This window comes from Pinus tabuliformis, chromosome Q (genome assembly GCF_031772625.1).
Source record: "Pinus tabuliformis cultivar Carrire ecotype Pingquan chromosome Q, CPIR1, whole genome shotgun sequence".
Classification (NCBI taxonomy): domain Eukaryota; kingdom Viridiplantae; phylum Streptophyta; class Pinopsida; order Pinales; family Pinaceae; genus Pinus; species Pinus tabuliformis.
This window is the reverse complement of record NC_142296.1, coordinates 618571160-618643248: the sequence shown is the minus strand read 5'-3', so window position 1 is coordinate 618643248 and position 72089 is coordinate 618571160. Positions and strand designations below refer to the sequence as shown.

The following is a 72089-nucleotide window of genomic DNA, read 5'->3' as shown; positions in this document are numbered from 1 at the left end:
CTACTTCACATTAGTATGACAGAATTACACAACACCCTTACACTCTATGTAGAATTGACCTCTAAACTTCTTAATGAGTTTTTCTATTTAACATATGATGTATATATAAAGTTAAGAAAAAAATAGATTTTATATAAACAAGTTAAAATAATTTAATTATTTAATAATAATAATTGATTTTTTTAATAACATCAATATTAATAATAATAATGGTTTCTTTAAACTTTTTAAATTCCTCTGGTTTATTTGAACAACTTGGGAGATGAATATGTAAAGTGATGCCGCTAGCCCTCGAAAGATATCCTCCCGCATTAAGCCACGAGAAACGCATCACACTCACAAGCAGATCGAAAGGCATCACTTTAGCAAACATTTTCAAATGAAGCTATGAATTGTGTTGGGATTCCTCATTTTTGGGACACTTTCACTGCCAAGTAGGGACTTGTTGTTGCTCAACCATTTAAAACACTAGCTCATTCTTTATAGGACATTAGATAATTCCTTTAAAGCTTACAAGCAGTTGAATGATGTATAGTTTAGGGTACTTATTATCGAATTTCACTTATGGTAAATGTATGCGTATCACATCACCTAGCTATAAGCATGAATAGTTATAACTATACTTATTATCAAATATTATGGTTAATTAAAATAATATTTAAATTTATTAGGATCAACCTCCCTCGACCTCCATCCGTTCAGAGGTTCTCTTAGATCTTTGATCATGGAGGGGATGGGAACCCATGCGCCTCTCCCGCCTCCCCCGCCATCCTCTCCTTCTGAGGCGTTTAATAGGCTTCTGGCAGGACTGCCAAAGAAGAAAAACACTGAAGCAGCGAAGTTCGTTAAGAGGTTGGATGATATACCGGTGATCTCCCTCCCTCCAGAAACCCCGATCCAGGTTGCTTTATCACTTCCTGAAAGGGCTCTCATCGGCCAGTTCACCGGGCTATGGCCGTCTCCAAAAACCATAGAAAGCTGGGTTATCAGAAACTGGGCTCCTCTAATCAAAGAAAGCGTCGCCTCTTACTTTCTGGGGAGAGGTTACTTCCTCTTCGAGTTCACCTCAAAAGAAGATAAGGACCTGATCTTCCGAAATGGCCCCTACTTCATGGGTCCCCAGGGTCTCTATCTGAACAAATGGACACCGGACTTCGATCCGGCAGTAGACGTGCCCAAAGCAGTCCCGGTGTGGGTCAGACTCCCAAATCTCCCAGTGCACTGCTGGAACTAGGATTCGCTGTGGGAAAATTCATAGACTGTGCAAATAACAAGGATCAATATGACTGTGCCAGGATATGTGTAGAAGTAGATCTGGAGGTGGGACTACCAGAGGCCATCACAATAAAGGTCGGAAACTGGACACACATGCAGAAATTGGACTATGAGCAGCTGCCTTTCAAATGTCGGAAATGTCATGTTTACGGCCACTTCGCCAGAGGATGCCCATCTAACAAAGAGACTGAGCAAGGAAAAGAGGATGGATGGAACCAAGTCAAGCGAAACAAAAATTATCCCAAGAACCAGAAGCAAGGAGGCCCCAATGGCAAAGGAACCCAACAAACCACCACTCAGCAGACCATCTCCAAACCCATCTCTGAAAACAAGTTTGATCCCCTGAGCACACAACCAGAGAGCACACAAGAGGGCGAGACTCATAAGAAGACAGAAGCAACACAGGAGACCGAAGCTCAACCCACAAGCAAAGGTACTCCCTCAATTTCAATTTCTCTCAAAGGGACAGGTGCTGAAGATCCGAAAGTCACGACTATAGAAGACGAAGAAGAAGAGCAGGAAACGGAAGAATCAGAAGAGGAAGGAGAAATAGGAGAGTCCCACACCCCGGTAAGAAGATCAGCAAGAGGCCGGAAAACCGATAGGGAAAAAAGGGAGCAGGAGACTTACAAAGAAAAACTCCAGGGCAGTCAACCAACCTTGGAGAAAATGCTAGCATCAAAGCTGAAGATATTGAAAAACCCACCCCAAGGCTCCAAGGGAGCCCACCAGAAGCATAAATAATGAAGGTCATCTCCTGGAACTGCAGAGGGATGGGGAGAAAAACGAAAGAAGAAGCCATCAGAAGTCTAATCAGGACAGAAACCCCAGATCTACTTCTAGTCCAGGAGACAAAGCTGGAGAACAATGTCTTTCTCCAAACAAGCAAGAATCTCTGGAGCAAAAGCGAAGCAAGAGCAATCTCCGCCCGGGGTGCCTCAGGGGGGATAGGTACTCTTTGGAATGCAAACAAATTCATAGTTTTATTCGAGGCCAGGAACACCCATTGGCTGATGTTGAAAATGCAGAACCTGGATACTAAGGAAAAGTTCTGCCTTTTCAATGTCTACTCTCCAGTCAACATTAGGGAAAAAAAAGACTGTTGGGACTCTATAAGACTTCAAGCTGATTTGACAGATCTGGAAAACATAATAATTGCTGGCGATCTCAACCTTACCCTTCATCCATCAGAAAAAAAGGGAGGCAGCATAGTGCGAGATCCGGCTAGAGAATGGGTGGAAGACATAGTGCAAGACTGGGATCTGCTGGACATTAAGCCATCTTCAGGTAAGTATTCTTGGTCTAACAAAAGAGTGGGCCCTGGGCACATTGCTGCTAGATTAGATAGATTTATCATTCAAAGTTCCTATCTGCTGCTAGGTTTAGAGCCCAAAATGCATATCCTTCCCAACAACATCTCTGATCATAAGCCCATAAAGCTTGAGCTTTTAGCTCACCATGATCTGGGTCCCATTCCATTTAGATTCAGCCCCCTTTGGGTAAAGGAGCTTGACTTCATGCAAACTGTCAAGGAATGCTGGAACCAACCTGTTAAGGGATCAACCTGAAAGGAGCTCTAAAAAGATGGGCCAAAACGCTGTCCAATCCAGCCATAATTAGGAAAACCGCTAAAGCAGCTCTTGTCGCCCATCAGAACGATATGGAAAACGCAGTGCCCACAAAGGTTTCTCTAGAACAAGAAACTCTGCTTCAACAGCAATACCACAAAGCCTGTTTAGCGGAAGAAGAGTATTGGAGAGTGAAATCTCGAAACCTCTGGCTTAAAGCAGGGGATAGGAACACTGCTTATTTTCATAAACAAGCCTAGGCAAGGAAGTGCTTCAACAATATTTCAGAGATTAAAGAAGAGGGAGATATCCATAAGGAATTTGATCACATAAATAGGGCAGCGTTTAATCACTTCCAAAAACTATATAGTGAAGACAAGGACCCTAGCCACTACCCGGAGCTGTTAGAAAATATACCCTCTGTAATATCTCAGCGAAGAAATGAATTTCTGGAGGCCAAAGTCACTAAAGATGAGGTGAAAAAGGCTCTCTTCGATATGGACCCAGATAAGGCCCCTGGACCGGATGGTTTCTCTGCTAGATTCCTCCAAGCTTGCTAGCCGATAATTGAAAAAGACCTCTTTAAAATGGTTCAAAAATCCCAAAATACTCAGAAAATCGGAGGCAGCACTAATTCTGTGTTTTTAGCGCTCATACCCAAGGAAAAAGGCGCCAACAACTTCACCAGATTTCGGCCGATCTCTCTATGTAATACAGGGTACAAACTGATCACCAAAGTAATTGCAAACAGATTAAAGTTTATCCTCCCCAAGATAATTCCAGAGAATCAAGGAGGCTTCATCCATGGAAGGCAGATTGTGGATAACTTTCTACTGGTTCAGGAGGCAATACATTCGAGTCTACAACGCAAAGAGCGAGGTATGGTGATCAAACTTGATTTAGCAAATGCTTTTGATCGTGTCAATCATAGTTTTCTTGTAAATGTTATGTGCAAATTTGGTTTTGGAGCAAGCTTCATCAATTGGATCCGGGCATGCATCTCTGAGCCATGGATAGCTCCTCTTGTCAATGGAAGAGCCACAGACTTCTTTAAAGCCTCGAGAGGACTCAGGCAGGGGTGCCCTCTATCCCCCCTGCTCTTTGTCATTCAGGCCTCAGCCCTCAGCTTCCTGTTAGATAAAAAGATGCATGAACAAGAAGTTAATGGTCTGCGCATTGCAAGAGGGACCAAAAATATCAACCATGCTCTGTTCGCGGATGACACTCTGTTGCTAGGTCCCGCCTCTATTACCTCTGCCACAAAGTTTAAAGAAATTCTGAATGAGTTTAGTGAAGCCTCAGGCAGTGTTGTTAACAAGAGCAAATGCCATATTTATAGTTGGAACACTTCGCCAAGGCTGCTGTCTGCCATCTCCAGATGTCTGGGCTTTGAAGCCTCCTCCACCTGGTCTTCCTTTAAATATCTAGGCCTCCCATTATCTCATAAGAGACCTTCTAGCAAAGATTGGCAACCTCTGTTAGAAAAGTTCAAGGCAAAGATTCAGGCCTGGGGATATTCCTGGCTGAATACTGCAGGCAAATCAATCTTAATAAAATCTGTTCTCAACAGCTTGCCTCTATTCCAATTCTCAGGGCTCCTCGCTCCCTCAACCATCCTAAGCAAAATGGAGGATTACATAAGGAGGTTCTTCTAGAAGGGAGGGAAACAAAATGAAAAAAAGATCCCTCTTGTCAGCTGGGATATCATCTCCAAGCCGTTGTTGGAAGGTGGCCTCAATTTCAAGAATCTTCGTCAGCAGAGCGTGGCAATGGCTGCAAAAATTGTTTGGAGGATCATCGCCCCCAGCCCTGGCTGGGCCCAAAAGACGCTCTGGAAAAAATATTTCAGAGGCCCAAGAGCCAGATGCCTAGACAACGTGATACGCAGGCCAAATTCTACATTTCTCAAAATATATGACAGAGCAGCAACACTAATCTCCGCCCACTCCTACTGGATACCAGGCAATGGGAAGAACATTAATATATGGTCGGACAGAATAATGAATAAGGAGCCTATTGAAACCAGAGCGCCCACAAATTTGCTGCGTTGTTGGATGGACAGCGAAGGCATGCAAACCTTGTGGGATATTTCATGCTGGAAGGACGCGAATTGGGCAGGCTGGAAGCATCTTCATGTGCCGGATAACCTGATCTCAGAAAGGACCACGCTCCTCGACGCCCTCCATGGTCTGGCTCCATCGCATTTGTGGAAGAAAGATAAGATCGGCTGGGGGCCAAAAGGCAGCGGATACATAGTCGCCCAGGGGTATGCCAAACTTATTGAGCGTCCTCATGTTCCCACGAATCCAGCTCCTTGGAAAGGCGTCTGGCAACAGCCCTCTTGGCCCAAGGTCAACTTCTTCGCCTGGGTTTACTGTCATGGGAAAATTCTAACTTATGATAACCTGCAAAAAAAAGGCTTCCACGGCCCTTCCATCTGTCCTCTTTGCAATGACAACGCCGAGACAGCAGTCCATCTTATGTTAGAATGTAGCTTCTCCAGGCAGATTTGGGCCTTTTTTACCCACGATCTGGATCCTAACTTCTCTGTTCCGCGCTCCACATCTGATCTCTTCTCTGAATGGGCAAACAGATTTCCAGGACCTCCACCTAAAAATCTGATTATCAAAGCATCATGGGCTGTCCTCCCAAAAATTATTTGTTGGCAGTTATGGATAGAGCGCAATAAAAGAATTTTCAGAAACACAAAACAGAGCCACAAAGTCCTAGAAACCAAAATTAAAAGTCACTTAAAGGAGTGCTTGATCGATCTAAAAGACGACTCCAATCTCAGACAGCAGGATATAGCATGGGGATCAACTCTTGAACTACAATTTCATCCAGCAATCAAAAAAGCCCCCACTATCAAAGAATGGCAGATAAGAAAGTCTGAGAACGACTTCCAAGAGTGGCTTAAATCGCAAGCAAGGCACTCTCTTTTCTTTGACGGAGCAGCAAAGGGAAATCCGGGCAAAGCTGGTGCAGGAGGTGTTGTTCTAAATCAAACCGGGGAAACAATTCACTCCTACGCTTGGGGCCTTGGGTACACTACCAGCATCCAAGCTGAGGCCTTAGCCCTCTTCCAAGGGCTCAAGACCCTTAAAGATCTGGGAATTAATGAAGCAACTGTCATAGGCGACTCTCAAGTCATTATAAATGCAATGGTTTCCAGCAATCCAATTCCGGACCTCAATTTAGCAAGGCTGATCACAAGGATCAAAGGCTTGGAAAGCAACTTCCAGGATTTGAAGTACTACCATGTGTTGAGAATTCACAATAAAAAGGCGGACATTGAAGCTAATAAAGCTGCCCATCTCTCTGCAGGGACTAAGCTGAAAGAGGAAGAAGAATCATGGGAACCCATTCCATAACTAGACTGCTGCCATGTTCTACTGCCTATTACTAAATCAATTCGTATGTATTTTCAAGTGGGGGAAAATATCTGAAAATAACTTAGCAGAGGTCAATCCAAGGAAGAATCTTGTAAGTCTCAGCTATATTCTTAGCGAAAAATGGCATCAAGTCAAAGTAGCACACAATGTAATCAGATTTTGGCATTCTGCCCAAGATTAATATAAAGCTCCATAACCGTTCCTGTAAAAAAAAAAAATAATATTTAAATTTAATAAAGGTTTTCGGTAGAAATTATATGAGAGAATTTTTTGGCGACGCGTTTTGAACTAACAAGTGTGATTCATTATTAGGACCAGATGAAAAGGCAGACCATGGCAAGGGCTTAAATAATGAGCAGTGTAGACATAATTTCAAGTAACGAATATATTTAAACAATAATGTTTAAATTATAATATTGATTTATTAATATATTAAAAACAAATATTATTAAGTAACGACTATATTAAAAGGTTAGTTTTTGAAAAAATATTTTAATAATGATATTATTTCATTAATTTATTAAAAATATTAATAGGTAATGACTATATTAAATGGCTAGTTTTTGAAAAATAATATTTAAATTAATTTATTAAAACCAAATATTACTAGTTCTTGAAAAATAATATTTAAATGATCATATTAGTTTATTAATTTATTAAAATATTAATATGTAACAGCTAGTTTTGAAAAAATATTTAAATAATAATATTATTTCATTAATTTATTAAAAATATTAATAGGTAACGGCTATATTAAACGTTCAATTTATTAAAACCAAATATTAGTATTTCTTGAACAATAATATTTAAATAATAATATTAATTTATTAAAATATTAATATGTAAAGGCTATATTAAACTACCAATTTTTGAAAACACCTAATCCCACCTGCATGGCTTTTACTGGCACAGAGCATCGACGCTGCATAGTAAGTGGATGGACAGATCAGCTAGCAATTCTTTCTCACCCTTCCGTGGGGGCTTTTATTACCCATTGTGGTTTGGATCTCTGCGCTTGAAGCCATCTCCATGGGCGTTCCTCTCATCTGTTGGCCATTGTTCGAAGAACAACACTTCAACGCGAGGCTTCTTGTGGATGAAGTGAAGGTTGGAATTGAGGTTATGAGGCGTGAGGAGGATCAAATGGTTATAAGGGACGAAATAGAGAAGTGTGTGAGGACTCTGATGGACGATGAGAAAAGTGGGGATGACAAAGTAAAATCGTTGAGGGAGAACTGTAAAAAGCTCAAGGAATTGGCCAAGAAAACCGTATCGGAAGATGGATCTTCATCTAAAAATTTTGATATGTTTGTACAAGACATTCTGTCTCTGCAGAATAAGAAAAAAAAAGCCCACTTTCAAATTCCATGTAACGACACTTGTGAGGCTGCGTCGAATGGTTGTTCCGTAGTTTTAGGGGTTTCCGATAAACCATTCCTCCTCTGCATATTGTTCACTGTATATCGTATTTATGTAAGCGCAAAATTGAATAAGATTAAGAGAAAATGTTTCTTTTTTCAGCATGATCCAAAAGCACAAGAGCTAGACAGTGGTTTTGCAGATTTGCAGCGCCTGAACCTCGACTCTGGCACTAGCTCATTCAGACCATCGGGCTGTTGTAACATGGGATTAATGGAGTCCAAAATGGGACTAGGATTAATGGAGCCCAGAATGGGACTAGAAGAGCTTCGCAGCAGCATCTTTGCAAGAAATCCCAAATCTAAAAATGCGAAAAAGCTAAAGAATGGAGATTCATAGAATTCCTTCACTCGGGTCTCCTTTTGCTAGAGCATAACATGGCATATTATAGCTTTTACCAGCGCCGTAATGAAATACTGTGTACGATTTCGCGAGATTCGATCCGGGGTGCTGACGGTGATATTTTCGCCCTTTACTGGAAGGCAGAATTGCGTGTTTCCACGCAATTGCTCCGGCAGAATTGGCGATTTTGACAGTTAATCAGATTTCACGGACGGGCAATACCGGTAGTGACCTGACGACGACAAAATCGACGGATATCGAGGGCCGCAGCTTCGCACATTTGACATATCAACAGTGGAGATTACCGGTTGGTGAGGATGGTATCCGGTGGCTGGTTTCTATGTGCCAGAAACCAGGGCATAGCTAATGTCAGTTATGTAGATGGTCTTTAATCAAATATAAAATATTTGTATATACAAATATTTTATTTTTATAACGAATTATTTTGTCCCACATGCACTGAGCACTTATTTTGAATAATAATTTATTTGTGCCTCTACTCTCTTCTGATTAGGATGTTTGAGGGGTAATAAGTATCTATTTACCTAGTACCGAATGTTTTATATATTGGAGTATGCATTATTGGAAATATCTAACATTCAACCATGTTAAAAATTATAAGGAAAAAATCTAAATGTTTAACCTGTTAAAAAGTTAATTTACACATTAATATATCCATAAAATTATTTTAAAATTATAAAAGTTTATAAATTTAAATGAAGTTATTTATAATTATAATTTAATTAAAAATATATGGTGGAATGTGACATATGTAGGTTGGAATTATTATTATAAATATTTAAATTTTAATCAAATTATTGGGTTTAGAAGTGTTTTATAGTTAAGTATAGAGATGGTGTAGTGTTTGTGTAAACATTTAAATGTCAAATTTTATAGGAGAGAAATGTTGTAGTTTCTAAATAAAATGAAACATTAAATCAAATAATAATAAAACATAATGTTGACTCAATTAAAAAAATAATAAATTTATTTAATTTAATTTATTAAATTAGGAGATACTATATGATCCAATATGAAGCAAATGATGATGATGATTAACGTCCAGTAAAATCAAATGATGATTAACATCCACTAAAAGCAATGTGGTCTATACGACCTTAAGATAAGAGATTAATTGAGACTCTTTAATATTTTATTTCTATGATAAAAAGAAGGGAAGTGTTACTAGATTACTATAGTTATGATGACTTAAGAAGTTAAGAAGGTTGGCAGTGTGGCAAATGTTTTGGAAATGAGAAGGGATGTGAGTTAGAGTCGGGCAATCTAAGAGAAAGTGCTTTTCATCTTCAACCCTCTTAGTATCACAAGGGTGACAGATTCCATCCCAAGGTATTTTGGGAATACACCAACGCTCAGTTTCACTTCAAAGCTCACGAGAATTAGTTATTATCTTTGCAATGTCATTTTCTTCTTAGCATTGGTCAAGACAAAAAGATAATTTTGGTTAGCATGAGTAGGGTTGATCACCTCCTTATAATATCTTAGCTTCATTTTCCCTTCTAGCTCCTTATAATCCCACAACTTATTTTAAATTTAGAAGTAATAGTATTTTTAATATTATCATTCTTCTCAAATATGATCTCCTCCTTTTTCACCCAATACTCAAGCCAAGACTGGGCATCCTTGTGTCATCCCTGTTTGAGCTGGAGGTGAGGGTTTTAGCTGGAGTTAGAAGCGATTTTGGGGAACCTCTTGGCTTCAATGTTGTAAAGTTTCTTCTTATAAACCAGATAGTACCTAAACATAGTCATGCTTTCAATGGGGGAAAAGCTAGCTTCAATCAAGAGGATATGATAGGGGCTATTTCCTTTAATCTTGAGGTTGTGGGTTATAAATTGTTTTTGGATCAACTCGATCTTCCTCAACGATTCTCTAGATATACTGCAACCCAAACCTCACAACCATATAAAATAACAGGGGTGATGATAGTTTCATAAAGAAACTTTATTTTACTCCAAACACAGAGAATAATTGACTTACAATTGTTTTCAAGCTAATAGTAAACTTTTCAGCCTCCAATAATCCTTTTCTCAATGCTATAATTCCAGTTGAGCTAATGATGAATGTCAATATTTAAATATTTATATGAAGCAACCTTCTCAAGTAATTGTTATCATAGATGAAATTATCATGGTTAATATTTTTGGATCTAATTATCATCACCTTAGTCTTGTTGGCATTAACAGTCATACCCAACTTAGAGCAGTAATCATGAAGGATTTTAAGTTGCTTATCGAGATCATAATGACTTCTTGCTAGAAGAACGATATCCTCACCATAAAGGAGGAGAGTAATGACCATACTAGCAAGCTTGGGGCTATCACATCCCGCAACATAATGATGGTAAACATTTATATATCAACCCAATATGAGAGATGTATCTATAAAATGAAACATTCAATAATAATAATAATAATAAAACATAATATCTGCTCAATAAAAATGAAAATGGAAATAATAAATTTATTAATTCAAGTTGTAATTTTGTTTTTATTAATAAAATTGCAAACAATTTTTTCAAGGAATAAACCATAATATGCATATCACATCAAAATAAATTGAAGTAATAATGATTCATATTCATAACCATGATATTTTTAGAACATATAATCCATAAACATATAAAAACTTAATAAATTTAATTAATAAAAGTATAAATACAAGTAATTAAAAATTTACATAAATCAAATATTTCAAAATTAAATTTTTTTCCAAATTTACATTAAAAAAAAGTATTTAGACAGATTCTTCTAGATTTTGAATAAATTTAAAATTAAGATAAATATATATTAATTATAAACTCTCTTAGAATTCAATATGTTTTCATGACCTACTCATATTAAGGAATCAAATAAAACTAATTTAAAATTATAAATAATTAAATTATTTTCACTTATAATTTAATTAAAGATGTGATGATCACTGCACATGAGTGCATGACGCGCTGGTGGGGGCGTAGGCTTTCGCACCCCTAGCCAAGATCGAGTCCTGCCGATGCCGGGCGCTGCTGCTGTAGCATTTGAATCAATGATGATATATGTTGTTCCAATGTTGACGTATTCTGCACGTATTCTGCTTGCTTCTGCGATATTGTATGATGAAATCTGTTCGCTTCGGTGATATATGATGTATTGTGATTGTTCAGCGGGATTCGCTCCCCCACTGAAAAAGATGTGATGATTACTAAAATTCGGGTTTAATTTTGGCATTTAAAGAATTTTGTAAAAATAACTAAAGGAACCTTGAAAACCTACGTCATCTGATTTGTCGCTTTGCCCTGCCTTTAATACGGATCGTAGACGTCTCCGTCGATCTATAGTAAAATGCTTTTATCAATTTAACTTTACATTATTGCAAATGCTCTAATTAAATATGTACATTTATTCATAGTCATTTTCACTAGTGCTCATTGCATTGATATTTTTAATTTCAAAAAATAAATAATGTTATTGTTTTTTATTGGATTTAAGAAAAAAAAAAAAAATTCCAGTCGGCGTTATACTCTGTTAATAATAGTATTGATATAAATTAATAATATTATTGATTTAATTTAAATTTTGTATTTTAAAACTTTTAAAAAAGTTTTATACTCTATTAATAATAGTATTGATATACATTAATAATATTATTGATTTAATTTAAATTTTGCATTTTAAAAGTTTTTCAAATTATTATAATTTTCTTAAACTAATAGATTAAGAGAATGGATATTATCTTTATATTTTGAAATTAAAATTTATTTATATTTTCAATTTTTTAATATTATAAAAATAATATAATTTGTCTATTCAATATTTTTTAAGTCAAAGTTTTATTTATTTATCAAAAAAATATATCAGTAGCAGAATGCAGGTAGTCTCACTTTGATCAGGGTTGTTGACTACCACGATCAACATATGATAAAGAAACAAAAGAACAACTAGAGACACAATCCACAATTTAGGAGGCCAAAAGCACCAGAACACACATAAAACAAGTAAAACACATGTAACCATGCTTAGTCATCAGAGGTAATAGAAACAGGATTGTCCGGAGCAGTCCTTAGAGGAGGAGGACGACGACGAAAGGAACACTGTACATGCTCTTCGAAGTAAGTCATCCATGACTCCAGTTTCTCCACCTTCTCATGTAACAGATTCTAACCACGCCATACCACACGACCCGCTCCCGTACATGACATTGAAAGTAATGCATCTTGTTTAGCGTAGCAATGAGCTTTGCATGTTCTTCCTGGCGAGTCCTCTCTGAAGTTTCCAGGCGGTCTAGTACAAATTGGATCAGATCTCGACAATTATCCAAACAACAGTGTCGCTCCTTAGTTTCCCCACATCCCTATCGTCGAGCCTTCCCTCATCTACCCATGCCACCTCTACGCGTTGCACCACCCCTCTTTGGTGTCCGTGTGGTTCTCCCCCCACGACTAGCCAACGAGCCGCCACAACCATCAGGAGCCCCTGAAGCTGCCCGACCCGAGTTGCCTGCGGTTCGACCACCCTGACCAAAACTTAGAGGCTCCTCTACTGCCATTATCACTTGCAGGTGCGAACCTTTTCCCCCTTGGTTGGCCGAAATTCATTTAGATGGGGCAAGAGAACAAGCATTACGTGAAACAGGGAGCATTGTATCAAAACCAACGGCGCCAATTAAATGCGTAGCGAGCCAACAATTACCAAAGCACACCAGTAAGATGACTGCAAAGAAACTCCCCAAACACACCGGAGAATCATTTACTAACTTGACCAAGGGAGCTACAGGAAATAGAGATACTAGCCCAATAGAAAAACAATTAACCATCAACTCACAAACCCTGACCGCTCGCAAAAGGATCACTGACTGAAAAACCTGAGGACAAGCACCCTTCTGCCATGGAAATCTCTCAAGAATGCAGAACCCCAAAGGAGAACCGCTTGGTAGGATAGACCTACTTCCTTGTAGACATAGAAGAAATCCAAGAGCAGAGTTACCAACCACGCATAACAGGGCTCGCAGGTTAGCCCAATAACCAAATACAGATCACTAATACCACTTAGGAAAGCTCGAAACCACACATGAAAAAAAAATCGTCCAATTTTGCGACCCTAATGCTGAGGAGGGAGCATCGACTGCGGAAGCACCATCACTCCCAGACAGGGCACCAACGGAGGAGTTCAAGAATGCTAGAAGAGCTCAACCTATGCCCACCGGACCGCCACAAAAACCTAGTTGCATGTCAGACCATAAGAGTGCCATCCTCCATATACCAACGATGTTCACCCACTGCCGCTCCCAACGAGGATGATGGGAATTCCACACACATAACATTTACTCCTCCCGTACTTAGAACACTGTGAGAGGATAGGGAGGTCGACCCCCACACCAACGACCAAGTGTTTAACGCCATCGACCACACATTGGGATATCTTCCATGTTTATCACCCCCATCGAGGGTGCCTCTTTCGAGGCCACGATCCTGCTGAATTCCACGAGGTGGGCATCTTGTGAAGTAGAAGGCCAATCCTTGATAATTTCCTAACCCTAGTGATCACTGCCCTAATTAGCTAGTTTTCCAGCCACCTTATTACCTTCTCGGTCCACATGCTCAGTGATTACATACTCAAAGGAGGGAGGCTAAGAGTGGATATGTTCACCTATAAGCTAAAGTCTCCTGGTTTTGATTACTCTGTCCGGGGGGACCCATTGATTAACTTTTGCAGCATAGAGATTACAATTTGAGAATCTCCGATGACCTGCAGTTTTTCCAATCCCATTTTAGTTGTAATTTCTAACCCTTTCTCCAGCGCCAGGAATTCAACCACATTGTTGGTAGAACTACCGCATGAGGCTGAAAAAAACTTCACCGCTTGCCCCTTGTCATTACGAATTATACCCCCTAGACCAATTGGTCTTGGGTTTCCTTTAGAAGTGCCATCAAAGTTGAGTTTAAAAAGCCCCGACGGGGGATAGAGGAAGGTATCTAGTGAGCTACCCCTCATAGATGGTGGGCTAGTGGGTCCTAAAGCAAGAGAATATGGGCTAAGATCTAATGCCTTCAGGATATCGATTTCCCTACCCTTAGCCTTCTAATCGTCCTCCGACCATCTAGAGATAGATATTGATTCTTTGATGTTACACTTTATTATCTTCCACAATTGATCGGTCTGGATGGTTTTTGAGTGAAATATTGTCTTGTTTCTTGCTTTCCAAAGATTCCAGAGGACAAAGACCTATGATATACACCACACTCTATTTACTATGGGGTTCTTGAAGAGCATCCAGCGCCACAACTCCAGTGATTCTCTCAAACTATTTACCGAATGGTCCACAACCCCAAATAGTGTGGCAATTCAATCCCAGATATCCTTTTCTTTTGAACAAAAGTTAAGTAAATGGTCTATTGTTTCCTCCTCCTTGCAGCGAGGAGGACATCATGAAGGACCACAAAAGCCTTTTTCCTTGATTTTGTCCCATGTAAGAAGTTTGTCATGCCCAATTAACCAAAGGAAGAACAAAACCTTTGGCTAGAGCTTGGAATACCATATTCTTTTCCATAAAGGATCAAGATCCAAGTCCGTAGAGGAAGACATAATCGAATAAGATTCTTTGAGAGAGAACATACCTTTCAGAAGATGGCCCCATCGAAGTTTGTTAGGTTCGCCATTTTTTAAAATAGGGCATTGTCATAGGATAAGGACTAGAGGTTCCCAATCCATAGGTGGATCATGGGCTGGCCAGTGTGTAGGGGATTTCCACTCTCTCCACTTCGACACCTCGTTAGTTTCTTGTCAGAAATCCTTAACCCTCTTAGCTCCTAGATGAGTGGTAAATTCGTGGATATCTCGAAAGTAATCTTCCTGGTTTAGCCTAGGGTGTTGCATCCAGGCCACCTCCCAAAATCTGGCTTTGCGTCCATTCCAAACTTCCCAGAAACCATGATCCTGTATAATATCCTGGTTCGTTTTCACTTGATTCCAAATAGATGAGCCATTGAGTAAGTTGTGATGATCATTCAGAGGATCCTGATAGCCAACTGAGCCATATTTAAATGACCAAAGGATCTTCCATATCTCCTACCCACCCTACAACTAATGCCACCACACTTTTGCACTAAGAGCATGCGACAAGAGCTCTGAGTCTTTTAGCCTAAGGTCTCCATGGATATTAGGTTTACATAATTTATCGTAGGCCACCAAATCTCATTTTCACCCGATTTGAGTCCCTAGCCAAATAAATCTTTGAAATTTGGTTGTTAGATCTTTATAGATGTTGCGAAGGGCCGAGAGTTTGTAAATCAGAATGAAATGAAGGACTACTTTTAAAAGGACAAGTCGACCAACAAAATTCAAGACCCTGAAGGTATAGCTAGAGAGCTTTCGGTCGATACGGGTCAGTAGGTCTTTCCAATAAGTTATTTTTAAGGAATTATATACGAATGATATTCCCAGATAAGAGCTTTAGAGTGAAGCAATTCTGAAGGCAAGGGTCCGGGCCAGATGACTTTGCACCCTTGGATGGGTATTGAAAAAGAAGATATCATGTTTGTCCCCATTGATAAGTGTACCTAAGGCCTGCTGAAACTCCCTAAAGATAGAACCAAATTTCTTAGCTTCTTTTAAAGTTGGTTTTCCATATAACATATTGTCGTCAACAAAAGCGAATCTTATGCCTTGGAGACGGAGAGATTTTGATGCGGCTTTGATGAGACGACTTAGACCCTCTGCTGCTATAATAAAGATAAAGGGGGATATTGGATCCCCTTGTCTCAGACCCATGGAACCCTGAAAGGTGCGGGAAAACACACCATTAGCTAGGATATATTAGAATGGCGTTTCAATAATTGATTTGACCCATCTGATCTAGGAGGGAGAGAAGGAAAAATCATCTAGAATGGACAAGAGATAATTCGAATTCAGGCGATCATAAGCTTTAGAGAGGTCAAGCTTAATGAGAATACCTAGAGATTTGGATGAGGATAAAGAGTGTACTACCTCATGAGCCACAAGGATACCATCCATGATTTGTCGACCCTCCATAAAGCCCGATTGTTCTGGATCAACAATTTTTTTCAGTAAGGGTTTGAGTTGACTGACTAAGATGCCTGAAATAATTTTGTAAGTAACATTGCACAGGGCAATTCGTCAGAACTCGTTCATGTCCAGCACCGTACATTTCTTTAGGATAAGCGTGAGAAATGTTTCATTCAGGCCCGAGCATATTCTTTGGGAGCGGCGGGTGTCCTCAACCAACTCATGGATTTTAGTCCCTAGAAAGTGTTAGCCCGCTTTGAGGAATTCTAAGGTGAATCCATCCGGGTCTGGAGCTGTTTTTGATGGGAGTGTACAAAAGACCTCTTCAACCTTCGCGTAGGAGATCTCCTGCATGAGAGCCTCTATCTGATCTCTCAATATTAACCGAGGAATACATTGCTTGATTATGGAGATGGACTCACTTTGATCCTCTCTGGGTTCTGTGAACAGAGTCTAGAAGTGGGCAATCAACTCCTCAAAAATCTCCTCAGGCTGAAGAAGTTGCCTACCTTTCGATGCATTGAGGGAGAAAACCCTATTAAAATGTCTGCGTTATAACATAGTCATGTGAAATAATTTTGTAATTCGCTCACCTTCTTTGAGCCATTGAACTCTTGATTTTTTCCTCCAAAGAATTTCTTCTTGTTTTCTCCATTGCTATAGGTCATTGAGGACCTGACCCTCCTAAGCAATATATGAGGGTTTTAGTTAAACCTTCTAAAATGATTCGTTATTGGATTGACCACATTGCTTCCTCCAACTTCTGCGTTTCATAATGATTGTTACCGAAATCTAATCGATTCCATTCTTTAACCCTTCCTTTTAGTTCCTTCAGCTTCAACTGGAAAGTCTCAATTTTATTGTGCCCCGTCAAACTAGTATGCCTCCACCACTCTTCTAACTTAGCAATGAAGTCTAGTTTTTTGAGCCAGAAAGATTCGAAATGAAAAGGACGGTTCCTCGGTGCCATCCTTAGGTCAATTTCCAATAAAATGGGCTAGTGGTCTGATCCCATGTAGGGGAGGATTGAAGCTTGAAGAAATAGGTTCTATTGTAGAATGATATTTGAAATAAGGAAACGATCCAGATGTTAGGCAATCTGGTGCTTACCTCCTTGTCAATTATTCCATGTGAAAGAGCCATTAACAACGGGAAACTAATAGAGAAACTGATACTGAAATTGGTCAAGCCGATGAGTACTTTGCTACCTCTGCTCCTGGCTATAGATTAGCTTGCTAGAGATTGGCTTATACTGCTTTATAATGCTTCGGGATTGAGACATGGAAGGGATAAGTAGGTGGATATTTGTGATTTCCTAACGTCAAGCAAGCAATAAATTCCTCTCCTTAACAGTCGAGCCCCTGCCGGTCCTCACCATCAGAATGGTGAGCCCCTACCGGTCCTCTCCTCTCCCTTATGGTCGAGCACCTCTCCTCTCCTCTCCTTAACAGTCGAGCCCCCTAAAGGGTCCTTATATATCAATGTCTTCTACTCCAAAATATTGAATAGTCTTTCGAAAGGAAAGTAAGATCGAATCCAACTGCTTTACTCCTCCTTTCTTCTCACCCAAATCCTTGATCAAATTGAAGTACCGTGCTAGAATCCAGCTGGTTCTGCCCAGAAGCTCCTTCAGCTGCCGTAAACTACTAAGAAAGGTGACCTTTGTCCCTCATAAATTAGAATAGTAAGCCCCTATTAGAAAAACCTTTTTCAGGGAGCCTATACATTCAAATTGACCTGAAAGAGTATTTGGGTAGGAAATCGAGTTCCCAAAAGAGATAGGTTTGGAGTCCCATAGGATTCCTAGTCCTCCTGCACTACCCCTTGCATCTAGTGTCATACACTCGGATGTAGGGAAACTTCTACTTGTGATTTCACTGAGTTTCTCTTGCGTTACCTTAGTTTCCTACAAGACTAAGATGTCTGGTTTTTCCTGTTGAATTCGTTCCTTTAAGTACCTTAACATACCCTTTGATTTGAGGCCTCTTATGTTCCATGAGGCTACCTTCATTAAGGAGGGGTGGTTTGAGAGTGCTGGTAGTATTTCGTGAGGACATTAGCTTGTCCTGAGTTAACTAGGATCAACCCTACTTCTTGGATCACTTCACTGGTGGGTTTTCTACCTTGCTTCCTATATCCCCAGCTGGATTCAACTCTTCTTGTGGGCGTTTCCTCTTCTCGTATAACCAAAACCATTTGGGGAGGGGATTCCGTAGAGGCTTGACGTTGTTCCCAATCTTTATAGATCCGATGGAATTGATCTAACTAGTCTTGAGGGATTTTTGTCGATCCATCTTTCGCCAGTTTTGCAGGAAGGCCACTATATCCCTTTCATTGGAGTTAAGTTGATCTAGTTTGACTTCATGCTCAAGGGCTTGCCAGAATTGCGCAAGAGCTTGATGGATTTCCTTGCCTATGGATATCTCTTCTAGTGATTTATGTTTGCTTGGCTATTTATTTTTAGGATTTTCAAGACCCGCCTCCACCTCCACTACTACTTGAGATGGAGACACAACTGCAAGTGATTTTGATTGATCCTTTTCTTCCAGATCCGCAGGAGAGAAAAGCGATTCCGAGAAGGATGACTAGAGGGCTGCCAAAGTAGGGGGTAGTGAAGCTTGAGTAGGGGGGCCTTTGTTGGTTGGAGGGTGTCACCAAGGAAATTCCTGGAAGCCACATGAGGAGGGATTAACCAAAGGAGTAGTTGTCTCATGTGGCCGCTAAGGGAAGTCGCGAAACAAGTGCCCATATTCGTGACAAATTCTGCATTTAAAGAAAGCATGCTCGTAGTCCAGCGGCTAAGACCAAACTTCATCTTGATACTCAATTTCCACTGACTTCGGGAGGGGTTGTGAGATGTTCATGTAAACAGAGATTCTGGCATAGGAAGAGAACCGTCAACGTCTAGTGATCTCTGAGACTTGTACAAATTTGCCTATGGAATTGCCAATCAATTCCAGGATGCCCATCTCCTAGAAATCCTTTGGCAGAGAGTAAAGTTGGACCCAAATGGGTGCAGCTAAGAACTATTCCTTCTCTAGGTTGTAACAGGGTTCCCATTGCCTCATGAATAACCCTGTAATGTTCATGAAATATGTCCCATTGTCCAAAATTCGCTTGGAGTCTTCCAACCCTTAAAGATCACTGTGAAGAAGCCCTTTGCTTAGAGGCAGAGGTCAAATGGAGCTTTTAGGTGCCATTTGAGTTGGATCTAGCAGAGAATGTCTAATTGTAGGTGGTGATTAGAGATCACAACTTGTGGGTTTTTTTGCTGTGTTTGGGAGGCATCAACCTTGTATTCTGGACTGCCATTGAGCTCCCAGAGCTGGCAAATAAGCCTGCTTGCCCTTATGCTTCCATGTGCTAGAAGATGGATCATTAGAAGGATGATGCGCATTAATTACTATAGATTTGAAGGAGGGGGCCGATCACAGGGGCTTCATTCAATGAACCTTTAATATATCACGTGCGTTCGTGGCATATTAAACAATATCCTTAATTTGACTAAATATTGGAAAATATCTCTAAAATCACATTATTTAACCCCCTACCAATATGAACCCAATACACCTTCCCAATTTAAAAAACCCCTAATTTCACTAGATATTGTAGGTATCCATTTTTTCATTAACATTTTTTATACCCTTTTATATTTTTTCATTAACTTTGAGCTCCATTTTTTATACCCGCCAATATAAAAACCCTTCACCCCCTATATATCCCCTAATATATTATGTCATTTTTTCCTCAATATATATCCCCAATATGAACCCACGTGGTATGGTATTGCTCCCCTAGTAAAGCCCCCATGGGGCAGATCCCACTCCCCTAGGAGGGCCCTACATATGCCTACTCAGTCGTAGGATGACATTAATTACGTGAGCGAGAAGAATAAGATGGTAACATGAATTCAGGTGGCTAGAAACCCTAACACGTCCAAAACCCTAGCAAAACTTAACACCATATCTAAGTTTTCATTAAACATTTTTTCAACTTTTATTCAATATTTTAATATAATTAAATCTAACCCTCAATAAAATTATTTACATAATTAAAATATATGAAAAAAATCTATTTAAAAAAATATATATATTATTATAATTAAATGTAAAAATATTATTCCATTTAACTCTTTATCAAATTATATAACATTATTAATTTATATTTTGAAATGGTCAAATCCCATATTCCTTATACTTCACTAAAACCAAATTATCATTCTTTCATTTTGAAAAACCAATATAATTTTATACTTTGTGATTGACATATGAAACCCTATATTCTGTATTTACTCAAAACCAAATTACGGCCCCTCCAATTGAAAGAGACACATGCAAATCACCTGCCATGGGAAAGCAATGCCTATGATAATTAGCGATGTAGCACAAGGTCTCAAACACCCAACGAGAGATGGAATTGGCATCAATATTCAGCTTTACTATGCTATTATGTCCACATAAATAATTTTTTAATATGAAAATTATTATTCTTAATATGTTATCATGTTTACATAAATAATTCACAATATAAAAATATTTCATATAAATATTTATAAATAAAAGTTTACATGTGACCCCAAAAAAAACTACGGTGTATAACAATCTAATTCCTCATTCTTCATACACACTTTTTGCCGAGCAGGGACACTAGGTCGTTCATTTCCTCATTCTTCATGCACACTTTTCACTGAGCAAGGACATAGATAGATCGTTCATATAAAGTGTATAGAGTAGTTGAAAAATGTAAAGTTTAGATTTAATATATAATGTTATTTTATATATTAAAGTTTAGATTTAATATATAATGTTATTTTTCAAATTATTTATATTTATTGTATATAGTAATTAATAATAGAGTATACAAAAGTCAATTCTTGTCATCATTACGCAATAAGAGAGAAGACATTTCAACCAATCATATTTGATATTAATAGAAATAAAATTTATTTAAAAATAATAAATTTAATTTCATAATGTTAAATTTTAGATAGATTTTAAAGTTTTATAATCAACCAAGTAAATGAAAAACCAAACATCTAGCTGCAGGTATAATAATATTTAAATTAGACTTTTGTTTCATAGGTGAGAAAACCTATTATAACTTAGTTGTTAAACTAGTAGGGATGACAATTATTTCTTATTGCTAACTGCCAATACACAAGGTGACTCATGAAAACCACGCCACTTGGAATAACTGGCTCGTGATCCCTAATGGGGTAAGCTTTCACTCCTGCCACAGTGAACCTGTTTCCTTCGAGAAAGAAATTTTGTAGCATACTCGATAAATTTTTAATTGAATCCATATATAACGCAAATCAAAATTTCACCTTAATTTTTTCCACCAATTCAAACACAAAGTCCAAAAATTCATACTAAAAACAATTCCTATTTTTAAAAAATAACGAAAAGAATTAAAATGAGAATTAAGAAAATCTATAAGTTTCCAATATCATAATAATTAATTCCTAAACAAACCATAATTTAAACATCGATGACACTGAACCCTCATAATCCCAGTAATGCACTAGTTAGGGTTAAGAAACTTCACGTACTATATACAGTGGGACGGGCTGGGCCTTTGTTCAACTTATTGGTCCAAGGTATTCTACAACCTATTGGTCCAAGGTATTCTACAATGGCTGCACCTGCCCCTCATCTCATCCTCCTTCCCTCCCTGGGAATCGGTCACCTCATTCCCTTCACAGAGCTCGCCAAGAAGCTGGCTGCCAGAGGATTTCTCATCTCCTTCGTCGTAACGCCTCATGGCCTCTCCATTGCAAGAAACAAGATCGCAGATGCAGCGAATATACATACTGTAGAGCTCCATATTTCCGAGGAGATAAAGCCGGAAGCCATTAATCACGGAAGTGATGCTTCACACCAGCTTATACCCGTGTTTGTTTTGAATGACACATTGCTTCGAGATGCATTCAACAATCTGCTATTCTCTGATCTCTATCCTCCTCCCCTATGCATCGTTACAGACTTTTTGTTGAGCTGGACAGTAACTATGGCGGCCAAGCTGGGAATCCCGAGGGTGAATGTTGAGTGCACGCCTGCCTATTCCCGAAATCTCGGCGAAGACCTGTGGAGCAGATTGCCACGCGACCTGGAACGAACCTCTTCTGGCAGGTATATTGTTCCTCGTCAGACCAACGTCACTATCCTCTCGCGCTCTCAGATGCCCACTGCCGTCCGCGATTGGGATGAAACCCATGCGATGCACAAGTATTGGGGAGAATTTCTTAGTTTGACGAAGCAGAGCTGGATGACCATCGGCAACACCTTCTATGAGTTGGAAGGAGATGATGTGGATGAATTTCAGAAACGCTATGCAGGCCCCTTCCGACCCATCGGGCCTCTGCTGCCGGACTCTTTTCTAAGCGGCCAATATCTCACCACCCCAACGGCTCGACAGGCCGCGGCGGAGCTGGAGTGGTTGGACCATCGAACACCGGGATCTGTCGTTTACGTCTCTTTTGGCAGCCAAAGTTTGATCTCTTCTTCTCAGATCATTGAATTGGCGTTGGGTTTAGAGGCGAGCGGGAAGCCGTTTCTTTGGGTTCTGAAACTCCCAGATTCTGGTGAGAAGAATCCCACCCTGGATGGCTTTTACAGGCGCACAGAGCATCGTGGCCGCATAGTAAGTGGATGGACAGATCAGCTAGCCATCCTTTCTCACCGTTCCGTGGGGGCTTTTATTACCCATTGTGGTTGGAACTCTGCGCTTGAAGGCATCTCCATGGGTGTTCCTCTCATCTGTTGGCCATTGTTCGCAGATCAGCACTTCAACTCGAGGCTTATCGTGGAGGAAGTCAAGGTTGGAATAGAGGTTGTGAAGCGTGAGGAGGATGAAATGGTTACAAGGGACGAAATAGAAAAGTGTGTGAGTACTCTAATGGCCGATGATCACAGTGGGGATGACCAAGTCAAATCGTTGAAGGAAAACTGTAAAAAGCTGAAGGAATTGGCCAAGAAAACCGTAAGGGAAGATGGATCTTCATATAAGAATTTCGACATGTTCGTAGAAGACATTCTGTCACTTCAGAAGAAGGAAAATCCAGTTTCAAATTCCCTGTAACTGCACTTGTGACAGCAGATCGGAATGGCAAGGCCGCGTTGACTGGTTGTTCGGTAGCTTTATGGGTTGCCAATAAACCATTCCTCCTCTGGAAGATGTTTAGTTGACTAGTTGTTCGGTAGTTTTATGGGTTGCCAATAAACCATTCCTGCTCTGGAAGATGTTCAGTTGACTAGTTGTTCGGTAGCTTTATGGGTTGCCAATAAACCATTCCTCCTATGGTAGAAATTGTTAGGTCAATAAGTTTATATTTTATGGAGACAGGTTGAGGGTATGTTCAACGTGTATAAATATATAATAGAAATTGTTATTTCATTAAGTTTATATTTTATGGAGACGGGTTGAGGGTGTGTTTAACATCTATAAATAAATAGATTTTTAATTATCACACATTTATGTATTCTTTTTATGGTTTGATATGTTTGTTTTTTTATGGGTTGATTTTTGTAATTAGTGTATTGTATATGCACTACCATACTAATGATATTTTTAAGACAAATTAGATATTTATGTATTTTTTTTTATTGTTTGATATGTTTGGAATTTAAGTGTTAAGTTTTGTAATTATTGTATTGTATATACATTATTATGTTAATGACAATTTTTAAGACAAAATAAATTTTTTGTCATAAAAATATCAATTTTTTTTGTTATTTTAGTTATTTTACATTAAAATTTAGTATTAATTAAATTGTCGTAAATATAAAATTTAAGACAAAAACAATTCGAGACAAAAATATTTTAACACAAAATTTTATATTTAAAACAAAAATAGTTTAAAATAAAGACAAAACTTTATATTTAAGACAAAAATAGTTTGAGACAAAACTTTATATTTATGACCAAAATAGTTTGAGACAAAAATATTTTAAGACAAAGCTTTATATATAAGACAAAGACCACTTGAGACAAAAGTTTATATTTAAGACAAAAATAGTTTTAGACAAAATTATTTTAACACAACATTATATTTAAGACAAAAATAGTTTGAGACAAGAATATTTTAAGACAAAACTTTATATTCAAGACAACAACGGCCACTTAAAACAAAAGTTTATATTTAAGACAAAAATAGTTTGAGACAAAAATATTTTAAGACAAAATTTTATATTTAAGACAATGACCACTTAAGACAAAAGTTTATATTGAAGACAAAAATAGTTTAAGGCAAAACTTTAATTTAAAATTTTGTCTATTTTAATTTTGATTTAAGTTATTTTTAACTATAGATAATAAATTAAAGTAAATTATTATTGTTTTGTATATTTTTCTAAATAAATGTGATTTTTAAAATTTATTAAATATATAAGAAAATGATATTTAAAAAAATTGTCATTTTATTTCTTTATTTTCTCTTGAAAAATTGTATACTTGTATTTCATTAAAAACAAGTATACAAAAACTTTATTCTTTCATTAAAAACAAGTATACAAAAATTGTTCAATTGTAAACAAGTTTGTTGACAACTATGGCATTTTAACAATCTAGAACCTAAAACAAACAAGCATAAAAATAGACAAGTACCAACTATTTCAACAAATTCAGTTTCATAAAATATTGTTGGTCTTCATCCTAAAGACATTAGCAACTTTTTCTGTAAGTGACATAGATCCATCTTAATTCCAGATCTAACACGCACCGAGAGGTATCAAATCTCTTGAGGTGCAAAGTATGGCTGAAAACCTGAAAACATGAGGAAAGATTTGCACATCAAGAGACATGATCCCTCTCCGCTCATGATAGACCCCAAATTAATATAGATCTAGGCTAGTGCAAAATATGCATTGATTATCCTAAGGAAAGTAGTCACTAAATATATTGATTGGTAATTTTTTTCTTTATGGAATGAATCAAAGGAAATTTAAAGAAGGAAAAATATATTTCAATAATCCTTATTTCCATGACCTTGACCTTTTCCACATTAGATAGGAAGATGTTCAAAATTTTATGGAATGAATGAACGTTAGACAAGGAATCTTAAATTTTAATAATCTTTTATGATTTTTTTTACTTGCGGGAGTATATTGTAATGAGTTTGGGTCAAAATGTTTTGAATTTTAATTAATTTGAAATTTTATAGAATCTTTTCCCAAAGTTTATTAAAATTTTGGTAAAATTAAATATTAAACTTATTTTTTAGAAATTGAAAATTATTTTTTAAATATCTAAAATTTGAATTTCTAATTTTTTATTGGTGGATGACTAATTTTATGTGGTTTAAAATCAAATTTTCAGAATTAAAAATTGTTTAAAAAAAATCTCCAATCACCAAGTGTCTTCATCAATTAATTATCATTTAGTTTTTTTCCAAATTTATGAGTTTTTCCATAATTAATATTTTCTTTTCCAAAAAAAAGAGAGATTACATTAAAGAGTTTAACTAACCAAGGAAACTTGCCGGTTTAAAAAACAAAAGAAACAACGACATATTACACTGATTTTTCCCTTACTGATTTTCTTCATATTTTCCCTTATTGATTTTTATTATTGAATGAAATTGATTCAATCATTTTCTTCAATAAACTTTATTATATATTTCCACAATTCAATTTTAAATCATGATGCTATATAAAAAATACAAGTGCTACGTAGTAGCTAGTACTTGTCGTTTAATTTAAATATAGTTGAATTGGAGTTTGGATTGCTAATAGACTAGGAGCTGATCAATTAAAGCCTTGATAAAAAAATAGATATGGAAGTGAAAATGTTGTGGTGTTTTTTTATGAACATCCCACTCCATTGGCTGTAATGAAGCTCTATAACTTTATTTCCTTGGCATGTTTTATTCAAATTGATATGGATAAACTTAGTTTCAATTGAAAGAGATGTGAATTTCAAAAAACTTGTTTTGCACGAACATTTGTCTCCTACAATGTTCACGGGCATTATACATGATTGATATAGAGATGAATGTAATTGTGTCTGTGGCAGTGAAGACCAACAAAAGTTTGATTGTGATCGCTAAAATTATCATTTCCAATATTTTATTCTTATATACTAACTTCAACTATAAAGAAAATCATAATTTTTACAACACATACTTATCCTATACTAAAATATTAAATGATAAACAATGTATACAACAAATAAATTTTAATGGGTGAGATGCAATAGAAAATCATCAACTGCGAACAACTTTTATTAAGTGAAATGGATTAGAAATCAAATACCAATTTGATCAGCTAGCTATGTAAATAGATAATAATATTTAAAAAGAAACCTAGACATTAATATAAACAAAAGCATATACTCATTCAACAGTAGTGAAAATTGAGAATTGAGAAAATATAAATGAAACATAGTATTTATACTTACAAAATGAGCACAACTCAAAGTAAACCATAGGATTACTTCGCAAGTTCGACTTTGATCGCAATCCTGCAAATTTCGAAGAAAAAAAATTGAGACATAGATTTATACTTTTGAAACAAACAAAAATGAAAGAAAACACTTATCCTAAAGTTGTGCATATGGTATTGTCATGTTATTTAGACCAGGAACGTAAAATCGCCAATAAAATCATCAAAAATTCCATAGATGATTGCATAGATATCATTGAGGTAGTTTTTTTCAAAGAAAAAAAATTGTTGACTCAATGAATCCTACTCCATGTAAGGATATAAAACTAGTCTACATATTCTGTGGAGAAATTGTTTTACAATAAATAGAGTAAAAAATTCCCAACCAAAATCTAGTATCTGAATTGGAAGAATTTAATCAAATTGCTATGTTGTGATTATCTGATAGGGTTTTATGTCATGGTCTGTCCTTTGATCATTAAAAGATAGAAGTAAACAAATTTAGTCTCATTTTATAACGACCAAGCGTTGGGGATTTCAAGAAATCGGGAAACAAAACCAAAGCATAGGAGGAAATAGAAACTAAATGGAAAAGGGAAACTGAAATAGTAGGGGACATTACCGCAAACAAGGGGAGGATGCATGGTGTAGTTCCCAATGGAATCAAAAATAGGAAAGAGAAATAGTCATTGCAAATTAGAAAGTAATAAAACAAAATAAAATATATTGGAAAAAGTTTTTTTAATTGTTTTTTTTCTTTTTAAATTTTTTTATCTTAAATCGAAAATATGGAGAAATAACCTATAATTCATGAAAATGGGTATAATGGAAAAAGGTAAAAAATATCAAAATGAAAAAGTTAAATAAAAAAGATAAATAAAAATAAAAATTAGTAACTAATCTAAAAATAGAAGTTAGTAAATAACACCTATAATAAAACCTCAACCAATCACTTTACAAATATATAAATTTAAATAATAATAAGAATAACATAAATTGAATTCCCAATGTTAAACTTTGGATAAACAACAAATTTTTTTGGTCAAAGACAAATTAATAGACAATCACCTATAATAAGATTTTCTCATTTGTCTTCACAATTTTAATCATAATTTAAAAATATAAAATATAAAATATTTTTTAGGAATCTTTTGCATGGGATACATCATATTAATTTGATTTTTTTGACATAATTTTCTTACTATATATTATTTATTTGTCATTGAATTAAGATGAGTATAAATTAAAAGTTAAGTAAATAGCTTGTTACAATAATTAGCTTTAAAAAACTTATTTATTTTTATTATTGTCATATATATACATTATTTAATATATAGATACTAGACATTGTAATTTCCTCTCTTTATTTGTGTGACATCTCCTGGTAATTTGTAAATATTAGTTACCACAGTAAAAGACATGATACTATTGCATAGGTTTAGGGAAGGTCAAATGACAAACTGGAGCCTTTAAACTTTTGTTTGATTAATAAATTATGTCATTAAGTTGTGCAAAAGTATGACATCTTGGAAAGAATGCCAATTGTGTCTCACATGTCAGTTGGGTAGACAATTATGATCAGGCGGTAACCTGCCCATATATTCTCCTTGAGAATTATTTCTCAAAAGATGGAACCCAAAATGGTAATAGGTACCTGAGGTAACCAAAAAAAGGAGAAAAAAGACGAAGCTGTAACAAAGACTTTGTTTTCAATCCGTGTTGAAGAGTCAGACATATTTATGCAAGCTAGTTGGACTAAGTCTAGTTAGAACCAGATAGTCAAAAAAGAATTGGCTGTATGTTGTTACAGACTACCCTGCTTATGAGAATAGCACAGGGGGAGTGTTATACAGTAAATTTTCACTCTCCTGTCACTCCTCATTTATGATCCCGAAGAACCCTAGTAGTGACTAGTATGTTATACTTTGACTGTGAAACCTATGCTCTTGCATCCCTTGAAGTTTGAAGAAAGCAGTTCCCACTCCCTTCAGAACATTTCTAGAGAATCCTTCTTAAAACCAATTTTTTAAGAGCAACGCTCTTTCCCAGTGTCTCACCCATGCCAATGGCAAAGTTTTACACTGTGACCTGTGCCGATCGATGCTACTATTAGCCCAATACCCGCACCGTTCTACCTCTGGAATATTTTTATAAAAGGAAACGAAGTTTCACGTCTAGAAACTTCTAGTGGCGATGTGCTGGATGTTCGTTTGGTTGGATAAGGGTTGAGAAATCCATATAAGGTTCTTTCCCCCTTAAAAGTGGAACTTCCCAAGGAGATAAGACCTTCTTCCCCCTTGAGTGGATCTCATTTCTTATCCTCCTCTCCCTATATAAACCACTTCCTCTTACCCTTTTTGGTTATAATACAACACATAGTGAAAGTGGTGGGGAAATAGAACCAACTGCAAAATTTTGAAATCTTTAGCTTTTGATAGAAGAAGATTAGTCTTAGATTAAAAGAGACTAGTCTTTGGTAGCTAAAGCATGAGGAGAGAGATTTAGAGCTTGGAAGCCATTTCATGTCAAGCTAGAGGAGGAAACAAGTGCTGAAAAGGCGTGTAGCGGGACTTGGATACCACAAATGAGATCTCCAACGTCAAGGCTTCGGTTGTATTTCTCTTTGAAGATTATTTTAATACAACTAATGGTTTATTTCCTATATCGGGTGTAATATTACATTTGATAGCTTAGAACTCCTTGACCTTTTAAGTAGATTGGATTCAAGTTTATGCTATCACGTTTGCTTTTGTTTCTTGCATGTTTGTTTCAGGTACTTGAACGGAAGGAATGAAAGGAAGTTGGAGCAAGGAATCAAGATCACCATTAAGTGGATTAGTGTTATAAGAGGTAGGCCCTCTTATTTGATTCTAATATAAGGAAATTTATATCATATTGTCTTGTTTGTGGCTAGACCCACTCTCTTGAGCTAGAGGGATTGTCTCTGTCCGTAGAGAGGATATTCCTACACCACAAATTGGCAACTCCGCTCGGGAAATACATCTCCTTTTCATCACTCTTTTTTTTCTACTTGTGTGCCTAATTTGTTTATTTATGGTCTTCTGGATATGTATTGACTTGTTTGAAGGCATACAAACACTAGCCCACCCTCTGATGTGTTAAGCCTAGCCCTGTGTGAAGTTATTTTTTATTTTTTCTTTGAATCCCTTGATCAGCGTTAGTTTGAGCCAAACAATCGCGCCGATCATCAAGCAGCGCTAGTTTCAACCAAACAGTTGCACTGATCAATCCCAGTGTTAGCCTGACAGTCGCGTCAGACCCCTTTTCAACGCTAGTTTCAACAAAAAATTCATGCCAATTTCCGAGTCAAGAAAAATTGGCGTTTCTCCCATTCCAGTGCTTGACCCTCAGACTCTCTTCTTCTGCCCAGAAGTGACTAGGACGCTTTGTTTGCTGGGTTTGATTGATTAATTGGCTTGAAGTTTCATTGCTTGATTTTTTGAGCTTTTTGGATGGTTTCTATGACCCTAGGGAGTCTAGGTCAACTACCGTTCATTTGTTTGTTTACTCATTGTGTCAATTTTCTGATTTGCTGCTTCATTTAATCCATCTTTCAGTCGCAACATCTTCATTACTTCATTTTCAATTGAATGAGTGAAATAGTCTCGTTTGTTCTCTTATTTCAAGTGTCTCTTTTCTCTTTCCAAGCATATATTACATTGCTTGGTTTGTCGGTTGAAGCATTTATGTGTTTGGTTTGTTCGATTCAGGGAAGAAGCTGCTTTTAGTTTCATTTATCATTCTTTAGATTTGATTGATGCTTGTTTGTTTAGAATTGTGAAAATTTTCATTAAAGTGCTTTATGTGAAAGACTCATTTTGCATTTTATGAAAAGAAGAACATCATTCTAGTTTACTTAAGAAAAAATATTGCATTAGTAGTGTTATTGAGAAGTTCGAATTGCATCACCATAGGCATGAGACATGAAATAAACTTTTTTTGTTGTTAAGGGAAGATTAAGTGCATTTAGGACATGTATTAGTAAAATATTTCATTCTTTGGTTGTTGCATTGATTGTGTGTTCTCTATCCCTCAATTAATGTAAACTTTCATCGAAGACAAAGATTTCTTTTCTCATATAGCTTCATATAGAAGTTTTCATATGACAACAGTATGGCCATGAAATTGAAACCTAATTCAGGATAAACCATTAAAATTTATTGAATTAACCTAAGGAAGCATTGAAACTTAACGCTCACATTTAGTGTTCTAGGCTAGAGATGGGTTCCAACGTCTTTAAACTTAATCGCTGTCATTGACAATGATCTTGCATTAGAAAGCACTAGCATGGACTTGTGCTCCCTGTACCGTCGTGTATATAAAGGGAGATCCCTATAGGTTGTAATCCTTTATCCATAGGAAGCTGAGTCTGCCGCCTTGTAAATGTGATACACCGAACACAGCATTCGGGGACATTGCCTACTTGTACTTTTCGGTTCGTCGAGAGGTATTCTGTAGTTCACGATTACCTGATAATCCTTTACGCCTAGAGTACCCTGAGTAGTCATATTTGATCTTTACTGACTCTTTAAATTTGAAAAAAACATCGAGCACTTGTCCTTTCGAGCTCGTTAAATCTGAAAGCAAATAGAGTCATCTTTTGTCCTTTTCTCTACTCTTAAAACATGAAAAGGCAAAGTTTTGTTTTAGTGTCTTAAAATTAACTGCACACAAAATATTCCTGGTTAAAACTATCTTCCTTAGTGATTCTTTAGGGTCGATTCCAATGGCAACATTTCCGGGGTTTACCAGTCAAGGATTCCCCTCCGATGGGAGTCCTGGTCCTTTTCCTTCTTTTGGAAATGCTGACGCTCTTTATATGGCAATGTTTTCCCTTCCTAGGTTAACTATTGGTTTACCTATCTGGTTATTTTCGACCTCGGTGGTCCCGAGTGTCCCAACTTCTGTCCAACCATCTCCTTCACTTGAACAACACCATGTTGATTCTAAGGTTGACCTCTCACATTCTTCACCTATTTTTTCACCCTCCTCTTCTACTTCGCCTGGTGAAAGTTTGAAATCCAGTAACTAGGAGGCTAAGAAGAAAAATAAGAAGAAGAAGTCAGATAAGTGAGATGCCAACCATGCAACTATTGCTCCAAATGCACTTCCTGTCGATAAACCTTTCGATCCTTTGCGGAAGGTAAAATTACCTTGCAGGCTATGTAAGGGTGACCATCTCCTTCGAGACTGTCTTGGTATTCCCAGAGTCTTATATGTATGGTCTCAAAATCTGGATCGGCCATCTCCATCATCCTCTAGAGATCATGTTGATGCTACACCCTCGACTAGCGATGGTAAGAAGAAGGGAAAAATTAAATTCCCCTGTAGGTTATGTGAAGGGGAGCATCTTATTTACCTTTGTCCTCTTATGGATAAAGCTTCCAAAGTTTTGGAAAACCTTACAGCTCCTCAACCCCAACTTACTGTTGGTTATCAGAGGATTTCTTCTAACACTCTCCTAGTTGGCAAAGAGATTGACTTGGATTCATCTCTTTCCCATCCTGCTCTTCTTGAGCATGACTCTCTTGTGTCTGTTCCTGACCAACCATTGGTCGAAAAGAGTGTCGATTTGGCTCCACCTTCAGTTGTTCACTCTATTCCCGAAAAGAGTAGTGATCATACTGCTCATGTTCTTCTCATCTCCTCAGATTCTCATGAATCGAAGAATGGCCCTCCCATTCCATTTATTCAAGAGAGTCCTTCTCCTATTCGTGTAAATCATAGGGACAATCCTATGATACCCCCACCAAGTAGTTCTATTGTTTCTTTTGATTGGAGTCAATTGACCGAATTCCACCTCCCATCTTATGTGCCTTTCCATATTACGGTACAAACCTATAATATGGAAGTACATGGTACTCTATTAGATGAAGGCTCGTCTGTTAACATCATTTCTTCTACTACTTGGCAAGCTTTGGGATCCCCACAACTTGTATCTATCACCCATAATCTATTGGCTTTCAATAGAGGAGCCAGTCAACCATTAGGGATCTGATCTGAATTTGAAACTACTTGTAAATGGTTTGCAAGGTATTCAATTTAGATATATACATATTTAAAAGATGTCCATGTCTTGCAGAAAGAAAACAAATGAAATTTTCAGCTGTTCATGACCCATTTAAGCATAGCAGATTTATTTCCTTTTACTGTTTAACACACTAAAACGAATTTGTTCTGCAAAATAAATCAACCATAGATGCAAAAGAAGTTGATAAAGCAGTTCACTCCTCCTGGGCTACGTCTGCTGGGTTCAAAGCTCCCAAATGGGCCTGTCCTTGTTTTAATTAAATTCTCAAATTGAATATACAGTTGAATAGAAGCATCTACAGGTGGAATAGATGGTAAAAACAGATTCAAAACACTTGAATCCTTCAGGATTGACTACTGGTTCACCTCCAATGGATACCTGTAACCCTATACAGTCCTCACAATACTGGGCCTTAGTGGCTCCTAGAACTTTCACGGCTCCAAAAACTCTGCAAATGACCTCAGATGGCTGTAAGACATATACCAATGGCTTCAGAAGGTCGAAAATACCGAAAATAATAAAAAAAATTCGTCCAAAACCGCCTTTCCTAGCCAAAGTTATGGCCAATTAAAGTTTTCCTCCAGTTATGCGTAAAAACACTACAGCTAACTTTAGTTGGGGCCAGTTAGGCCCGCCAAATATGGCGGGACCGCCCAAATTTGGCCCTCCGCCATTATTCCCGCCAACTTGACTGCAGTTATAATAACTGTATATGAACGTTGGGCGGTTTACCTCGGATTTTGTGCCCGGCGGTTAGGGGGTTGAGCCCACGGTTATGGGCCGAGATCACATGAAATGGGGCCTGGCCCTTAGGGGCTGGGCCCCTTCGGGCCCTACCAACCTTACTACAAGCTTCTTTAACAAGTTCCGCTCACGTGGTGCGTTGGTAAGGCGTGGTGTTTGCTTCTGGTAGGTCGTGGGTTCAAACCACGCTAGACCCAACTTTTAAATATATGCGCCCACATATGCTGAAGTCATCCTGGGTCACGTGGTGGCCTCAGGGCCTGCCACGTGGTAGCCTGTGATTGGTTTCCGAAAAGGAATATTCTGTGAAATATTCTTTTTTTAATTTTTTTTTGAAAAATTCAAATTTTCAATGTTATTGAGAAATTCTTCTTTTTGCCATAACTTTCTCATACGACGATCGTTTTTCGAACTGTTCATGGCGCCAGAATCAGGAAGACGAGCACTTTCTATTCGTTCAACTTTGAACTAGTTCTAAGCATTTTAAATTTTGAGCATTTTACGACACTTAGGACATGAGCACCTCATCATGCCTCCCCATTGGGAAGCTTTTGGACCCCAAAAGCCTTCAACTACCTGTTAAAGAGGTGAGGGTACAACTCCCTCACTTTGTCCACCTCCATCCACTTTGCCTTGTTCGGTTTGCTTCCTTTGAAACCAACTCGAACATAATCTACACTGCCCCTCCTTGAAGTGCGTGTCCTTCTGTCAAGGATTGTATCTTCTTTCAGCTCATCTAAGAATTCTGGTGAGAAATATTCTATAGATGGCAGCTAAACAACACTTTCATGATCAAGAATCAAAGGAGGTTCATACAAACGTAAGTTCTCCACATTGACAACAGAATACATTTGCATGTAGGAAGGCAAATCTAATTGAAAAGCATTATTTCCAACCTTCTTGAGGATTTTGAATGGACCATAACGAATAGGCTTCAGCTTTTTACCTTCTCCTTGCATCCTTTCCTTACTAATGTACATCCATACCTCATCCCCTTCTTGAAATTTGTGATCGACTCTATGCTTGTCGTGTCTTTCCTTGTACTTGCCTTGACTCTTCTCAAGCTGTTCTTGAATTTGCTGATGTATTTGCTGAATTCTTTCAATGAATGAACGAGCTTTGTCAATATCACTGTGTCCCTCAATGGAAAGATCTTTCTCAAGAATGAAATCAAGAGGTGATTTTGGCAAGTAACCAAAACAAGCTTCAAACGGTGAGGTGTTTGTGGAAGAGTGCTTGGCACGATTGTAAGCATGCTGTATGTAGTGCAAATGTTCATCCCAAAGCTTGGGATGCTTGTTGCAATAACCTCTCAAGAAGTGCACAATGGTTCTATTCACAACTTCTGTTTGCCCATCTGTTTGTGGATGGAAAGCAGTGCTTTTCTTCAACTTTGTGTCCATCATCTCCCATAGGTTGGACCAAAAATTCCCCACAAATCTGGAATCCCTGTTACTAATAATGGAAGTAGGCAAACCAAAGTGAATCCATACATGATGAAAAAATAATTCAGCAGTTTGTTCAACATTTATAGTTTTCTTACAAGGCATAAGTATACACATTTTGCTGAAACGATCAACTACTACATATAAATAATCATGCTGCTTTCTAGATTTTGGCAAACCTCCTACAAAATCCATAGAGATGCTCTCCCATGGTCTAGAAGGTACTGGCAAAGGAGTATACAAACCAAGCTTCCTATTACTAGGCTTACTTGTAGCACATAATGAACATCCTCTTATGAACCTTGAAATAGAATCTACGATGCGAGGCCAATAACAATACCTCTGTAGATGTGCAACTGTTTTGCTCACACCAAAATGGCCAGCAATAAGAGAAGAATGAGCTTCTCTTATGACATTTATTCTCTCCCCCTGTGGTATACACAACTTTCCCAAATGAAACAGCAAATTGTTATGCATGTGATAGTCATTTTCCTCTACATGATTCCCTTTACTCAAGTTAGCATACATATCTTTAAAGTCACCATCAGATGCATATTGTTCTATGTAACTATCATGTACAATGGAATCATTCTTAAGTAAACTAACAACACCAATAATAGGCCTTGAAAGCATATCAACAACTTTATTCAGAGTACCTTTCTTGTACCTTATTACCAAATGGAACTGTTGCAAGAAGCCCATCCATCTGAAGTGTCGTGACCGTTTGTAACTTTCTTTGTGATTGCAAGTACTGTAAGGGCTGATGGTCAGTATGTATAACAGTTTCTTTGCCCATCAAATAGTGTTTCCACTTTTTGACGCTTTGTACCAACGCATACAACTCCTTATCATATGTAGGATAATTTACAACAGCACCATTAAAAGTTTCAGAATGAAAAGCAATAGGCTTACCATGCTGTAGAAGAACTGCACCCATGGCATAATCACTAGCATCGGTTTGTATCTCAAATGGCTGTATCAAATCCGGTAATGCAAGGACCAGAGCTAAACTAATCTTCCCTTTCAAAGATTCAAAAGCTTTTTGCTGCTTGCCTCCCCATTGGAAAGCATGCTTCACACTTGTCACTGCATGCATAGGAGCTGCTATAGAAGAGAAGTTAGAGATGAACTTCCTCCAATATTGAGTTGCACCCAAAAAACTTCTTACCTCTGTTATGGATTTGGGAGTAGGCCACTTCACAATAGCCTCGATCTTAGCAGGATCAATTCTCAAAGCACCTCCTCCTACTATGTGTCCCAAATAAGCCAAAGAAGTCTTTCCAAATTCACACTTTGACATTTTAAGAAATAACTGATTCTTCTTCAAAACATCAAGTACTTTCCTAACATGCATGACATGATCTTCTCTAGACTTGCTGAAAATTAAGATGTCATCTAAGTAGACAATAACGAAATCATCAAGAAAAGGATGCAAGACATCATCCATTACCCGCATGAAAGTTGCAGGTGCATTACACAAACCAAATGGCATCACAAGCCACTCAAAGAGTCCTTGTTTGGTTTTAAAGGCTGTCTTCCAAATGTCACTTTCTTCAATTCTTACTTGATGATATCCACTGCGCAAGTCTAGCTTAGTGAAATATCGAGCATCTTTCAGCTAGTCTAGCAAATCATCTATCCTTGGGAGTGGGTAACGATTCTTTACCGTTATCTTGTTCAAGGCCCTGAAATCAACACACATACGCCAAGTGCCATCTTTCTTTGGAATCAATACAATCAGTGACCCACATGGCGAAGTACTTGGCCTTATGAAACCCTTGTCCAACAAGTCCTTGATTTTCTTCTTTATTTCAGCATTCTCCATAATAGACATGCGGTACATGCCTATGTTTGGAAGAGGACAATCTGGATGCAAATGGATTTCATGCTGAATCTCCCTCTTAGGAGGCAAACCTGTTGGCTCCTGAAACATCTCATGATATGCATCAACTACATCATACAGTTCTAACTTAAGTTTTGGATCACAATTGTCAAATGACTCATGATTCACATCAACCTTGGGCTTAATCATAAGAAGAACAAAATTCTTACTTGAATTGACCAGCCTTTTTACCTGTCCTGCATTCACCATCGCTATATTTGTCTTCTTGCGATGAGCTCTAACAATGAACTCCTTGCCATCTTTGAAAAGATGATATTTGTTTTCATGGCGATGAAAGATAGCTTTCCTGTCAAACAAGTAAGGACTTCCAAAAACAATTTGATCCAGGTGGATATTGGTGGCCACCTGCCAGGTCCACCTGGACCCCCACCATTGTCTTTCTCAGCATTTTCAGTTTCCTTAATTGTAGCACAGTTTACTATTTTTAGCAGTTTTTCGGGTCCTGAACTTCCGGAGCCGTTTTGAGGCCCTAAACGACGTTTTTTTGGAATTCTGGGGCGACCGAGCCCTATGTTAAACCCCCAGAGTGGTAGTACTCGGATAGATCTTTCTAACGAGCTATCGTACGCGTCAAACGGAGATCGTATGCCAAAGTTACGACCCCGGGAAATTGATGTACCAATTTACCCAAACGAGGCCCACAATTTGGCGTTTCATCTTCTAGGGTTAGGTTTCGGTATGTGAAGGGTTTTCCATTGTTTCTCAACAATAAATAGGCCTTCGAGCCTCATTGCAATACAGTTCAGAACAGTTCAGAGGCATGTAGCCATCACATCTCTTCTCAGAGATAAGCTACCATCGCCCTAGCTAGTTTATTGCCATTTCTGTTTGTAAGCATATGTCAGTATTTTCCATTAATGAAATGAAGTATTATTTCCGCTGCATCTTTGTGTATATGGTTATCTCTGTAATTTGTTGCGTTCCTGTTTAAATCTGGATCAGTGGTATCAGAGCGGTCTGCTTTTTCTCTGTTTTTCTTTGCATGTCCCCAACAAGGTCGGGATATAAGGAGTTAGGGCTTGAACTGGTTGAACCTTTGCAAGACCAGCCTCGCAAATCCCGACGGCCTCCCATGGCGGACGAGAAGAAAGATGAGGGGGCAGGAGATCCCATCAAAATCTTGCTCGAAGAAGCGCTCGAGCGACAACGGAACGCGATGATGGACAGCTTTGCGCAGATCCTTCAGCGGCTACCCAGAAGCGGCGCATCGGCTTCCAGCAGCTCCTCTGGAAACGCCACACCCTTTAAGGTACAAGTTAATTTTGAAATCCCCATATTCGAGGGTTAGATAGACGCCGATGCCGTAGATAAATGGTTAAATCTGCTAGAGGGTTATTTTTCTGTTCATGAATTTTCGAGTCGGGAAAAGATTGTTTTTGCTCTTCTCAAAGCAGCCCCCCACGTCAAGGACTGGTGGGAAACCTACTGCGAGCAGAAGGATGAAAGTACTGGCTCACTATTTTCAGCCGCACCCACCTGGGATTCGTTCCGGGATGCCATCAAGGAGCAGTACTACCCTGTCGGAAGCTATGAGGATGAATACATAAAGTGGACCACGTTGCGGCAGGGAAGGGACCAAGATGTGCCGGAGTTCACCAATCTTTTCCATACCCTTCGCACAAAGTTGGGTATCAAGGATTCGGAGCAACATTTGATACTCAAATACCGTGGCTGCCTGCACAAGTACATCCAGGAAGAAATACAGTTCCTAAACATCCCCTCGCTCGGCGCAGCATACCGGTATGCCGTCCAAGTCGAGCAGAAGTTTAAACAAAAGAAGCGAGACTTTGGATCTGCGAATCCAAAGCAGGGGAAAGGTGCCCCTAAACCACAGAACAAAGGACAAAGCCAAGGCGGGACAGCCCAAGACAACCAGCTGAAGCTGCAAGCAAAGAGCAACGCCGCGAAGCCGAGAAAGGACACTGGAAAATGGTGCGAGTTCCATAAGAGCTCCACTCACAACACAAGTGAGTGTCGGGCCAAACAGTCACTGGTGGCTGAGCTAAAGGTTTACGAATCAGATGCATGTTCCGACTCTGAGTCAGAACCCGATAAGGGGTATGAAAAAGGGAAGCAGATCATTGATGCGGATCCCAGCGCCACTGTTGCTATCGCAAAGATCCAGAAAAATGAACCCGAAGATCCAGAGGAGGAGGAGCGTCTCTTCCACTCCCAGATGTGGGTCAAGGGCTCCCCGATACAGTTCATTGTTGATAGCGGGAGTCAAAAGAACCTCATTTCGGCAGAGGTCGTGAAGCGGTTGGGCTTACCGACCACAGCACATCCACAACCATACACCATTGGGTGGCTTTACCAAGGGCGAGATCTTCGCGTGAGCCAGCAGTGTCGCCTTCCATACAACATCAAGCCCTTCACGGATGAGGTATTGTGTGACATTGCTCCCCTTGAAGTTTGTTATGTATTACTAGGACAACCATACTTGTGGAAGCGACATGCTGTGTATGAATCAAGGCCCCGTGCTGTTATTATTACATTGAGAAATAAGTTGTTCAGGATACCAGAGGTACCACCACCTGCCGCCATCTCTTTGATTACTGCAAAACAATGCAGTAAGATCATTTCCAAAACCAGGAAATTTGTTTTCCTGATGATATGCCCTCAAGGGAAGAAGAAGACAGTGGCCGCGGCCTCCAAACGAGGTCCCTCTGCACGGCAGCTACAAATGGACAAGATTGTGGAGGAGTACAAAGACATCTTCACCTCCCCGGCAGGGGTTCCTCTGCACTGTCAAGTCAAGCACTCCATTGATCTGACCCCAGGTGCGCCGCTACCCAATGGACCAATTTATCGGCGCTCCGTTCTGGAGAACAATGAAATCAAGAGGCAGATTCAGGAGCTCCTACAGAAAGGTCACATCCATCCGAGGTCTTCGCCCTGTGGGAGCCCGATAGTGTTGGTACAGAAGAAGGATGGGACGTGGAGACTCTGTATTGACTATCGGGCGCTGAACAAGATCACTGTCCGTAATAGGTACCCGATCCCGCGGATTGATGACCTCCTAGACCAACTAAAGGGGGCGAAATATTTCAGCAAGATCGATCTGAAGTCAGGATATCACCAGGTACCAATTGAACCCTCAGATGTGTGGAAGACTGCCTTCAAATCCAAGGAGGGCCTCTTCGAATGGTTGGTCATGCCTTTCGGATTGACGAATGCTCCTGCAACCTTTATGAGGCTAATGGATGACATCTTGCGGCCATTCACCAACTCATTTGTAGTAGTATACTTGGATGACATTCTGATCTTCAGCCAGAGTTGGGAAGAGCACCTCCACCACATCCGACAGGTTCTCCAAACACTGCGGCAACACAAGCTATGTGCCAATTTGGAGAAATGCACTTTTGGCATGACCGAGGTCCAGTATCTGGGATACATCATTGATGAACAGGGGGTGCATGTCGATCCAGCCAAGGTCCAAGTCATTCGGGATTGGCCCTCTCCAACCACTCTAACAGAGCTCCGTAGCTTTCTAGGTCTTGCCAACTTCTACCGCAGGTTTGTGTTGGGATTTTCTCATATTTCTTGGCCCTTGAGTCAAGTCACCAAGGGCGGGGCGAAAGCAAAATTCTTTTGGTCTGAATCTCAACAGAAGGCATTTAGGGAGTTGAAGGATCGCCTCTGCACGGCACCAGTGCTCGCGTTACCGGATTTACAACAACCATTTGAGGTCGAGACAGATGCCTCTGACTATGCTATTGGGGCAGTCCTTACTCAACATGGACATCCAGTGGCATATCACAGTGAAACACTTTCAGACACAGTCCGGAAGTACCCCACTTATGATAAAGAGATGTATTCCATTGTATAGGCCTGCCGACAATGGAAGCATTACATTTTGGGGAAGGAAACGGTCATCCACACAGACCACCGACCTCTGCAATTCATACAGACCCAAGGGAAATTGCAGAATGATCGCCATCAGAAGTGGTCTACATACCTGCAACAGTTTCACTTGAATATCAAGTATAAAAAGGGCAGCACCAATAATGTTGCAGATTGCCTCAGTCGACCACCGATCATGGCGCTAACCACCGTGCTCAACTCTTGTGGGCACGAGACTTCTGATTGGCCACTTCTCTACAAAAGCGACCCAGAATTCGGCCACACATACCAGACACTCTTGGAGGGTCGGCAGGTTGCAGATTTTCACCTCCAGGATGCCCTATTATGCCACCTCGGTCACCTTTGTGTTCCTTCAAGCGAGCGTGCCAAGATGATTTGGGAAGCACACTACAGTCGGGCTGCTGGGCATTTCGGGGTCGAGAAAACAGTGGCAGTACTGCAAAACTATTTCTATTGGCCGAATCTTCGACAGGATGTTGGGAAGTACATCCGATCATGTACTGCCTGTGCCATTGCCAAACCGACCATTAAGAAGCAAGGCCTCTATACCCCGTTGCCTACCCCTAGTCGACCTTGGGAATCCATCTCCATGGATTACATGTCAGGCCTTCCTTCCACTAAGCATGGAAATGACTGTGTTTTTGTGGTCATCGACAGGTTCTCAAAGATGGCCATTATGATGGCCTGCAAGAAGAATATCACAGCAGAAGCCACTGCTAAACTCTTCTTTGAACGAGTGTGGGTGCACTTTGGGATCCCACAGTCTATCATCTCAGATCGGGACAGTCGGTTTCTCAGCACATTTTGGTCCAGTCTCTGGTCAATGCTGGACACCAAACTCACGAAGTCCACAGCCTTCCATCCTCAAACTGATGGCCAGACAGAGGTTGTCAACAGGATGATTGTACACATTCTACGCATGTATAACTCAAAGCATCCACGCACATGGGACGAGAGCCTCCCCTATGTTCAGCACAGCTACAACCGAGCTCTTCACAGCTCCACTGGCCATAGCCCTTTTCAGGTGGGTTTAGGATTCCAGCCACTATGCCCCATTGATGTGGCCATGCCACTTGCAGCTACTCACATGAATTCAGCTCATGTCCAGTCCGAAACAGATAAGGCCACCAGCTTCATTGAGCGCATCCAACATATTCGCCAGCAGGTCCATGACATTCTTGAGAAATCAAATGCCAAGTACAAGCAGCGACATGATCAACACCGGGTGCCACACAAGTTTCAGGTGGGCGACAAAGTCTGGTTGCATTTGCAAAAGGAACGCCTTACTGGAGCCTATCGGAAATTGAGACCACTTCGATATGGTCCTTACACCATTACTAAGGCTATGGGAGACAATGCATTTGAGCTCAGCATTCCCCCATTCCTTGGCCTGCACCCAGTGTTCAATGTGGACCGCCTTCGGCCATACTTTCCACCATTGCTAGACACATCCGACATTGCAGAACAACTCAAACCCACAGAATTAAATCCAGATTGCATGGAACAAGCTGCAACTGATCGGATCATGGACACACAGATCAAGAACACTCGCCAACAGCATATCCAACTGTATCGAGTTGTCAAAGCAGGCCAACTCCTTCAGCAGGGCAAGTGGCTCACCAGGGAACAAGTTCAGCAGAGGTTTCCTCATCTCATGGAGGAGCTCAACGCAATGGGGACCATTGCTTCCTAAGGGGGGAGGAATGATCCAGGTGGATATTGGTGGCCACCTGCCAGGTCCACCTGGACCCCCACCATTGTCTTTCTCAGCATTTTCAGTTTCCTTAATTGTAGCACAGTTTACTATTTTTAGCAGTTTTTTGGGTCCTGAACTTCCGGAGCCGTTTTGAGGCCCTAAACGACGTTTTTTTGGAATTCTGGGGCAACCGAGCCCTATGTTGCCTCCCAAAGTGGTAGTACTCGGATAGATCTTTCTAACGAGCTATCGTACGCGTCAAACGGAGATCGTATGCCAAAGTTACGACCCCGGGAAATTGATGTACCAATTTACCCAAACGGGGCCCACAATTTGGCGTTTCATCTTCTAGGGTTAGGTTTCGGTATGTGAAGGGTTTTCCATTGTTTCTCAACAATAAATAGGCCTTCGAGCCTCATTGTAATACAGTTCAGAACAGTTCAGAGGCATGTAGCCATCACATCTCTTCTCAGAGATAAGCTACCATCGCCCTAGCTAGTTTATTGCCATTTCTGTTTGTAAGCATATGTCAGTATTTTCCATTAATGAAATGAAGTATTATTTCCGCTGCATCTTTGTGTATATGGTTATCTCTGTAATTTGTTGCGTTCCTGTTTAAATCTGGATCACAATTCCTGCTATATCAAAAGGTGCCACATCAAGTTCAACTGTGTCAATAAAATGTGCAGTAATTGCAAAGCGCAATGTGCGCTTTCTTGAAACTTGTAAATTTGCATCCTTGCAAATCCATCCAAGTGGATATGGCTTCAGATGTGGAACGGTCTCAAGTTTAAGCTGCTTGACCAAGTCTTCTGATATAAGGTTTGCTTGTGACCCACTATCAAAAAGTGTGTCAATTTTAGTATGTTTTGAAATCACCCTCACATGAAACAGTTCAATTCTTTATTCCTCATTAGGAGCTTGTACATGGCAGTTTGAGGTACTAGTGCTGGCTTGAGTTTCAATTTCTTTTCCCTTCAAGTTTTTCAAACCCATGGCTGCAATTTTGGTTTCATCACCTGAATCTTCCCCTAAATCCTGTGGTGTAGATGTAGTAGCAGCAGTTTTCTCTTTCCCTTTGGATTTGTTAGATTGAGGTCTTTTTTCAGGATGTAATTTCCAACAGTTTTTCTCCTCATGGCCTGGTTTAGAACAGTGTTTACATATCATTTTCTCACTCTCCTGTTTGACAGATGCATTCTTTTTGCCCTTTCCCTTGGAGGCTTTCTCTTTGTTTTTCCCCTTGGGGGGCTTGTTTCTACCCTCTTCAAAAGTGTTTTTTCCCCTTGCCTCTAAATGGGTAGCTTGGACACAAACCTCGTCCAGACTAGTAGGGTTAAACATCAAGATGGTGTGTCTAAGGTAGCTATGCAAGCCACCAATGTATTTCAGCAAGGTTTCTTGGGTCTGTAAATCTACCCCTAACAAGAGAGCTCTTCTCCTGAATTCTTGGGTGTAGTCTTGGACACTCTGACCTTAAGTTGTCTGAAATTTTGCCAGTTCATAATGGCTTTCTGCATGTGAGCAAGAGGATAAAACTGTTTTTTAATGGCTAACAGAAATTCAGGCCATGTTAAGGTAACCTTACCAAATTTCTTGATCTCCTCTTTAGTCTTGGCCTCCCACCAGACCAATGCTGCTCCATCCATTCTCAAAGAAGCCAATTGAATCTTTGTGGCATCATCATGCATATTCTGGATCCTCAAGTAAACTTCCAACTGCCTAATCCAGTTGTCAAGCTTTTCTGCATTCACTTCACCAATAAACATAGGTAATTTGAATTTTATATCAAGCTTCAAAAAAGGACTTTTTCCAGAGGATCTATGCTTATGCACAGAAGAATAAGACGAGGATGAAGAGGAAGAAGGTGACGATGGGGGTGGTGGATCACCATTACCTCCATGTCCTTTCTTGGAATGATCATCATCCTTCTTACCTCCTGAAGAGCCCTCTCCTTCATGTGGATGTTTGGACCCTTCTCCAACCAATTTCTCATTTCTTTCTTGGTACAATATCCTCACCATTTCAGTGAGGTCCAAGAAAGCCTTTCTGAAGACTTTTTCTTCTTCTTTTGGATCCATGTCTGCAGGAATTTCTCCTTCATGTGCAGACATTCTTGAAGCTTCTGCTGAGATTCTTGAGGGTGAAATTGAAGGTGGAGGAGATGGCTCTCTGGCCTTCCTTGACTGAGGATTCTCTCGTTCTCTAGTCAACTGTCCTTCCCCTCTTTTAAGTTTCAACTTGGTAAGCATCAATACTTGCAAGACAATTAGAAGATATTTGCACAAAAACAATCAAAAGACAACTACACCAGAGATTGACTGAAAGAGCATTTATCTACTTTGCAATTGTATAACAAGAGCATTTCGAAGGCTTCCTGGCTCGTTTTAGGCTCTGTCTATAGTTTATTTGACTACTTTTGATACAAAGAAACAACATAGCTCTGATACCAACTTGATCTGAATTTGAAACTACTTGTAAATGGTTTGCAAGGTATTCAATTCAGATATATACATATTTAAAAGATGTCCATGTCTTGCAGAAAGAAAACAAATGAAATTTTCAGCTGTTCATGACCCATTTAAGCATAGCAGATTTATTTCCTTTTACTGTTTAACACACTAAAATGAATTTGTTCTGCAAAATAAATCAACCACAGATGCAAAAGAAGTTGATAAAGCAGTTCACCCCTCCTGGGCTACGTCTGCTAGGTCCAAAGCTCCCAAATGGGCCTGTCCTTGTTTTAATTAAATGCTCAAATTGAATATACAGCTGAATAGAAGCATCTACAGGCGGAATAGATGGTAAAAATGGATTCAGAACACTTTAATCCTTCAATATTGACTACTGGTTCACCTCCAATGGATACCTGCAACCCTATACAGTCTTCATAATATTGGGCCCTGGTGGCTCCTAGAACTTTCACGGCTCCAAAACCTTTGCAAATGACCTCAGATGGCTGTAAGACCTACACCAATGGCTTCAGAATGCTGAAAACACCCAAAATAAAAAAAAATAAAATTCGTCCAAAACCGCCTTTCCTAGCCAAAGTTATGACCAATTAAAGTTTTCCTCTAGTTATGCCTAAAAACACTCCAGCTAACTTTAGTTGGGGCCAGTTAGGCCCACCAAATATGGCGGGACCGCCCAAATTTGGCGCTCCGCCATTATTCCTGCCAACTTGACTGTAGTTATAATAAATGTATATGAACGTTGGGCAGTTTACCTCGGATTTTGTGCCCGACGGTTATGGGGTTGAGCCCACGGTTATGGCTCGAGATCACATGAAATGGGGCCTGGCCCTTAGGGGCTGGGCCCCTTCGGGCCCTACCAACCTTACTACAAGCTTCTTTAACCATTTGATCTGCAATACAAACAAGTTCCGCTCATGTGGTGCGTTGGTAAGGCCTGGTGTTTGCTTCCGGCAGGTCATTTGTTCAAACCACGCTAGACCCAACTTTTAAATATATGCGCCCACATATGCTGACGTCATCCTGGGCCACGTGGCGGCCTCCGGGCCTGCCACATGGCAGCCTGTGATTGGTTGCCGAAAAGGAATATTCCAAGGAATATTCTGTGGAATATTCTGTTGGCATTATGGCTAAAGTGTTGTCCTTGATGGCAACCCATTCAGGTGATAGATCACAATACTTCAAGTCAGCAGCAGAGATTGATGATCAGCTATCAAATATTGAAGAAAATAAGGGGTACGCAGGTACACCTTACATAAGGTGCGTACACGCAGGTCGGTGTTACATAAAGTGCGTACATACCCGCAGTTATCCCGTTCAGGAGGTGCGTACCCCCAGTGCACACATTTCAAGGCAAATAAATTCACATGTGGGGTTTTCTTATGTTTTACTCTTGGTATTTAGCCGACGGTATTGTGTTATTATGGTGTCGGCCCATGTTATTGATCCATGATTTGAGGAAGAACTTTCCTATATAAAGCAAATGAGATCATTTGGCTTAAGCATGTTTTTGGTTGAATATCTTATGAGGGCTAGATCTGGTCTAGATCTAAATAAGGCGAATCTACTGATGGACTGAGATCTCTTCGGCGCATGTTTAGATCTGTAGATCTGACTGTCTGGGTTATTTCTGAAGTCTTGAAATCATCTATGCCCGAAGGTACGCAGGTACAGTGAAAGAAAAGTGCGTACATATGCAGGAACGAAGCGTTTCAGGTGCGCCGGTACGTAGGCACAGAAGGGTTGCAGGTGCGCCGGTACGCAGGCGCATAAGGGTTTCAGGTGCGTCGGTACGCAGGCACAGAAGGGTTGCAGGTGCGCCGGTACGCAGGCACAGAAGGGTTGCAGGTGCGGAGGTCCGCAGGCAGTTCAATGGACTCAGAGCGGGGTAAGCAGGCGAGCAGTTGAGCAGGGTGCGTACATAAGCAGGCGAACAATTGACCAGGATGCGTACGTAAGCAGGCGAACAGTTGAGCAGGGTGCGTACGTAAGCAGGCGAGCAGTTGAGCAGGGTGCTTACTGTAAGCAGGAAGTACATGGGTGAAGCTGCTTACTTCTCTTAAAATCTCTGTTTATCATTGCTGTGTTCTGGGTTTGGTTCTATTATTGTTGATCTGGTTACTACAGTTGACTGGGTGATTCTCCTATACTTGATGATCATTTGATGCTTATGGATCCAGTTTGAAAATTTATGAAAAGTGGTCCTTGTAAGAAAAGAAGTAGGGGGTTGTAGCTCCCTTCCAGGAGAGACTGGAAAACGAGAGAGAGTTGTAGCTCTCTGCAGGTTGCAGCCTGCGTACTGGTAAAGGACTGCATCAGTACAAAACCATTGTAAAAGGAGTTTCTAATTTGAAAGAAGATAGAGACATATTGCAGCAGGTGGTTTTCACCCACATTGGGTTTCCACCTTACATCTTGTGTTCTTTGGTGTGACTATCTGTTTTCTTTGTTCATGCTCATTATTTTATGGTACTGACATGCAAAACTAATTCAAAGAACAAATAAGGAAGATTTATTAAAAGAATTAGATAATACCGATTCACCCCCCCTCTCAGTATTATTTCCAACAATTGGTATCAGAGCAGGTCCTTCAGAGAAGCTTGATCGCTTGAAGGTAGATCGTTCATCATGAGCAACTATGAGAGAGAAGCATCAATCAGGCCACCAGTTTTTGATGGGACAAACTTCAATTATTGGAAGGTAAGAGTTACTGCCTATCTTCAATCTCTTGGTACAGAAGTTTGGGACATCGTAGAGACAGGCTACGCTTTTCCTTCAGCTACTCCTACAGATGCAGCCGAGAAAAAGAAGTATGAAACAAATGCGAAAGCAGTCAGTACTCTATTAGGATGTATATCTCAATTAGAATTCATGAAGGTAATGCACTATAAATCCGCAAAAGAGATATGGGACAAAATTGTCACGAGCTATGAAGGAGATGAACAGGTAAAGCGTGCTAAACTTCAAACTCTCAGAATTCAGTATGAGACTCTCAAAATGTATAATGATGAAAGTGTGGCTAACTATTTTCTTCGGGTAGATGAGGTTGTTAATTGTATGAAAAATTTGGGTGAAGAAATAAAAGAGGCTGTTGTGGTTGAAAAGGTTCTAAGATCATTGTCCCCCAAGTTTGAATCTAAAGTATCTGCAATAGAAGAAAAGGAAAATCTACGAATTCTTACTATGTCTCAGCTACATGGAATTCTAACTGCTTATGAAATGAGAAAGGGAGGTCCATCAGACAGAAGAGAAGCTGCTTTCAAGGCATCAGGCAAAGGAGATTATTATGAAGCAAGCCACGTCCCAGAAGAAGAGGAAGAAGAATCAAATTTTGTCAGAAATCTTCAAAGGGGTTCTGGAAGGTTCAGAGGTAAGTTACCTTTTAAATGCTTTTCTTGTGGAAGAGTAGGTCATTATGCTGCAAAATGTCCTTATAAGGATAAAGGAAAGGAACCTGCTAGATGGAACAAGAAACAGAACGCAAATAAGAAAAGCCACTACACTCATGAAGATAGTGATGGTCTATCAAACAGTGATGAAGATGAACAAGGTAATGAATATAAGTTGTTAATGGCATTTGAAGATGATGATTATATGGATGCTATAGATGTGGATAACCTTTATGATGAAATTACTAGACTCAAGAGATGTATAGAAGAAAAGAACATGATCATTGATACTCTACAATTTCAAATTGATGAAAAAGAAAAACATCTTGAAAAATTAGAAGGTGAAATTGTTGGTCTTAGAAAAGAGATTGAGAAAACAAAAGCTATTAATTTCAAGTTTGTCAAAGGATCTGAAACTTTGGATGAGATTATCAATGTGCAGCGGTCTCCACTAAACAAGACAGGTATGGGCTATAATGGAGAAACTTCTCAAGCATCCACCTCAAAAAGTTATCTTGATGCAGCAAGAAGAAATGAGTAAAAGCACAATGAAGATCATCAGGTAAAGCAGGGACGAATTACAAACAGAAACTATCAGGGGCAATCCATCTTAAGGGTGAACAAAAGCTACAACCAGCCACAGGTAAAATCTTCTCAATTTGGTTCAAGAATGGATGACAATAGAAATTACAATCATTTGGCTGGTAGATTTGATAACCGCAGAAGTTTCTTCAATGGACAATGCTTTTCTTGCCATAACTTTGGTCACAAAGCAGCTCAATGTGTTGCATATAAAACAATCATGACTAGGGAAGCTCAAAAACAAAGAAGTATGACCGGGATTACAAAAAGGACCTATAACAACTTTTCGGTTCTTGAAAATGAAGTTGAATGTTCTATTTGCAATAACTTTGGTCATGAAGACTCTGAATGCAGGAGCAGGTTTCAGCAGAAAAAGGAACAAGCCTCAAGCACCAAAACATGGAGAATAAAGGAACCAAAAACAGAAAGATGTGGGATAGCATTTTATGCAGAGGGACAGGAAAATCTATGGTACATTGACAGTGGATGTTCGAAGCATATGACAGGTGATAAAGAAAAACTTGAGTCATATTCTGCTTTAGAAAAGGGAAAGAAAGTCTCTTTTGGAAATGATACTCCTGCAACTATAAAAGTAAAAGGCATTGCTAAGTTAAAAGAAAAGGTCAACGCTGGAAATGTTTTGTATGTTGATGGATTGAAGCATAATCTTCTAAGTGTCAGCCATATGTGTGATCAAAGAACCGAGGTTATATTCAGATCAAATGGATGTCTTGTTTGTGATCTTGATACACGTAAAATAGTGATCAAAGGCAAAAGAACCCCAAATAATCTGTACATATTTGAAGAAGGACAACAACAATACTATCTGAGCAAGGATGATGAGCACTGGTTATGGCATCGGAGGTTGGGACATCTAAGCTTTTCACAAATAAGGAAAGCATGCAAATATCAGGCAGTTAGCGATCTTCCAGATATCAAAATTCCGGACAACACCATATGCAAATCATGTCAGTTTGGAAAACAAACCAGAACTAACTTTCCAGAGAAAGAAGGTTCAGCTAGCATGCCTCTTGAGCTAGTACATACAGATACATGCGGTCCTTTCAGGAAAAGAACACCTCGAGGAGAAGAATACTTGATATTATTTATTGACGATTTCTCCAGGTTTGTCTGGTTAGGACTTATGAAGCACAAAGATGAAGCATTCGAAAAATTCAAATCCTTCAAAGCCTTGGTTGAAAATGAATCAGGTCACAAAATTAAGTGCCTCAGATCCGACAGAGGTGGGGAATTTACTTCAAATGAATTTTTCGATTTCTGTGAAGAACATGGGATAAGAAGAGAATTCGCTACAGCAAGAACCCCTCAGCAAAATGGAGTTGTTGAAAGAATGAACAGAACAGTCCAACAAATGGCTCGTGCTATGCTTGATGAGTCAGGAACTCCCGCAACTTTCTGGGGTGAAGCTGCACATGCTACGGTTGTTATTCTCAACAAAACAAATGTCTGGGTGAACAACACTCAAACTCCTCATGAGCTCTGGAGTGGTAGGACTCCTTCGGTAAAGCACTTCAAAATCTTTGGGAGAAAATGCTATATCAAGAATACTGATGAGCAACTTGGAAAACTTGAACCTAGAGCAGATGAAGGCATTCTTCTTGGTTACTCTCCACATAGCAAAGCATACAAATGCTACAATAAAAGACTTGGCAGAATTGTTGACAACATTGATGTAGTGGTTGATGAGAAGGGATACATTCCTAGGAAAGTACATCATGAAGACATCGAAGAAGATGAAGGCTACTCCCAACGACAGAATGATGAAGAAGAAGAACCTCAAGAAGAACCTCAAGAAGAACCAGAGGAGCAAACAAGAATAGAAGAAAAGACTCCATCCAGATATGTTCAGAATAATCATCCAGAATCTCAGATTATGGGGAAGAAAGAAGCAGGTGTACAAACAAGAAGAACAGTTGCAGAAGCTTCAAGCTATTTGGCATTACTCTCCTCTACTGAACCATAAAATGTGAAAGAGGCATGCAAAGATGAATGTTGGGTGAAAGCAATGGATGAAGAACTTGAGTAGATCGAAAAGAACAACACTTGGGAGCTGGTTCCTAGACCAAAGGATAAGAATGTTATCGGAACAAAATGGGTCTTCAAAAATAAATTGAATGAAAATGGAGAAGTAATTAGAAACAAAGCCAGACTTGTTTGTAAAGGGTATGCGCAGCAAGAAGGAATAGACTTTGAAGAAACCTTTGCTCCTGTTGCAAGACTTGAGGCCATCCGAATGTTCCTTGCTCTCTCAAGTTTTCAAAACTTCAAAGTATTTCAAATGGACGTGAAATCAGCCTTTCTGAATGGAGACTTGGAAGAAGAAGTATACATTGAACAGCCAGATGGGTTCATTCTTGGAAATGATCCAAATCTTGTATGCAGATTGAAAAAGGCTCTCTATGGTCTCAAACAAGCTCCAAGGGCTTGGTACTACCGTTTGGACAAATATCTTCATCAACAAGGTTTTTCAAAAGGATCAGCAGATAGCAATCTTTATATAAAAGTTGAAAATGACAAATTGCTAATACTTGTTGTGTATGTAGATGACATTATTTTTGGGAGCAATGAAGAAGCTATGAGTCAAAGCTTTGCCTTGTTCATGCAGAAAGAATTTGAAATGTCCTTGCTAGGAGAACTGACATATTTCCTTGGTTTGCAAATCCAACAAAAAGAAGGAGGAATCTTTTTATCTCAAACCAAGTATCTCAAACAGATTTTGAAGAAATATGGTATGGAAGATGCAAAACGAGTATGTACACCCATGGTCACAGGATGTAGCCTCAGTGCAAATGATGAATCTGCAGCAGTACATCAACCAACCTACAGATCTATGATTGGAAGTTTACTTTATTTGACAGGTACCCGACCGAACATCATGCATGCAGTTGGAATAGTTGGAAGATTTCAGGCAAATCCGAAGGAGACTCATCTTCAGGAAGTGAAGAGAATTTTCAAATATCTTCAAGGGACTCAAAATTATGGCTTATGGTATCCTAGAGATACAGATCTTACACTTCATGCTTATACAGATGCAGATTGGGCCGGAAGCGTGGATGACAGGAAAAGCACAAGTGGTGGTGCGTTCTTTATGGGTTCCAGACTGGTATCTTGGTTCAGCAAGAAACAGAGTTCAATTGCCTTGTCTATAGCTGAAGCGGAATATGTTGCTGCTGCATCTTGTTGCACCCAACTCCTTTGGATGATGCAGACTTTGTAGGATTTTCAAATCACTTGTACACCACCAATCCCCATCTTATGTGACAACACAAGTGCAATCAGCATCTCAAAGAATCCTGTTATGCATTCAAAAACCAAGCACATACCAATCAAGTACCATTTTCTCCGGGAACAAGTACTTGAACGGAAGGTCAAGTTGGAGTATGTTCCTTCTAAGGAACAAGTTGCTGATATTCTCACCAAACCATTGCCCAGGGACACTTTTGAATACCTCAGGCAAAAGCTGGGGGTTGTTGATGCATCATCTTATTGCTGAACCTCTTCTGATTGATGGTACAGGTTCAGGGGGAGCATATAATGCATTGTTGGCATTATGGAGGATGTGTAGAAGGAGATCTTGGAAGTAGCTGCAATATGTCTCTATCTCTTTCATGGTGGATAATGGTTCTTCATTGCAGATCTGGTTCATATTCAGGGGGAGCATGTTCTTAGGGGGAGCATAACCCTTTGCCCTTGATGTCAAAGGGGGAGAATGAAGCTGAAGTTTTGAGGTTGCCATCAAGTCCAAAGGGGGAGATTATTGGCATTATGGCTAAAGTGTTGTCCTTGATGGCAACCCATTCAGGTGATAGATCACAATACTTCAAGTCAGCAGCAGAGATTGATGATCAGCTATCAAATATTGAAGAAAATAAGGGGTACGCAGGTACACCTTACATAAGGTGCGTACATGCAGGTCGGTGTTACATAAAGTGCGTACATACCCGCAGTTATCCCGTTTAGGAGGTGCGTACCCCCAGTGCACACATTTCAAGGCAAAGAAATTCACATGTGGGGTTTTCTTATGTTTTACTCTTGGTATTTAGCCGACGGTATTGTGTTATTATGGTGTCCCTTGGTATTGATCCATGATTTGAGAAAGAACTTTCCTATATAAAGCAAAGGAGATCATTTGGCTTAAGCATGTTTTTGGTTGAATATCTTATGAGGGCTAGATCTGGTCTAGATCTAAATAAGGCGAATCTACTGATGGACTGAGATCTCTTCGGCGCATGTTCAGATCTATAGATCTGACTGTCTGGGTTATTTCTGAAGTCTTGAAATCATCTATGCCCGAAGGTACGTAGGTACAGTGAAAGAAAAGTGCGTACATACGCAGGAACGAAGCGTTTCAGGTGCACCGGTACGCAGGCACAGAAGGGTTGCAGGTGCGCCGGTACGCAGGCACAAAAGGGTTGCAGGTGCACCGGTACGCAGGCACAGAAGGGTTGCAGGTGCGCCGGTACGCAGGCACAAAAGGGTTGCAGGTGCGGAGGTCCGCAGGCAGTTCAATGGACTCAGAGCGGGGTAAGCAGGCGAGCAGTTGAGCAGGGTGCGTACGTAAGCAGGCGAACAGTTGAGCAGGATGCGTACGTAAGCAGGCAAACAATTGAGCAGGGTGCGTACGTAAGCAGGCAAGCAGTTGAGTAGGGTGCTTACTGTAAGCAGGCAGTACATGGGTGAAGCTGCTTACTTCTCTTAAAATCTCTGTTTATCATTGCTGTGTTCTGGGTTTGGTTCTATTATTGTTGATCTGGTTACTATAGTTGACTGGGTGATTCTCCTATACTTGATGATCATTTGATGCTTATGGATCCAGTTTGAAAATTTATGAAAAGTGGTCCTTGTAAGAAAAGAAGTAGGGGGTTGTAGCTCCCTTCCAGGAGAGACTGGAAAACGAGAGAGAGTTGTAGCTCTCTGCAGGTTGCAGCCTGCGTACTGGTAAAGGACTGCATCAGTACAAAACCATTGTAAAAGGAGTTTCTAATTTGAAAGAAGATAGAGACATATTGCAGCAGGTGGTTTTCACCCACATTGGGTTTCCACCTTACATCTTGTGTTCTTTGGTGTGACTATCTGTTTTCTTTGTTCATGCTCATTATTTTATGGTACTGACATGCAAAACTAATTCAAAGAATAAATAAGGAAGATTTATTAAAAGAATTAGATAATACTGATTCACCCCCCTCTCAGTCTTATTTCCAACATATTCTTTTTTTAATTTTTTTTTGAAAAATTCAAATTTTCAATGTTATTGAGAAATTCTTCTTTTTGCCATAACTTTCTCATACGGCGACCGTTTTTCAAACCGTTTGTGGCGCCGGAATCAGGAAGACGAGCAATTTCCAGTCATTCAACTTTGAACCAGTTCTGAGCATTTTAACTTTTGAGCATTTTACGACACTTAGGACATGAGCACCTGATCACGATCCTTCTAAATTTCCCTATTACTTTGGGAGGTAATACCGTCTATATAGACGTGATGGTAGTCCAAGGTCCCTTAGACTTCGATCTTCTCCTTGGGCTTGACTATGTTTATGTCATGAGAGCTCTTGTTCTTCGCTCTTCCGTGTGGTTTGTTTTCCACACAAAGGGAGAATAGTGACCATTGATGAATTATCATTCGTCGGTCACCAGATGGCTCCAATGCTACCGTCATTCCCTATTGGTTCTCATTTGCAAGTAGTACCCTCTTCGCCACAGGTCAATTATATGGCTACCCATTGTAACAACCTCCAAATTAAACAAGCATTAAATCTAACAATTCATATGACTAATAATCAACACAACTCTATTCAACTAATTAGCATAGAATTTTTGAGAAATAGAAGCAAGGACAACTTACTTGTAGCGATGATATTCCTTACTTGTAATTTCGGAGTTGAACGCTATTTGAATCCCTCTAATCGCAACAAAGTTTTGGGGATGACTCTCCACCCAACCGTAGGCTCAGTTGCACAAAATCTTTCTACAACTGGCCACCCCCGAGCCCTCAATCAACGTACTACTGCCAGGGAATCCTTTGTCTCACAACACTTTTCTCCCAAGAGAATGGATGATGGAATGATCTCTCATCTTCCTCATTGTCTATTAAATAGACCAAACATTGGAAAGGGAACCACATGCACACATTCCATGTGTCAACATGCAACTTTTATTTTTTTATTTTAAGTTTTACTTAAGTTAAATTTTCTCTTAATTTATTTCTTTCTTATTTTATTCCTTTTTACTTTTTGATAACTTTACTTATTTTTACTATTTTTATAGTTCTCTTAGTTAACTCTTTCTTATTTTATTTTACTTTTTGTTAACTTTACTTATTGTTACTATTTTATAGTTTACTTTTATATATACTTATTTAGAACTCTAGTATTGTTATTTACTATTTTATTTATTTGTTATTATTATATTTCTTCATTATTTATTATCTATTTATTATTATTATATTTTATTTATTGTTTATTATTTATTTGCTTATATTTTAATATTATATTATATTAGTTTTATTATTATTATTATTATTAGGGGACATCACATATTCCCCCTCTTTAAGGAACTTCGTCCTGAAGTTAAATTGAACCACTTAACATTTTATTTATTTATTACTTCATGTTTTCCCTACACCCTTTGCTAAACTAGTATAACCAGCAGGCATTGAAAGTTTTCACAACACCCGAGAAATCTCAAGGAATCTCTGTCCTTTTTCCCACTTTCGGAACCAGGCATAAGCCTCATCGATCTGTATCCTAGTTAAGGCTGGCCCGAAGGCTCGCGCCTGACTCAGACCTCATCTGCCCCAAGGCAGGCATCCAGTATGGTACTCAATGACTCCGGGCATCTCGCAAGGCTGTCCCACTCCCTCCACAACTACTAAGGTGCACAACCCCAGGCATCGAAGTCCTTAAACCCCCACCAGACTTTGACATCCCAATCCAATACCAGGAACCTACCCTACAATATCAGGCACTTGGCCTCCTCAAGATGGTCCCATAGATCCTTAAGATCTATCCATCAAGAACTATACAAGCCAAAGTAACCACTAGCATATGTAGTGTTGATTGAGCATGTCCCCAACCCATCTAGTGTTACATATTCTCCCTGAAAGTATGGGATCCTACAAGATCATCAAATAAACCGACCCTCTTGACCCATTTGTGGATTTCCTGTCCATCACCACATCTCATCATACATCCAATGCATTAGTTATAATCATAGTATCATACAAAATAATTTACTTGCCAACTCTTGCATGTTATCATGATAACATAACATCATTGTTAATTACCACTTTCTCTTGTTATAAAATCTCTTTGCAATTACCACATGCTTCACATCATAATATCCTCATAAGTTACAACTTCAACATATGAACATCAAAGACATATCATTACATAATAAATGAACCACATGTCAATATACCTCAATATAACATCATAATCCCTATGCATATCATATTCATCATGAGCATTCAACATCATTATCATGATAAATAAATAAATAAGAACCACATATAAATCATTACACTCTCATCCAAACTATATATGTTTTACCACATACCATCTCATTATGAAACATCATTAATATGAGAATCATCTCAATACTTATCAAATATAGAACAAAAATACACTTTAAGCATTATTACCATGAATTGATTTCATTTACTTATATAAACAATGAATACTAACTACGAATTAAGATTATTCAACACCCCTCTAAGATCTATGTTATCTCATGAGTACTATTATTGTCATGTTTTCATCAAGGTACCAATTACTTTTCAATAATAATTTATTGTTCTTTCTATTAGGAAGTTAACTATTTAGCTAGGGGGTATAGTCATCATTGTTAAATTTCAAGGGGTGACATCCTCAGAGCAATGTTGACCAATTAAACTTTTGATATGCCCAAATGACTATGAGAATTCAATAGCATATATTTGCAATCATACAAATTGCATATATATCATTATATAAATGATACTCCGAGCTTAATGAAACCCAAAATCACACAAATCTACACCCTTGCAAGGTCAGACTCTTACATCAATTCTATTAAAAGATAAAAAGGTTAGTAACTAAGATACAACATAGGCACATGATCACATTATTGCTACCAACCCATAAATAACTAAAGGGAGCATTATCGAAATAATCAACAAATTATATTTTAGATGACATATTGTGGATAAGCATCATGAGAAAACTTGGTACCTCCATAATAAATTGATGATATCAAGTCATAATTGACACAACATCAAAACACACATAATTTAATAAGGGACACCATATTATCAGTTATTCTAAAACTAATGCCAACAAGGTCGAGAGAATTCTGCCTAGGTCAAATGTAACTTTAATCTATTAGTATCCACCACCTTGAAAGCTAGATCAAAAGAAAGGCAACAATAAATAAAATTGACATCCTAAATTAATAGACAAATATATATTAGGTAACCAATCAATAATCAAGAAAGTTAAACAATGTTAATGCCTCAAAATGCTTTTAAAAATAATTACAATTGCAACTATTTATACTTCAATCCATTTCTATATAATTTGTTTATTATATTTTTCCACAAAGTAAATAAAATACTCTTGTTTTTCTTTAATGTACATTCAAAATTAAATTATATCAATATTTAAAATATTGTTATTAATTATATTCAAAATGTCACTCAAATTATTATCAACTATGAAATTTATAAAATTCATAAATTCACAATTTTAGATATAATTTATCAACTACACCTATATTTTAAACACATATAAATTAACTCACTTATATTTTAAACACATATTATATATATCATATTTTAAACACATATTAGATATATCAAAATGTTTGTTTGTTTATTTGTTTTGTTTTGTTTTTGTTTTTTTTTTTATAAATTTAAGATAACCATTAATAATATCTACATACATGCAATTTTTTATATTATATAATATATAATTTATTTATTAATTTTTTAATAAAAAGATTATTATAAAAAAATAACATTCAATTAAAATTCACATTAAAGAGTTTAGACCTCTGTGATCCATACTTGATTGTGAGTCAGCAAAATCACATAGAGAATCATTTGTCGACGAGTTGTGAACCAACTAAATTCACATTTTTTTCTCTGCAAATACTAACTTCTATTAACTGAAAGGCAAAATAATTTTACATATTATCGAGGCATCGCAGCACTCGACAGAACAGAACTGCCCCATTACAGACATAAGCTGGGGAAACCAGTTACACAGTGCAAGAAACCAGATATCAGACATAGAGAGAGGCATGTGTTTCCGAGAAGGAGAACTGAGCCAGCACAGAAACACAAAAAAATTGCAACCCAGCATATAAAAAGTCATCAAAAACCCATCTGGGAGCCAAAAAACAGTAGGACATTTGCATAGAAACTTGACCACAAGCCTGAGACAGAAGTCGAAACAAAAAGAGATAGTCCCAAGTGGCGTTACTTCTCCGTTGCTGGGCCATGGTCCTTCTTCTCATCCCGACCTGTGTCACCAGTCTTCAGACCTTCATTACCGCTTAAATCGCTGTCAGGGATTGCTATGGTATGATCCGCCTCGCCATGAGTTCTGTCCTCAGCTGCAGGTCCTGTATCTTCAGGGGGAGGAAGATTTTTGAGAAAAGCCTCCTGTTCAGCTTTCTCTTTTTCCCAATTCTCCATGCTGTCTTTGTCCGAGGAATTCTCACTGCTTGGAGAAGGATCAGGGGCGATGCAGGCCAAAGGGGAGACAAGGTTTTCCTCTTCCGAGAGTATAAGGGTGATGTGGGCAGTGACCAGGGGCCTGTGCAGATTACTTTGGAATTTAAAGTGCGTTGTTTGGAAAGCACTGTTCGGAATAGGTTTACGTCCAGAACCAACAGAAGGCCCAGCTTCATGGACGGGGGAGGGATTGAAAGGTTCCGGCGCCGTTTCCATGGCATGACCGACTGGAGGATGCAAACGACTGTCACGATGCCCCCCTGAACACTGCCTCTTGCCCGAGCGAACCATGATGACGGACAGGAGGTAGGACACAAATGGGTTATGGACGGGATGACCAACAAGACGGAGTCGAATGAGGCAAGAGGGATGCCCAACAGAGCTTGCAACCGACACCACAATATGACAGAGCTTATAAACAATCACTAAAATTGCAGACAACAATAGAGAGCAAGAATCCAGAACAGGGGAGAAATTACCCTTGAGAGAGATGGCTTGGAGCCCGCGGCAGTGAACCAAAGTTAATCCATCACCCTCAGCCTCCGCAAACCAGGTTCTATTACCACGCGACTGAGCACAAGGCTTGGTGAGAGAACAATGGATCGGCATGATTATATCAGAAGGAATGTTGCGTCGATCGACGCATAACATAAATGCAAATCCGCCACCCGATCTCACATTAATACCCTTTCCCTGCTCGCATGAGGTTACGTCCCGGGAGGCCACGCTGCTCTGCAGCTGGCAGTACTGGGCATTAACTTCTTGCATGGAGAACTGTGGAGTCAGTAATGCCACCCGGATCCGGGAGAATTTCTTCGATCTCAGGCATTTCCTTCTGCACAAGATTATTGAAGTCGAGGAGTTGAGATTCAGAGATTAGAATTGCTGGTGATCCAACATGTAGATGCTGCCCACAATCAACTCCCATATTAGCCAAGAGGTCGGCAAATTTGTTCCCGTCCCTTCGTATGTGTTTCAAGGAGATCGCCCCATGGGAGGAAAACCAACGCTCTATATGCAGAAGCCGTTGAGCCATTCTCCAACTGTTATTGATCTTGGAGGAAGGGGATCCCTGTAGAATTCTCGAGACCATTTGGATGAGGATTTGAGAGTCTCCCTCTATTAGGAGCGGGAAGAGATTCCTATCTTGCGCTAGAAGTAGCCCCTGCCAAAGACCTTCTAACTCTGCTGAGTTATTAGTGTCCCACCCTTGTGAGCCCAAGAAGGTTATGATATTAGTTCCCTTATAATCTCTGAAGATCCCTCCAAACCTAGAATTCCCTAGGTTACCCTTTGAAGCACCATCAAAATTTAGTTTATACATGTTCCTGGGGGGAGGTAGCCATTTCGCCGTTGAGGGATCTCTCGGAGGCTTTGTTCCTTTGATCAGCTGTTCCTGCTTTCTATGGAAGTTCCAGTTGTTCCATATTGATTGTTCCTGAGGGAGAGTGGGGAGATCCTCTTGGTACCTTGTTTTTAGAGATAAGGTTTCTTCAATGTTTTGACTAATGATTTTCCATATGTCATCCAGTGGTCTGGATTGGTTTTTGAAAATTCTACCATTTCTCTCCTTCCATATGGTCCATGTTACAAATCCTGGGATGAGCTTCCAGAGAAAATTCAAGATCTTGCTTTGAAAGGGGTGGGGGTCCCAGTTGCGTATTGTAGCCGTTATATCTCCATTGGCTCCTCCTTCTTTTTGACAACGGAAATTTATTTTTTGCCAGAGCTTGTAGGCCAACGGACAGTAATACATGAGGTGTTCAATGGTTTCCTCTTCTTTTTTACAGTTGGGGCATATGGAGGGGCCACTGAAATTTCTTTTTCTTAGATTATCCCATGTGAGAATCCTCTTATGACAGAGGAGCCAAAGAAAGGTAGACACTTTCGGCCAGATGGATGGATCCCATATTTTGCTCCAGAGCGGATCGAGCCTTATTTGATCTTTGATAAGTATATTGTATGCTTCTCTAGTGGAATAGATTCCTCTTTCTTCATATCCCCATCTGAGAATGTCTTTTTCCTCAGAATACTGTATTTTCCTTTTTGTTAATTCTGTATCCAGAGTTTGCTGGTCTTGCCTCGTTCCCTGTGCTATGACCTGAGTCGCTTTGAGCCACTCTCTGTAGTCTTGCTGAGAGGTATTGCGCCAAAAATTCCTCACCGTGTTTTGGGGGTGCATATCCTGTTCCATGGGAACATTTGGTGGGAAAAGGTCCCTGAGTTTAGGCATCTGTTGCCAAGAGTCGTCCCAAAATCTGGCCTGATCACCATTCTTCACCTCCCAAAAGCTGTGCTGCTGTATGAGGTTCTTGTGCTGTTTTGCTGAGTTCCACATGATTGAGCCATTACTAGTCTCTGATATTCTGATGAGTTCCTCCCTTGGACAGTTTCCCACATATTTGGCTGTCCATAACAGGGCCCAAGGAGTGGGAGGTCCCGAAAGCCATTTCCACCAGATTCGAGCTCCCATGACAGCATTGTTGTGAGTGGGGTCTCTTAATCCAATGCCACCTCCTTTCTTTGGAAGGCAAGCGGTTTCCCATTTGACAAGAGCCCATTTGCGTCGAAGTCCACTGCTGCCCCAGAGAAACGCTCTTTGGAGAGTTTTGAGTTCTTTGAGAACCCATTTGGGAGCCGCAAGGATGGAGAAGAGGTATAAGGGCATGGCTTGAAGGACAACTTTAATTAGAACAAGACGGCTAGCCATGTTAAGAGATCTGTGAGTCCAAGAGGAGAGCCGCGCTTCCAGATTATCTAGGAGGGTTCTCCAGGAAGAGTGCTTTAAGCCGGAGGCTATGAGCGGGGCTCCTAGATACGAGGAGGGGAGTTTGGCAGAGGAGAAGCTTAGGATGCGTAAGATGGCTGACTGGGTAACAGAGGGAGTATGAAAGAAGAAGATTTGAGATTTGGAGTGATTTATTGAGGCACCGGAGGCTTCCGAGAAGTCTGTTAAAAGAGTTTTAAGTTGTCTGGCCTCTTGGACTGAGGGATGCCCGTAAAGCATATTGTCATCAACAAATTGTTGATGAGTGAAAACAAGGGAGTTGTGAAAGGAGAGGCCCTTGAGACGGACAACTTGCTGAGCATGTTTAATACTTCGCCCTAGACCCTCCGCCATAATGATAAACAGGAAAGGGGAGAGGGGGTCGCCTTGCCTGATACCACGGGTTGGGTGAAAGGTCTCGGAGGGTATGCCATTAATTAGAACAGAGAAGAAAGAGGATGAGATGAGGCTCATAATCCATCGGACCCAGGAAGCATCAAAACCAAATGCTATAAGAGTCTTTTCAATATACTTCCAACTTAGGCTGTCAAAAGCTTTGGAAAGATCAAGTTTGAGTAGCATACCTGGCTTCTTGGAGATCTTCAGGGAATGAATTATTTCATGAGTAAGGATGATCCCATCCGTGATCTGCCTTCCTTCAACATATCCGGATTGTTCAGGCGAGATAATGAGCGGAAGCAGGAGCTTGAGTCTAGAGGCTATAATTTTAGAGACAATCTTATAGATTATGTTGCATAGAGCTATCGACCTGTACTTGTACGGCTTGCAAGGCTTCTCCACCTTACTAAATTCACATTACTTTACAGAACTATTAATTATTATTACCACTTACTTCACAATCAATCAATTTATTATATAATTTATTATTATACCCAACACAAATAAAGTAGTGTTTTCGTATCAAACGACACTATCAGAGATTATGTAAAAAAAAAGGATTGGATGTATTATTAAATGCAACGCGCAGACATGAACCTGGACAAGGTGATGTTTATTTATGTAATCAACACATGTGGAAACCTTCTAGAACATGGAAGCTTCACTCCTGAGATGCCCCACAATTTATTGATAGCGGCTTAGTGACCCAAATGGCTAGGCCATTGACCGCAGCTCAAAATTCAAATACAATTCGATTTCATCAAATTGATTCTATAAATTTATTATTACTATTTTTTTATTTCGAAAATTAATGTTGTAAGTTTGATAAAACATATAGCTTTGAATATTCATGGTATCACTAAATACACCTATATATAGTTTGACGAATCTCCTTAATTTTATATTGGGATAAAAAGTAAAATAATTATTATATATATATATATTTTAATTATCTCCCAATTTCTTATTAAAAAAAAGACATTGGTTTCTCCATAAATTAATGTACCCAAATTTATTAAACAATATTAAAAAATTTAAATTTAAATGAATTAAGAATCAAATTTAACAATCTAATATATATAATAGATTTTACTAAAATTATACATGCATGATAGGGCTTATAGGCCTCAAGGGTTTTATCCGAGCTCTGATACCATATGTAACAACCCAACAATTCATATGATTTTTATTTTTTTTATTTTTTTAAATCTAACAATTCATATGATTATTTTTTTTTTTAATTTAATGTTGTGGTTCATGGACACCCTGGTCAATGGGTGGTGCTACATCCATGGAAAAATCTAGGCTGATCGACCCCGAAGAGAATCTAGCCCCACGGCCCACTAGCAAGGCCTGACCCCAAGGGCTTTGGGGAGATTGGACCTTGTGACCTCTCGATGGTGAGGCATTGATTTTGACCAATTGATCAAACCATTGGGGCTTAACAATTCATATGATTAATAATCAACACACATCTATTCAACTAATTAGCATAGAATTTTTGAGAAATAGGAGTAAAGACAATTTACCTGTAGCAATGATGTTCCTTACTTGTAATTTCGGAATTGAACGCTATTTGAATCCCGCTAACCGTAAAAAAAGTTTGGGGGACAGCTCCCCACCCAACCGTAGGCTCAGTTGCACAAAATCTTTCTACAATTGGCCACCCCCATGCCCTCAATCAACGTACTACTGCCAAGGAATCCTTTGTCTCACAACACTTTTCTCCCGAGAGAATGGATGATGGAATGATCTTTCATCTTCTTCATCGTCTATTAAATAGACTAAACATTGGAAGGGGAACCACATGCACACATTCCATGTGTCAACATGCAACTTTTATTTTTTTATTTTAAGTTTTACTTAAGTTAAATTTTCTCTTAATTTATTTATTTCTTATTTTATTTATTTTTTCTTTTTGATAACTTTACTTATTTTTACTATTTTTATAGTTCTCTTAGTTAATTCTTTCTTATTTTGTTTTACTTTTTGTTAACTTTACTTATTATTACTATTTTATAGTTTACTTTTATATATATACTTATTTAAAATTTTAGTTTTTTTATTTACTATTTTATTTATTTGTTATTATTATATTTCTTCATTATTTATTATCTATTTATTATTATAATATTTTATTTATTGTTTATTATTTATTTACTTATATTTTAATATTATATTATATTATATTTATTATTATTATTATTATTAGGGGAAATTACACCCGTTCCATCTCCACATATGTTGATGATCACACAGATGGCATGGTACATTATGTATTGGGGGAATTGGAACCTGATCTGTCATTTGTACCAGTTGACATGTGTTCCTCCCAGAGCATAGTTCTTCCGTCTAGTGAGGACCTCTTGGGGGCCATGTTCTCGTATGGTCCATGATCAACTGTTATGAGGATAGTTCTTTTACTGTATCAACCTCGTTAAAAAATGAAACATATTTCAAGGATAGTTTATTCCTGCGTCAACCTTGTTAAAAAATGAAATAGATGTCATGAGGATAGTTCTTGGTCTTGTGTCAACCTCGTTAAAAAACGAAACAAAGTGTCAGAGCATGGTTCCTAGTCTTGTGTCAAGCTCCTTAAAAAATGAAATAAGGAGTCTTGAGGATAGTTATTTTACTATGTCAACCTCGTTTACAAATGAAACAAATCCCTTTTCCAAATCTAATATTTGATTAAGATCTTGTCAAATTCCAGTTGAGTCTTTCCTTGGTCTCAAAAGTGAAATTTCATTCCATCCACCTTTTAGCAACCCAATGACTACTTCGATGAATGAAATGAAGTTTGGGAGGCATGTGCCTCAGTTGTCTTGGCTCTCATCATGCTGGGTGCATGCCATTTTTTCATCCAAGCATAGTTTTTCGTTTCAAGCTTGTGTAAACATGAAACGGAATCCAAGCATAGTTTTTTGTTTCAAGCTTGTGTAAACATGAAACCGAATCGAAGCATAGTTCCCCGTGGTTCAGGCTTGTATAAAAATGAACCCATCTCCATTTTAACCCTCGTGATTGCCATTTTTATCAGCCTCTCCCATCAAATAAGCCTTGATTTTTCTCAATTCCATCACCACCATCTTTCTGGCCAATCATTCACTTTCACTTGGTTGTTTTACCCTTTCTTGAGGAACCACAATGATGAGTGGTTTTACTAGCCAACCTCTTGACCGCTTAGTTCTTGAGCAGTTCGACCATAACCAGAACGATTTGCTACCCTTTATACCACTCGTTCCTCCAGGACGAGTCACCTTTAAGCTCTTTTGACTCGTAAAAAATGAAAAGATTTCCGAATATTTTTCCCTTTTAGACTCGTTAAAGCAAATAAAAGCAAGGATTCATCTTTGAGCTCTTTTCTAACTCTCAAAATATGAAAATATTGCTGAGCTCTTGTTATTTTGAACTCTTTAAAGGCTACAAAATGTCGTTTACCTAGTATATGTTTACCCCTTTTTTGGGCTGGGATAAAACTATTTACGAAAAAGGTATACCTTAGTCAAACATGAATAAGAGGTTCTCTTGAATATTTTTTTCTACCTTTTCAGGTTCAAGAGACAACTTTAAGAAAAGGGAACCTTGGAGTTTTCTTTTCCGTGTCTTTTTCAAACTCTCTAAACATGAAAAAGATTCCAAGTTTCACCTTTGTCGGACTCGTTAAAAGATTAAACAACATAGGACTTTTCATTATGACGAGACCGAGCTTATCCTTCTTAGGGCTCGTTAAAATTTACTAGGTAGGATCCATTCAAAGGATGGGCTTATATTACAAGCATATGCTATCCCCTTCAAGCTTGTGTTTCAAAAATAACTTGGGTACTCGCCAGAAATGGTGGGGGAAAATTGGAAGTATTCATCAGTTGTATTCTTCACTTGACGTAGCATGTCGCTCTTAAACATTGACACTCATTTGTTGTTCTTGTCAAGTTTTGGGACATCCTCACTCTGTCACTTTCCTTTCTAGGTTTGGGTTATCCATTTTAACCTATCATATGATCTCTACCACGTCACCATCACCTTTTATCCTATGATGTAAAATGCTGCCAAAATCCGGAGTCGTGTCATCCACATGTTCAAGAGAAGTCTTCTTTCTTGTACATTGTTTGATCACCTGCCACATTCTTGGATTACTCTCATTCATGGTGTTTCTAATTTTGTGCCGATGATGAAGGATCCATTATGACCTTCTTTCGATGGATCGCTTCTTGTCGACTTTAGCTCATTATCCAGGAAGTTGATCTATAAACTCATTTCCAGTACCTGAGAGCTTGCATGCCTCAATGGCAAGTTGTTTGGACTCGATGACAGGTTCTCATCATTGGCCCTTGATCGAGTGATTTCACAGGTCTTTGAATTTAGTTCCTTATTCAAACTTTGTGAATTGTATTGATAGTACCTCGAGAGCCATTGACATTATGGGTGGTTTCTCTCGCGCTTGTTAACGGTTCACATTATTGACTGTTAATCAAGTGATTTTATAGCATGTTCAACTTGAGCATGTCTATTCACATGTTAGAATTTTTACTTTGATCGGGTCATGTTGGAGTGCAAGACCCTGGGCTTAGATCACAAAAGTCTAGTTTCGCAGGAAGGCCACTATAACCCTTTCATTGGAGTTAAGTTGATCTAGTTTGACTTCATGCTCAAGGGCTTGCCAGACTTGGGCAAGAGCTTGATGGATTTCCTTGCCCGTGGATATCTCTTCTGGTGATTTGCATTTGCTTGGCTATTTATTTTTAGGATTTTCAAGACCTGCCTCCACCTCCACTGCTACTTGAGATGGAGACACAACTGTAGGTGCTTTTGGTTGATCCTTTTCTCTCAAATCTACCAGGAGAGAAAAGCAATTCCCAGAAGGACGACTAGAGGGCTGCCAAAGTGGGGGGCAGTGGAGCTTGAGAAGGGGGGCCTTTGATGGTTGGAGGGTGTCACCAAGGAAATTCCTGGAAGTCCTATGAGGAGGGATTGACCAAAGGAGCAGTTGTCTCTTGTGGTCGCTGAGGGAAGTTGCAAAACGAGTGTCCATTTCATGACAAATTCTGCATTTAAAGAAAACATGCTTGTAGTCCAGCGGCTGAGACCAAACTTCATCCTGATACTCAATTTCCACTGACTCCGGGAGGGGTTATGAGATGTTCATGTAAACACAGGTTCTAGCATAGGAAGAGAATTTTCAGTGTTTGGTGATCTCTAAGACTCGTACAAAGTTTCCTATGGAATTGCCAATCAATTCCAGGATGCCCATCTCCCAAAAATCCTTTGGCAAAGAGTAAAGTAGGACCCAAATGGGTGCAACTAAGAACTGTTCCTTCTCCGGGTTGTAACAGGGTTCAAATTGCCTCATGAATAACCCTGCACTATTCATGAAATATGGCCCATTGTCCAAAATTCGCTTGCAGTCTTCTAACACTCAAAGATCATTGTGAAGAAGCCATTTGCTTAGAGGCAGAGGTCAAAGGGAGCTTTTAGGTGCCATTTGAGTTGGATCTAGCAGAGAATGTCGGATTGTAGGCGATGATTAGGGATCACAACTTGTAGGTTTTTGTTGCCTTTGGGAGGAATTAACCCTACATTCTGGACTGCCATTGAGCTCCCAAAGCTGGCGAATCAGCCTGCTTTCCCTTGTGCTTCCATGTGCTAGAAGACAAATCATTAGAAGGATGATGCGCGTCGATTACTATAGATTTGAATGAGGGGGCCGATCCCCCTCCCCCAGGAGGGCCTGACATATGCCTACTCAATCGTAAGATGACATCAATTGTGTGAGTGAGAAGAATAAGACGAAAACATGAATTCAGGTGGCTAAAAACCCTAACGCGTCCAAAACCCTAACAAAACTTAACACCATATCTAAGTTTTCATTAAACATTTTTTCATTTTTTATTTAATATTTTAATATAATTAAATCTAACCATTAATAAAACTCTTTACATAATTAAAATATATGAAAAAAAATCTATTTAAAAAAATATGTATTATTATAATTAAATGTAAAAATATTATTCCATGTAACTCTTTATCAAATTACATAACATTATTAATTTGTATTTTGAAATGGCCAAATCCCATATTTCTTATACTTCGCTAAAACCAAATTATCATTCTTTCATTTTGAAAAACCAATATAATTTTATACTTTGTGATTGACATATGAAACCCTATATTCTGTATTTACTCAAAACCAAATTACGGCCCCTCCAATTGAAAGAGACACATGCAAATCACGTGCCATGGGAAAGCAATGCCTAAGGTCTCAAACACCCACCGAGAGATGGAATTGGCATCTATATTCATCTTTACTATGCTATTATGTCCACATAAATAATTTTTTAATATGAAAATTATTCTTCAAATAATTCACAGTATAAAAATATTTCATATAGATATTTATAAATAAATGTTCACATATGACCCAAAAAAAAAAAAAAAAAAAAAACCCTACGGTGTATAAGAATATAATTCCTCATTCTTCATACACACTTTTTGGCGAACAGGGACACTAGGTCGTTCATTTAAAAGTGTATAACAATGTAATTCCTCATTCTTCATGCACACTTTTTACTTAGTAGGGACACAGATAGATCGTTCATTTAAAGTGTATAAAGTAGTTGAACAATGTATGTGTGCCACATCAAATACAAGATTCACTTATTGTGAATGTATGTGTGCCACATCACCCTATGGATCGCTGTAAGCATAAACAAGTATTTATAAAATATTATAATTAATTTAAAACAAAGTCTTAGAGTTAATATATCTTTGGATGTTTAGTTTAATAAAATATTTTAATGTCATGATGCAGCGTATGTGCTCCAAATAATAATAAAATTGTAAAATAAATTATATGAATATTTGTTTAATTTTTTTTATTAATTTTTTAATATAATTAAATATTTTTTTTTGATAGATAAAGGTTATATATATATATATATATATATATATATATATATATATATATATATATATATATAATTGACATTGAAGAAAATGATAAAAAATTAATAATTATTTATTTAATATTGAATTATGGTAATTTTTTTTTATATAATGTTCATATTATAGTACACATGTCATGTCATTATAGTATAGATTGATATAATGAGAGTTGTACAAATTGTACACCTTATTTTTACATATTTTTTTCAAATTATTTTTTTGTAAATTAAAAAATAAACCCCATAAAAATTGTCTATTCAATACTTTACACCAATGAAATTTTTGAATTTAATTACAAATCATTTGTGTTTATAGTAATTAATTTATAATATTATTTTTCAAATTATTTATATTTATTGGACATAATAATTAGTGATATAGTACATAGTAATTAATAATAGAGTAAGCAAAAGTCAATTCTTGCCATCATTACACAATAAGAGAAGAGACATTTCAACCCATCATATTTGAGATAAATAGAAATAAAATTTATTTGAAAATAATAAATTTAATTTCATAATGTTAAACTATGGATAGATAGATTTTAAATTTTTATAGTCAAGCAAGTCAATGAAAAACACAATAGTATAATAATATTTAAATTAGACTTTTTTTCATAGGTGAGAAAACTTATTATAACTCAGTTGTCAAACTAGTAGTGATGACAATTATTTCTTATTGTTAACGGCACACAAGGTGACTCATGAAAACCACGCCACTTGGAATAACCGGCTGGGGATCCCTAATGGGGCAAGCTTTCACTCTTGCCACTGTTAACCTGTTTCCTTACATCCGAGGAAGACAAACTCTTAACCAAACAAAAGCAGTTTTGGAGCATACTCCATAAATTTTTAATTGAATCCATATATACAATAAAAAACGAATTTAAATAACGCAAATCAAAATTTCACCTCAATTTTTTCCACCAATTCAAACACCGGAAAGCCCAAAAATTCATACTAAAAAAAATTCCTATTTTTAAAAAATAAAGAAAAGAATTAAAATGACAATTAAAAAAATCTATAGGTTTCAAATATCATAATAATTAATTCCTAACCAAAACATAATTTAAACATCAATGACACTAAACCCTCATAATCCCAGTAATGCACACCTTAGGGTTAAGAAACTTCACCTAAGGGCTGGGCCTTTGTTCAACTTATTGGTCCAAGAGATTCTGCAATGGCTGCACTTGCCCCTCATCTCATCCTCCTTCCCTCTCTGGGATTCGGTCACCTCATTCCCTTCATAGACCTTGCCAAGAAGTTGGCTGCCCGAGGATTTCTCATCTCCTTCGTTGTAACACCTCATGGCCTCTCCATTGCAAGAAACAAGATCTAGGAAGAAGGTTAAATAGGGAGACAGGTCAAACCTAACAGCTAGAAAGAAACGACTATATTTGACTAGGGGAGGAAAAGGAATAGTTTAATATTATTTAATTAAATTTAAATAATTTATTAATAGTTAATTATATATATATATATATATATATATATATATATATATATATATATATATATATATATATATATATATATATATATATATATTTATTTATTTATTTAACTTATTAATTAAGAGGTTATATTTGACTAGGGTTTTATTTTATATTTAAAATATTTTATCTTATTTTCTCAATGGTTTTTTTTTTAATACTATCAATTTAGATTACAATATTGGATATAAAATTTTTAATATCATTTACTAATACTAACATTCATATCATTAATGCTCACTAATGTTTTAAAATTTTATATTTAAAACAAAAATAGTTTAAGATAAAACTTTATATTTAAGACAAAAATAGTTTGAGACAAAACTTTATATTTATGACAAAAATAGTTTAAGACAAAACTTTATATTTGAGACAAAGACCACTTAAGATAAAAGTTTATATTTTAATACAAAACTTTATATTTAAGACAAAAATAGTTTTAGACAAAATTATTTTAACACAACATTATATTTAAAACAAAAATAGTTTTAGACAAAAATTGTAGAAATTTTGAATAATATAACACCTATTCACAGAGATTATCCCGATTATACACTATTTGCGGAATGCATGCATAATACATAACCTCTTCTACATTGATCACCAATTTTGCAGAATTAAAAACAATGAAACATCAATCGCATGCGCACATTAACACATTATGTACTGGGGAAAGCATACAGCTGAAAACCCCCAACTATCTGTATATTATAATGATAGAGAACATGTAACAATACATAGTACAATACTCCTCACAAGTACTCATTACTATCTCCACCTGTTACACACAAACTAGCTCAGATTTGAATCAAGTCACAGGTTCAAATCTCCTCCACTGTCTGCCTGCCTCTACTGCGCAATCCAAAGTGAGAATAGGAATAATCCAAGCTTGTTTTCCCTTGGCTTGTACTGCACAATCCTCATTGGCAATCTCAATCACTGATTGTGCAAATCTCATGCGCAGCTATAGTCACAACTGATAGTAGTCTCCACCTCTAACACCTGTCTCCACTGAAGTGTCCATGCACTAAGTTAACTAATGTATTCTTTAGTTGCTTTATGAGTTAATAATTAGTGAATTCATTAATAATTAATTCACATCACTCATCACTAGTGTATTCTGCAGTTAGACTAAATACAACTAGTTCAACTAAGTCAAACTGAACACAACTCCATCAACTCCTCAATCAACTCCACCAAACTCAATCACTTGAGTTCTAACTGAAGTCCATCATGCAATAGCTCAACTGACCCATAAGAAAAGCGTATTTCCTTCTGGTAGTTGCATGTGCCACATCTGTAGCTCGAACTGAAGTGCTCCAAGATGATAAGATAATGTTTATAGTCCAAATATTATTAAGAGCTAATAATATTTGACTGTTCTATTTTTAGCCTGACAGTCTAAAAATAGATTCCGCCATATGTCTAAAAATAGAAGTCCATCTATTTTTACCAACATGACCAAACATCCACAAATAGCATCCTGCAACTCATAGACCATGATCCATATGTCTAAAAATAGACTTCGTGCCAAAAATAGCCTGCCGGCCCACTTAGTGAAGACGACTTCTTTTCACTAAGCTCCATCATCTTGTTGCATTTTCAACAAAAATATTTTAAGACAAAACTTTATATTCAAGACAACGACCACTTAAGACAAAAAATTATATTTTAAGACAAAATTTTATATTTAAGACAATGACCACTTAAGATAAAAGTTTATATTTAAGACAAAAATAGTTTAAGACAAAGCTTTAATTAAAAATTTTGTGTATTTTAAATTTGATTAAAGATATTTTTAGCTATAGATAATAAATTAAAGTAAATTATTATTGTTTCGTATATTTTTCTAGATAAATGTGATTTTTAAAATTTATTAAATATATAAGAGAATGATATTAAAAAAAATTGTCATTTTATTTATTTATTTTCTCTTGAAAAATTGTATTCTTGTATTTCATTAAAAACAAGTATACAAAAACTTTATTCTTTCATTGAAAACAAGTATACCAAAATTGTTCATTTACAATATCGTAAACAAGTTTGTTGACAAGTATGGCATTTTAACAATCTAGAACCTAAAACAAACAAACATAAAAATAAGCAAGTACCAACTATTTCAACAAATTCAGTTTCATAAAATATTGTTGGTGTTCATCCTAAAGATATTAGCGACTTTTTCTGTAAGCGACATAGATCCATCCTAAC

At 38.3% G+C, this 72089-nt stretch overlaps 1 protein-coding gene across 1 annotated transcript; it reads left to right on the top strand.

Moving 5' to 3' along the window:
* The first annotated feature begins 21654 nt into the window (after positions 1-21654).
* On the top strand, positions 21655-23100 carry LOC149220958 (UDP-glycosyltransferase 73C11-like). The gene has a single exon (XM_089387264.1). The coding sequence runs from the start codon at positions 21655-21657 to the stop codon at positions 23098-23100; it is 1446 nt and encodes a 481-aa protein (XP_089243390.1).
* The last annotated feature ends 48989 nt before the right edge of the window (positions 23101-72089 follow it).

Excerpts from the sequence above, each read along its gene's own strand:
- LOC149220958 (XM_089387264.1), top strand. The coding sequence starts at position 21,655 with ATGGCTGCACCTGCCCCTCATCTCATCCTCCTTCCCTCCCTGGGAATC.